Genomic DNA, 72,089 nt, shown 5'->3' on the forward strand with positions numbered 1-72,089 from the left:
AGACGGTGTATTCACAAGATTACAATCCTTCATCTGAAACTTGTCCAAGATTTCTCCCACATACTTCTTTTGAGAAATAAGAATGCCAACAGAGGACTGCAACACTTCTATGCCAAGAAAGTAATGCATCATGCCAAGATCAGACATTTCAAATTCAGCCATCATGGATTTCTTAAAGCTTTCAAACATGGCTGTATTACTTCCAGTATAGATTAGATCATCTACATATAAGCAAACAATGAGCATTTTCCCTCCATCAACTTTTATGAAAAGTGTATGGTCATAAGGACATTTTTGAAATCCTTCCTTCAAAAAATAAGTTTCTATACAATTATACCAAGCCCGTGGGGCTTGTTTTAATCCATATAGAGCTTTCTTTAACCTATACACTTTATGCTCATTGCCAAGTTTTACATAACTAGGAGGTTGATCGATAAATACCTCTTCTTTCAAATCTCCATGGAGGAATGCTGATTTCACGTCCAACTGGAAGATAGGCCATGAGTTTTGAGCTGCTATAGCAATCACCAATATGATTGTATCATGTCTTGCAACTGGAGCAAAGACTTCTTTATAATCAACACTAAACTCCTACTTGTAGCCCTTAACTACCAAGCGTGCCTTGTGCTTGTCAACCTCACCATTCTCCTTCAACTTTGTCTTGTAAACCCACTTTACGCCAATTGTCTTCTGCCCTTTTGGAAGATCACATTGCTCCCATGTATCATTTCTTTCAATGGCTGTAATTTCAACATCCATAGCCTTTCTCCATTTTGGTTTTGTGACAGCCACTTCAAAACTGGTAGGATCACAATCTGAAAACATAGCAAAGTGAGTGAGTGGGTCTTCAGATTGATCAATTCCGGTTACCTCATAATCTGACATCCATGCTGGCCTTCTTCGAACACGATGAGAACGTGATTCAGCTGTTGCTTCTGGTGCTGTTGGAATGACTTTAGAGGCTACAGGAGTTTCATTTTGAGGATTCTCAAATGCATCAGTTGTTGGAGCAAGGTGTTGTTGCAGCTGGTTTACTTCATCACCATCTTCTCCATCAAAACTAGTTGGAATTGGCTCTCCAACTACATTTTTGCTCCATTCCCAGGTTTGATCTTCATAAAAAACAACGTCTCGATTGATAAGTATTTTCTTAGTGTTAGGATTGTAAAGCTTATAAACTTTTGACTGATCACTAACACCAAGAAAAATACATTTTTCTCCCTTGTCATCCAGCTTCTTCCTCTTCTAATCTGGAATATGGGCATATGCAACATACCCAAAAATTCTAAAGTGATCAACAGTTGGTTTCTGTCCGCTCCATGCTTCCTCTGGTGTCATATTTTTAACAGCAAGTGTGGGACTTCTATTCAATATATGAATGCTCTAGTTAACTGCTTCAGGCCAAAAGCTCTTTGGAATACAGCTCCTTATTAAAAGACTTCGCACCATATTTAGAATAGTGCGATTCTTCCTTTCACAAACACCATTCTGTTGGGACGTATAAGCTGCTATAAGTTGCCTCTTTATTCCATGAGTCTCATAGAAACTTGCGAATTCATGTGAGTTATATTCTCCACCATGATCTATGCGAAGAATTTTTATGGAACTGCCAACTTCTTTCTCAACCAGCACTTTATAGCTTTTAAAGGCTAGAAAGGCTTTAGACTTCTCTTGCAAAAAATAAACCCAGCTTTTGCGACTAAAATCATCAATGAAGGTAAGTATATATCTCTTACCTCCATTAGAGCATGGAGTTATTGGCCCGCAAATGTCAAAATGAACAAGCTCCAGTACAACCTTCGCCCTCCATGATTTCCCTTGTGGGAATTGATTATGGTGTTGTTTGCTAACAACACATTCTTCACAAACTTTAGAAGGAGCTATAATTTGAGGAAGACCAGTCACCATATTCTTCTATTGTAAAGTTTTCAACCCGCCGAAGCTAAGATGCCCATAGTGAAAATGCCATAGCCATTCCTTCTCTCCCAATCTTGTAGAAAGACATGAGTGAGCGGTGTCATGAAGATACAATGGAAACATTCTGTTGGCTGTCATGTTGACTTAAGCTATCAAGCCCAACTTCTCATCTTCAATTCTGCAGACTCCATTTTTGATAGAGATTTCATATCCCCTTTCTTGTAGCTAACCAACACTAAGTAAATTTGTTCTCAAATCTGGAACAAAGAGAACGTTAGAAATAGTTTGAATAGAATTTCTGTTGGTTTGAATTGCTACCTTTCCTTTTCCCATAACAGAGACTGTAGAGCCATCACCGAATTTCACAACATCACGAAAAGCTTCATCCAATTCAGAGAATACAGACTTCTCTCCACTCATATGGTTGTTGCAACCAGTGTCTAAGTACCACAAGAATTTCTTGTGGGTTTCCTCCTTGCCGTGACAAGCCATCAACAAAGACACTTCTTCTTCCTTCTCAGCAAAATTGGATTGCTTTCCACCATCTCTCCTTAGATTAGTACGACAGTTTGACTTGTAGTGGCCAAACTTGTGACACCTGTAACATTCAACTCTTGATTTGTCTACTAACTTTGACTTGTAAGGCGTTGAATGATTGTTGTTGTTGTTGTCATGGCCTTCTCCTCTCCCTTGAGAATCAAAATCTTCAAATTTCTGATTTGAGTATCTACCATCATTGCCACCTCTACCTCTGCCTCTTCCTCGTCCTTGACCTCTTCCTTTTGATGCCGAGGCTTGTAATGCTTGCTCCTCTTTGTCTTGCCGATTCATTTTCTGCTCATGAACCAACAAAGAACTCTACAATTCATCAATGGACATACTGTCAGTGTCTTTAGATTCCTTAATCGAACAAACGACATAGTTGAATTTTGTTGTCATCGAACGAAGAATCTTCTCAATGATAGTGACATCTGCCATTTTGTCGCCATGGATTCTCATCTTATTTGCGATTGCCATTGTCCTGGGGAAGTAATCTTACACCGATTCTCCAGACTTCATATGTAAAGTTTCGAAATCGCCTCGAAGTGCTTGAAGCTGTGCCCTCTTTGCCTTTGCTGTTCCCTCATACTTCTTCTTCATAGAGTCCTAGATCTGCTTGGAAGTTTCTTTACAAAGAATGGTTTCTAGGATGGAACGATCAATTGCCTGGAAGAGATAATTCTTTGCTTTGAGATCCTTCAACTTCTTCCCTTCAAGCTCCTCCTTTTGTGCATCTGTCAGCACAACACCTGGTGCTGGTTCTGCTACTCCAAAAACAACAACTGTCCAATATTCTTTGGACCTTAAAAAATTCTCCATAAGCATGCTCCAATGGTCATAGTGACCATCAAAGCGTGGAATGGCTGGCTGCACAAAAGTTTCAGAAGCCATTGTGGAACTCTAACCAAGCTCTGATACCACTGATGTAAAATGAAAGAAGAAAGTGATAAACTAAAACAAAAGGAAACAGATGGACTGAAACTCTACTACTGCATTTGATAATGAAATGGCCATAATATAGGCTAAAAACAAACGGTTACAAACACAAAAATAGGCACCACTAACATCATGCTAAACAACTCCTACAAACTAGGAAACAAATAGAAACAAACTACTGAACTTCCTAAAGACTAGAACAACCCAAATCCATTTTAACGTGTGCTGCACTACTTTATTCAACAAACTCTACGTCTTGCAAGGGTGTCTATCCACTTGTTAGCTTCTCTATAAGTGCTCACCAAAGGGATACGTTTCAGACACTCCCTACAGTTAGCCAAGATAGTATCATTGGCATTGGAAGGATCTTTATTCTCATTCATACCATGATAATACTACGGCATGGATAGAAAAATCCACGTTTGTAATTCTACCAAGTCTTCCAAAAGGTAGAGACCATAATAATACATGTATAGAGAAACTCTTTTTTTTTTGGTAAAAGGAAGAAATTTTATAAACTAAGCAACTGATAAAGGAGCGCAGTTACACTCATACATAGTCCCAGCTGCATCTGAGCTCAACAAAAGAGCGACATCAGCTGGGGGAAATGAAAAGAGTACAAAATCCTGGGGTAATAAAGCTCCCCTCCTAGTGAGTGCATTTGCGCATTTGTTTGCTTCCCTGTAACAGCGTTGGACTCTTTAACTCTTGGAATCTTGGACAGCCCTTCTTTGTAGTCGGCAATTATGGTGTCATTTCCATTTGGGTTGTGTCCCTCTTTCCTTAATAGATTCACTACGAGCATAACATCAAGCTCAATTATTTTAAAGATAAAAAACGCGACAGAATACCATCCACTGACCCAATCACCATTAACGTTCCCGATGATTCCACCTCCCCCCGCATCTCCTGGATTCCCCATTGAAGAACCGTTTGTGTTAAGCTTAAACCAGTGTAACAAAGGTTTTACCATTGCACCTAATGGCTGTCCTCACCCTCCCATTCTTCTCATTACTACACAAGAAAGCAAATTATGGTACTTTGGCTAGAACTTCAGCCTTCAGAAGTGTCGGAGGATATTTATCTCTGAACACTACCTTGTTGGGACACAACCAGAGGCTCCAAACCCCAAAGGAGAATATAATGTTCCAAGGAATGCCCGTGTAGGAGGTCAAGTGACACTTACAATTGGTGCGGAGCCAATCCACCAGATTAGTGCCATAAAATTATCTGCCCTCAACAGGGGAGCCAAGAAAGTCCAGAATTGGCGAGCCACAGTACATTCTCTCAGCAAATGGACAATAGACTCAGGAGCATTATTGCATAAAGGACAGAAATGAGAGATATCCATACCCCTAGCTGCAAGCACCTTTCTAACCACAATGCTTAGGTGACAACACTGCCAAAGGAAGCATCTGATCTTTGGGAGGGATGGAATCTTCCAAACCCAATTGCCAATGTCAGTGCCAAAAGTGGAGCTATTGTCCTCAAGGCACACAAGCTTGTAAGCTTCCTTTAAATCAAAATGCCTACTAGGGGCTGAGAACCATGAGATCTGGTCTATACCAATCGTTCCTAAGGGCATTGGGATGACTTTAATGTCTTGGATCAATGTCATAGGTATAGCAAAGGAGATAGTATTCCTATCCCAGAAACCCAGCTTATAAACATCCTTGAGCTGCAGTAGCTTTTCTCCCTGGTTTAGAGGTCCTGAAATGAGCTCTCTTAACGCCCCTTTGCTTAGCCATTTATCAAACCAAAAAGAAAGGCGACTCTCCTTGCTTGGTATCCATTTGGTACCTTTATTGAACACAGCTTCACCTCTCTTGATTCCTCTCCAAGTAGGGGAAGAATAATTAGATTTGGAAAAGATGACCCGGTTCTCAATCCCTCTTCTGCGATTAGCATATTTCTGTTTCAGCACATGCACCCAAAGGGAATTTGATTCACAATGAAATCGCCAATTAAGCTTTGCAAGGAGGCAGAGTAGCTTTAATCTACACACATGCTTGGTTAATGGTCAATGGTCAATCCTTAAGAGAGAGAAAGAGGTAGGAATTATAACATAGTAAACATATATACTTTTTTGAGAGAACAAACCTAGGCTTATACGCAGATTTTTGAAGAGGCTGAAAAATCAAAATTAGCACTGAGATGGTACTGCAGAAGAGAAAAATTAAACTTGTTGTAGGAAGTTTGGTTTACAGTGGTTGAATATGAATATCTTTTTTTTTTTTTTTGGTTAATAGGATTAGAAGTCATGTTGATTACAGAACCCTGAAACTGAAATAAAATTATAAATGGATATTCCCTTGAGCTTGTCTCATATCCAATCAGATTGTGGAGCAGTGTTGTAATGTATTTTAATTTTTTAGATTGAAATATTTTTTGCTTTGGAGGATTAGAATATTAAATAAGAAGAAAAGGAGCGAGGAAATCTAGATAGGTATTGGAAGATTAAGTAGTAACTACCTGTAGGTGGGGATGTTGGAACGATAAGCATGGAGAGTAATTGACCGTGAGGAAGTGGAAATTTTTTTTTAGTGCGAAGTTTGAGGAGTTTTCTCCTGAAATTTTTCATTTTGTTGAATTACATTTTAACCTCATTTTAAGACTATCTAAATAAATTAAAGGTATTTTTGACAATTTTTAAAGTGATAACCAACTTTAGTATCTTACATCTAAAATACTAAATTCTTTGCTGTTTTTGCTTTCCACGAATAATAATAATAATAATAATAATAAAAGTCTCTAATTTAGATTTTCTATTTTTCTTTTTCTAATAAACACCAAGTTGGTTCCTTTCATATATGCATTTGCAGTGAAATATAACGATTAACACTTCTAAAACTTTCATTTGTACCTTCATGGTTATATCTTCGAATGTATATAGTGGTCTACCTATCAATTTAACCATAAAGTTCCCATAAATTGGAGGATTTACCAAACGAGATGTAAGATACAGAAACTAAGATATTCACAATACTCAAACCTATACAACTTAAATCCTGCTAAATTAATTACAGCTCCTATAGCTTTAGTAAAATGTTGGAGAAAGATCATCAAGACTCCACAACATAGTAACTACAACAGGCAGTCAATTTACTTAGGTTGATCAATATCATCAACCTTGGCAAAGCCCTCTCTCAGGTGCCTCATAACCCTGCCTAGCAACTTGTCTGAAGTATTTCTTTTATGGGAAAAGTTTCACAGTATCCACAGATACATTACATGGAATGACGGCCATCTGGCCTATCTCTAACTGGTCGTTCTTCTTGAATTTCTTCAAAATCCTCGTCATCCCCTTTCCTACCAGCTTGCTCTTTCCAGTATGCCACTAACTTTTTCAATCGAGCTACCTCTTTTGATGAAACATTTTTGCTTGGATCATTCACAATTGATCGGACTCTTGATGCATACCTGAGTAAGCATAGAGGCAAGAATTATTAGAATGAACAGATCTATACAATGTAAGGGGAAAGAACAACACTATATCAAGGCCAGTGTCAAAATTAAAATTGAGCTAAAAATTATTGATGACCAAGAATGCTATCCCATATCAATATGCCACTAGCAAAGTTGAAACTGAAATTATTAAGTTTAACTACTTACAACCATTGCAAATTATTACAAGCATCAAGAATCCATGAACTCGAATTGTAGGAAAGAATAGAAAACATAAATCAGTATAATGATCAGTTCACATTGTCATTCAATAATTCCGCACTTGTAAACTTGGATAGGATCTCACATGCATAAAGAATAAGAAAGTATAAAGCAAACCTTTTGCTAATGCATATTTCTATAATTTAAACAATTTTTATTTTTATTTTTTATGAATTAGAAGAACTTCAATTAGATTAGTTGAACATCGCAGAGCACATTGTACACTAATCCTCAATGTTAAACAAACTCCTAGGGGCAATTGACCCCACCCGCCAAAGCCAGTTACCAAGTAATCCAGGCTAGGTAGTTTATCCTAATGCCTAGGAAGCATTTCTATAATTTAAACATATTTAGTGGCTTATCACTCAATTTCAATAACAATATTTTTTTATGTTAGGCTGAGGATACTTACGGAAGTTAGGGGAGAATGAGACTCAAAAGTGTAACTCTCAGACTTGAGCCCACCCAAACAATTGACAAAAAAAGAGTAGAAATGCTTTAAAAAGATGGAAAACATACATGAGAGAATTGTATGTCTCATCCAAGTTTGATTCAGCTGGTGATACATTTACGAACATGAGTGTTTTGGCATTACCACCAAGAGAATCACTCATCAACATTGTTAACTTGTGATTCCTATAAGGTATGTGTTGACCACCAGAAGCCAACGCACTAATAACATCACCTAGTGCTGATAGTGATTTATTAATGCTTTGAGCTTCCTTAAGTTGATAACCAGAAGAGCCTGATTTCTTCACTCTTTCTGAACCAGCAAGATCCACAAAACTTAGCTGCATTTGAAATCACATAACAGTCACATATTAACAGACAAAAAATAAATCAACTCAACAAATAACCTACTCACTCTAAAACATCTAACAGTTAAATTCATGCTTCTTCACACTGCATGACAAAAGAGCAAGAGAGAGTAGGTGCACAACCATGAAAATCCCCCATAGCCAAAGTGCATAAAAGCATATTTCATCATTTATTCGTAGATAAAATTTTGATTGATAATGAAATACCTTTCCTCTGGCAACAGATTGAGTTTGAAGGTTGGTACTTTCAATAACAATTGAAAGTATTAGATGAGATCTTGAACTCTCATCGTTCATCTGAGTTCCTGATGTATGTCGTTGTTCAGATCCTTTTTGAATAATGTTCTTCAATTCATCAAATGTTGAAATTGATACAACCGTCACATTTTCTACTGATACCATACCCTAACATCACAAGATATCTAACCATCAAGAGCAATTTCTGAAAGGAAATGATTTTTTTTTTTAAGTGATATTATCCCATTGCATAAATGATATTGTTTACCATTTAAATCATTAAACCTCTTTATAATATTTTCTTAGAAATATAAATGGAATTGGATAACAATACTTACTTTTGAATCTTTCTTAATCTCTAATCTTAAACGTTTTGCAGATTTTGGTAAAAGAAGATCCACTAGTGTGTCTTGATATAACTCCACCATATATGCCTGCATTAAAAAAAGAATGATGTCAAGTCTAAGACAATAAGATAAATAACAAATAGCCATACAACTAATTAGGAAAATTGTCATGCAAAGAAGGAAAAGTAAGAGAGCAATAGCTACATCTTAATTTTTATGAGGGTTGAAATATTCAAACTCATACAAAAAGTGAATACAAGATGTATCAACCAAAAACCGATGCAGCAGATTTTGAAAAAAAAATAATAATCATAATAAGCTGTGATAACAACTCAACATCTAGCATAAGCAACAATCACCACTAATCATATAGATTGGGAACAATCACCTTCAATGAAAATGAGAATTTTTTGCCATCGCGCTTTATAATTTTAAATAGTTCTGCAATAGCTCGGGGAGTGAGTCCAGGATTGTTTTCCGATCCATAAATTGTAAATGTCTTTCCGGAACCGGTTTGACCGTAAGCAAATATGCACACATTATACCCGTCTACAGAAGATTGCACCAGATACTGCATTATAATAATAAAAACAAAAAGACAATTAGAAATTAGAAATTGCACTCTTTATATATTAGATAAAAGAACAAGGTCAGATCCCTAATATTAATAATTCTTTAAATTCCATCAAACTTGCCTTTGTATCCTCAAATACATCTTCTTGGGTAGCATTGCCATCAAAGACACGATCGTATATATGTTGTTTGGGTTTATCGTCTTTCCATGGATGTTCAACTGTAAACTCATCAAGCCATGTAAGTGCATATTTTCCTTTTTCACCGATCTCTTTCTCATTAAGAGGTCTTAATCGGCAGAAAACTCTAATCTTGCCCTTCATATCTGGAATGTATCAAAGGAACAATATATTGCTAATGTTATTGATAAAGACTATAGGTGTTTTCAAACTTGCACTACATTATAAAAGTTATAAAATTCTTTTTGCAAATGCAAACCTTCAATGGTATTGAAATAACGCTTTCTTAAAACTTGTTCCTCCTTATAAAGTACTTCCAACTCGGCAAGCTGAGCCCCTTGCATCTTCAAAATGGCAGCAGTTTGCTCATTCTTTCTATCAATGTCCTACATGCAAGTGGAAAGTAATTAGCAAAATATGCTCACTTTATATACACACATGCACACACAAAAACAAGTAAACATGTACCAAATATATAATGTTACCACATGTAATAAGTCCTTACAGGATCAAATTTTTTCCAAATCCAGTGCCTATCATAGATACCCAATATCAAGATAATTGAAAATTAAGAATTCCATCTTAAACATTTTACATTTTGAAAATCTACCAGATAAATGAGTTTTGGATTGGATGGTAAATGGCATTGGATTGACATGAAATTTAGCATCTAGGTTTAATAAACAATATAACTACTAACTAAGCATACCAATTTAATGCTAAACGGATGTCATTTACTATCCAACCCAAAACTCATATATTTAGTGAATTTTTAAGAATTTGAAAACTACACATTTTGAAAATCTACTAGATAAATGAGTTTTGGATTGGATGGTAAATGGCACTGGATTGACATGAAAGTTAGCATCTAGGTTTAATAAACAATATAACTACTAACTAAGCACACCAATTTAATGCTGATCAGATGTCATTTACTTTCCAACCCAAAACCCATATATTTAGTGAATTTTTAACAATTTGAAAACTATACTTTTGAATCATTTTTAAATGACAGCATTTAGTCTTTGATATCTCGATCTTTTGTGAGCATGATGAATTTTATTCAATGATGGGTTTAACAAAATATTGATCTAATAAAATATTATTGAATAGTGCAATATTATCCAAGAATAACAGCAATTCTAACTTAAACCTCTCTCTCTCTCTCTCTCTCTCTCTCTATATATATATATATAATACATGGTACATTAAGGCTTAACCATTGTGATGCAAATGATAAACACTGAAACAAAAAGAATGAAGGAGAAGATCAAAAGTATCAAACCTCTTTCATTTCTCGCAATTCCTCTAATTCCTTTAGATTATGCTGTAATGAAGCCAAATCAGAATTCCTGATTTCAAGAGTTGACTCAACAACAGCTAACTCTTGTGTGATCCCTTCAAGCTTCTTTTCAAGTTCAAGCACTCGAAACTTTAAGGCTTTACGTTCTTGCTCAAAGTTTTTTTCAAGAAAATCCATCTGTATTTTCAATAATTTCTATGGATAAGAATTCTCAACCCTATGAAAAAAATAGAGGTTCCTACCATCAAATTCAAGTGTTAACAGTACTACCTCATCAGCTTTTGTCTTTTCAAGTTCAGATATCCTTTGTTCCAAAGACAACTTTTCATTTTCCAGCTTCTTTATATTTTCTTCTGCTGCATGCAACTGCTCACTATGAAGCTTTAACTCATCTTGGAGCTTTTGTAACAACTGTGTTAAATACCATTAATAATCTGAATGTTATTTACCCATCACAAGAGAAATAAACTAGATTGATAAAAGGGATTATCTTGAACACATGAATTAACTCTAATAGATACATCTCTATTGATAGCATAAAATTAAATTCCAACAAAGATTACCTTGGAATCGGCTCCTATCACATCTTTTTTGGTATTGTTTTCTATCATAAGATTCCCTAACTTAGCCAACCTCACTTCCATGCTCCTTTTCTCCAGCAGCGCAGCCTAATTAATTTCAAAATAATTAATAGGGTAAATTAAAAAAATTTAAATCCACAAGGTTAATAATACTGACCTGAAGTGCCTTATCCTTTTCATCACACCATGATTGAAGTCTGTCACGATCAGAAGTAACTTTTGCTAGGTTCTGTTTATCAGATCTCAAGGATTCATTCAATTCCTCCAATTCTTCTTGCATGCTCACTTTTTGCTTTTGTTTTTCTTGCAATTCTTGCAGCAACTAAATTAACAAACTTAACTTAAATCTCATGTGAAATTCCAAGAAAGAGATACATTAAAACTTCTTAAGTTATAGGATACATAAAAGAAACTTTTACACTGCACATGAAGCAGCTCTTACCATTTTTTTTTTTTTTTTTTGATAAGTAAGAAGAGAATATTATTAATAAAAGAAAAGCAAGAAAAATACAAGAAGTTCACAGTAGTGAACAAAGGAAAATGGAACATAAAGATAGAAGCAGCCCCTAATCTATTCTAATAGACGAAAGAAAATCCATAAGAGTAAAACAATCTGAGAAACCCCAACAACGAGACCAATCAAAGAGGGTCTGTTGGCAAAGCTCTAATAACTGAACCACAGTTTTCCCCTCATCCTCAAAAGACCACCGATTCCATTCGGTCCAAATGGTCCACAATAAACAGCCTGGAACCAAATTCCAAATATCAGAACTATGCTTCCCAAGCCAATTATACCAACAAAATAATAAGTTCACAATTGAATCTAGCATGACCCAATCGATCCCAAACAGTCGAAGCATATACACCCACAAAGAATGAGCTATCGAACAAAAAAGTAACAGGTGATCCATAGATTCTACATTACAACAGCACATACAACAACGATTCGCCAAAGGGCGACCACAAAGCATAATGTTATCCAAGGTAAGAATCTGACCATGAGCTGCTGTTCATGTGAAAAAAGCCACCCTTTTAGGAACCTTAGCTTTCCAAATGCCCTTCCAAAGGAAAGTGGAAGGACCTTCCTTACAAGACCTAGATGGCTTATTAGGTCATTTCTTCTGTACAAATACAATGCCTATTTGGCAAGTATGGATTTTTCAAGGAACCCCCAGGTTCCAAACCAAGGAGTCCACCTTCCTATATGAGCATTCAGTATATGTATCAATCAATGGAAGACTGAAAGGATCCAAGCAATCTTGAAAGATTTAGTCTTAGTAATTATCTAACCTATGATTGCTTTAAACTAAATTTAGTTGGTGCAACTTTACCTATAAGCTCAAATGTGGGATCTTGAAGGGACTTTATCAATAGATTTTTTTATTTTATTTTACTGCTAAGTCATACACACCCAATGGGTATAAACACACAATGCCCTCCAACCAATTGTGATGAGAGAAGGAAGTATCAATTGAGCTATAGCTCATTGGTGGCTTCATCAATAGATTAGAAATTTATTATGTGCCCCTGATTTCTTGTCATATGGTAGCAACTGCTATAGGCCCATTTATCCATCCTCTGGGATAAGGACCTTGGAATATGATGATGGACTAATTTATTAAATAATAATTTATTCAACTACAGTTCAATCTGTTTGAATTTTCTTCAAGTCTTACTTCATTTGCATTCCTTTGAGATTCTTCAAGAGCTTTAGACAATTCTTGAACGCGTTTCTCATGCACTTCCTCAGTAGGAGGTTTAAGATTGTTAGGAATATCCCCATTTATTGAACTGCTGGCAGTGGATCGGGCTTTAGAGTAACGGCGCAACATGACGTCATTTATATGCGTCTGAAGAGCAACACAAATTTCTTCTCCCTAACAATGAGGAAATCACTACTTAGTCAATAAGAGAAATCTAATAATGGACAACTGACGTATAAAAAACATAGAATATCAAACCTGCTTTGTTTCGAATTGAAAGATGTGAAGAACGCCAGCAACTCTCATCTTAAAGAAAACAGCTGTATTACTGCTTCCAAATTGCATTATGTCTCGTAACTCGGCCGAATGTAGATATTCCTTTGGAACTGGACGAAAAAAATGAACCTATAGGCAAGTGTGCAAACAAATAAATAGAGTAATTGAAAGATTGGCAATATGAAATGCCATTTTGTAATTAATATATAAAAATTATAAATTGATGACTTACCCCCCTCTTATTAATGCCTAAAATTATCCGTCCCGGCAGTAGTCCAATAGGGTCATCAATCTTACGAACACTAAAGAAAACTGAATTCCCATAAGGAAGTGTTCTCAATATTCGCAAAAATTGTTGTCTTGCATCATCTTTTGTCAAATGTTCCTAGAGAGGAAAAATTTAAATTTTTATAGAAGAATTGTCACCATTAGTTTAGCATATAGTGATCACAAAATCAAAGATTGGCTGATAAGTGGCAGATAGCTAATACAACATGCATGAGCAAATTGTTAGACAACCAAAACAGACAAAAGACTTGAAATATAATGCAGCAATAGAAATAAAAGGTGTGTAGTTTTAAAAGTCTAGTTATATTTGTCACAGTTTTAATTTGGTTTCTATTTAACGTATTATGGTCAATTTTCTTTCAAGGACAAAATTTTATGCAACTCTGTAAATTAAGGGTATTTTGGTAGTTTAGTTGAATTTAAATTTTTTGGGAGGTCCCAAGTAGCTTAGGCTTTATTTTCTGAGTCCTAGTTAGTATTTTATTAGTTATGACCATATTAGGCTTTTAGTTTATTAGTCAAACTAGGACCCCTGATACTACTAGCGCAAGAATGAACGGTCCTGCACTGGGGTTTGATAAGTAGTACCTCTATTGTATCATATATAGAGTTTTTGCCTTTCAGTACATAATTCTTTCTTGTTGCAACTTTTTAGTCTACTTTGTGTATTGATTCATTAAGCAGTCTCTTTTAATAAAAATTAGTCTTAATTAAAAATAAAAAAAGTGTCCTAGGGTTAAAGACAATTTTTAATTTAGGTTTATATTTAACAAGTTATGGTCAACTTTGTATTCAAGACAAAATTGTTATTTCTACAACCCTACGAATCAAGGGTATTTTGGTAGTTTAATAGAGTCTAGAATTTTCTATGAGATCCTAAGTATCTTAGGTTTTCTTTGCCTCCTAGAGTTTTTTTTTTTTTTTTTGATAAGAAGTTAGTCTTTATTAGTTATTACCTCATTAGGTTCTTTGTTTACTAGTCAAGCTAGAAGTCCTAATACTTCTAGTACAATAATAGATAGAGTTGATTAACAAAAATATTGAGTTTTTTGAATGTTGAGGCATGTTGGCCTTCGTGTTATTTTCTCAGTTTCCTCCTATTTTTTGTGTTCCTTCTTCCTTACAATCCCAAGTCAAGCCCTTCCTCTTACCTATTGAAACTCCTTGCACATATTTTCTCTAACAAACAGCCTTAAAAAAAACCCCTCACAAACCCTAGCCAATTTCAAGCCCTAATTTTTTCTTCTACAACTGTACACCTAGATCCACAAATTCTCCTAACCCACCACAAGCACAAATAGACAAATCTCCCAATTTGTCCTACATCAAAGTAGACCACATGTATTGTCAAATTCAGTTTGAAACAGCAGATGCTAACCCAATAGGAACTTACAAAAAGTAGTTATAAACACTAATTGCAAATACTTCATTATAAAATTATGTGACAAAATGGACTTGAAACACAATTTTTCTTTGGAGCAAGTAAGTTGTGGATGCATAAGAAATCTCAAAATTTTGACTCTTACCATAGAACGATAACGAGAAAGAATATCCAATTCCCATTCTCTCTTTGCTCGTGTTATTGCTATTTGTCTGGGTAGGAATCGTTCCAAAAGTGAATTCCAATCACTACAAAATATTACTTCAACAATTAGATGTGGATGATGATTAGTAAAATTGAACTCTCCTATGCTTTTAATTATTATAGAAAATGAAAGCAAGTAAAACACCATAAAAATATAAATGAAAAATAATGGGATATAATTACATAACACAAAGTGACAGAAACACTCACGTGCATGATTCAGGGGTATCAACAAATCCAATCTCAACCAAGATCTGCAATGCAGACAGCTGCGCAGCATCATCCCTTCCAACAGGATAATTGCCCAATATATAATCATGTTGCAACTGTAACAATACTAATATGTATCAAGACAACTAAAAATAGCTATTATGTCAGACATACATCTATCATTTATGAAAGTAAGGCAGTATTTTCATAATGTTAATGAAGCGGTATTGTAAACTTGAAAATGAACGTCAGTTATAGATAAGAAATTTCTTACTTGAACATAGGACAGCTGCACAAACATTGGATCTGTCACAGCTTCATCTGACTCTCGGAATAGCCTTTTTTTAAATGTCAATTTGCAGTGCAAAATTTCTCCTTTACTTCGATCCTTTGCAGCCTTGAACTCCGCCAACAGATCCCCAATATATTTGTTGTCATCTAACCCAATATACTCCTCTGCATGACAACAAAGTCCAGAATAGCTTACTATTTCTGTGAATCTGACACAAGGAAAGAATCAAAAAGTAGATAGAGTAGATACCATTTCCAGGATCAGGTGATTTAGAGCCAGCAACAACTTTACGGCATTCAAACAGACTAAAGCTAGAGTATGCTGACAATTTAATTATCCCTGCAAGTTCCTGAAGTGGATATAAGTTAATTTAACTTCATTAAAAATCAATAAAGAACAAGAAAGGGCAGCTCTTAAGGCTTAGAACTAAACCTTTTTTTATTAACACATACACAAGAGATACATATATTTCAGATGGACAGATAACAGAAGGCTGAAATGTACCTCTACAGCATCGGCCACTGTGGTTGCCATGTCATATGTGATTTCTTCGAAAGTTTCATCTAAGAAAAATACTATAGTTGTAAGTTTTCGACTGGTTAAAAGAGCTTCAATTTCCTCGCGCCCAGGTATTGTATGCCTGGGACCAGCTTTAACAGCTCGCTTCAAAGCATTTAACGTATTTAATGCAAGGACTCGAACCTCAGAATCCACATTCACACCATGGGCAACATTATGAACATACTCCGATAGATATCCACCAATGTCCTTACTAGGAGGCATGGAGGATGCACACAAATACATTAACTCCCATGCTTTGACCAAGTATTGCCTGTAAATCAAGTATGATAACAGTATTAAGCAGAGAAGTGACAGCAGTGTTCCAACACTAATAACTACATGCCCAATAATAGTAACAATCTTATAATAATGAAATCACAGTAGAGCCATACCTATCAGGAGTATTCCTTGTTTGTTTTGATATCTGAACAAAAAGTTCATCTCGGAGCTCTGAACGCTTCAAAGTATGCTTGTATAATTTTCCAACAAGCTCAATCCGTTCATCTAAATTTGTTGGAGTAACTCGATCAGATGAATCAACTCCCATGTACTTCAAAATTATCTGGAAAAGTTTTGTTGCTCGGCTTACTAGGTCACTATTGATTTTAAGTAATGAAGTTGGTATTGGATCCTGTAAAATTTTGTGATTTAGATCTTGATAAACTTTTTTTAGGTGTAAAAGAAAATGGCCACATTAAACAGAGAAAGTAATCACCTTTTGGAAACAAAGCATATCCTCAAAGGTGAATTTTTCACGAACTTGAAGGCCTACAGATTTTTTAGAGAAAAACCCACGTTTTCCAGCAGACTGAATCTGTTTCTGCATCAACCTTAAAAATCCCTCCACCTGTTGGGAGAACAAATGAGAGATTAGAAGAGCATAATTAGCAACTAGCATAAACCTAAAGCAAGGAAGAATATGCTTTAATGTGGATTGAGGTGAGGGAAAAAAATCTTTTGAATTGGAAGGGTTAGTTTTTTCCCCTTAAACCTGGAATCGATTAATCAAGGGTATAGCACCAGCAAGTTCTTCTGGAATAGCCATTGAAAGGGTTGTTGGTGTGCTGCAAGAAACAATAATAATGGTAACTATAATTGGAAAATTAACTATCAAGTTAAGGACTGCAAATACATAGGGAAGAAAGGGTGGACGTGGGCTGGGAGCAAAATTCTGAAATAATTTAATGAAAAGTTTCCGTAAGCTAAATTAGGTTATACAGTTAACAAAATTTGTTAATTGTCCTACAAAAATGGGTTAAGGTTTGACTTCGATTTGATTAAACAGTAAATAAGATAAGAAAAAAACAAACAAACAGACGGACAGACAATATTGGTGTGAGTTGTTGTGAATGAAAATCATCAGTGAATAGGTATAGGTGAAGAAGAGAAGAGAAGAGAAGACACTTACGGGGGTGCAAAATTAGAACTATCACTGTCATAGTCATCCCCATAGCCATAGGAGACAGCAGCAGAAGCAGAATTGTGCAAAGGAGTATCGTCATTGCCATTGCTAGAGCTGAAGGAAGACCTACTTGTTCCCACATTTTGATTTTGGGACAATGACATTGTTGGACTTGGTTGCATATCAATCGTCATTTTCCCTTAAATCGCCTCATAATAAATTAATTATAAAAAAAATAAAGTGTCTATTCCCACAAAATACATTTAACTGTTTTAGCTTCTTCGAATCGAATCCTCAATTAACTGCAAAGAAAGATTTAACTAAATAAATAGCGGAGTCAGAAAATTCAAAAAAATACAGAAATAAAAACCAATCCCTTTCCAAAAATCGAAATGCGTAAACATGGAAGATGTACAGATCCAAACAACAGACACACCTTGCTGTTATGGGATAAAATCATCTCTAGGTTGGTTTGTAGAGACACTAGTGGTTAGTTTGGCACACCACCAACACACAAAATACAACATAGATCATAGATCGACACAGCTTAACTCAGAGAAAGAAATCGAAAAACTCAAGTACGACTACAATGTAATTCAAACAGAAATAGATCTGAGCTACAACCAAAACTTAACTACTAACCAGTTCTTCATCCAATAAGCCCAGCCCAGCCCAGCCCAGAGAGAAGAGGAAGGTGGGGGTCACGAGAATGTTCAAAATAAAATGAATATATGAATTGTTCCTTCATCCACCTTCTTACTTACCTTTTCTTTTTTTTCTTTTTCTTGCCAGTATTACCAAATTTTTTATCGAATCTTATTTTCTTAATTATTAATATTAAAATATTTATGTGATGTGATTTATAGGTTGAGTAAAGCTTCCGTCCTTATGTCACTTCACCGTACATTAACTTTGGAGGCAAGTCATACCGTATCATGTTTTAAAAAAATTATCATTCTTGTTAAATTGCATTTTTAATCCCTTAAATATATGTCTTTTTATGGTTGCTTTTGATCCTCAATTTTAAAATGTTATATTTCAGTCCTTCAATTTTTTTAAAATGGTAACAATTTATTTTTGTCTTTGTGTTTATTTCTTGTTTAGGTGATAACGAAATAGTATTATTAAGTAAATAAAATTGAACTCACCCATATATTTTATGGGCCAATAATACATGTAAGAAATACGTTGGAAATAATAAACAGACAATAATGGAGGAACTAAATTGTTATTTTTTAAAATTTTAAAAAGACCAAAATAAAAAAAGACTATATTTTAATTTTAGAGACCAAAAATACAATTTGCCCAAAAGCTTATATAAAAGAATTTGTAAGAACTTTAATGTTTTGCATTTTGCATTTTGCATTTGTTTTTAACTGGAACAAATCATCAAGATCAATTCCCTATTTTTTTTTAAATTAAAAAAAAAAAAAATCAGCCCTAGTGTGACACTAGTTTAGGGGTGTTATTAGAAAAAACGCATTCATTCATTGTCACACTTTTTTTAAGTCCGAAATAATCGGCGAATCAATAATATATACCCAGACCCGGGCCAGTATATAAAAATAAAATTCAAATAAAGTACCACTCTTTTGTAGGCGGGAAGATGCCAAAAACTTGCACAGACCGCCAGGTCTGCACTGTCTTGGTGCCTGCACCCAAAGACACCCTTTCAGTAAAATTACCACACCATCCTCATCCTCTCTATTTTTGTCTTTAGCTTTACTCTTTTCTTTTCGTCCTTCACTGCTTCTCACTTTCAAAGAGTATCCTGAAGTGGTAAATATAAAACTAGCATATTTTTATAGTTAAAAAAAATATTCTTTTCTTTTTATACCTCAATAATTAGGTGGAGAGATTTCAACTTATATATATCAATATTAAGAGATGCAAACTAATTAAGTTAAAATATTCTTTTTTAAGTTATAAGAATTTGTATAACTCCACAAATAAATTATTTGTTAAAGAAAATTTTACAACTCCACAAATTTTGCATATATAATATTTTTATGAAAGTTATATAATAAACTTTTATAATTCCACAAATCCCACATTGAAGCCCAATGCCACTATAAAAAAGAAAAGAAAGGGCTATTGAGTTTCGGAAAGTGTTATGCTAACAAATTTTTGGTAAAATATTTTTACAACTTTTAAACACAAATTTTTTGGTCAATAATTTTTTTTTACAGGTTTGACAAAAATTTTATAATGAAACAACTACTTAAAAAATGTTTTTAACATATTTTTTTAATATGTATTTTACAATGAAACAAATAGAACCAAAATGTTTTTTTACCACAATTGTCCGCATTTTTATAGATTAGATGCACACCTAAAGTAAAATAATATATATATATATATATGTAATTGTTTGAAATAAAAATAATGGGTATATCTTAGCATAAATTTTATCATAAATGTTGGGTACTATAAGTTTTGACTTAAACAAGTAGCTTTTATCAGTATCAGCATCCTTCATTGTAGAGTCTAATTTGACTAAATATAGCCAAAAATGAGAAGTAAAATGATTAATATGGATCATAGAAGTTGTAGTTAGGTCAAGTACTTTTTATATCTTTGCAACAAGTTTCAAGAAATTTAAATTGTTGCTCTAATTAAAACTTAATTACCAAAAGTATTAAAAAAAATTAAAGGGGTCTATTATTCCAATTAAAACTCAAATACCAAAAATATAAAGAAATTTAAAAAATTATTATTCATTTCAAATTATTTTAATCATATACCTTAATTTGTTTATTTCAATAAGTTTTTTATAAGTAATAATTAAGGTTGATCCTTACATATTGTATGTGCGGTGTGTGATTTAATGTAAATGTTATACATTATAATTATATATTGTGCTTTTAGTTTTTACAATGTGACGTATAATATATATTTCTTGAAATTGATCCATAATAAATATATTGAAATAAATAAAATATTCTGTTAAAAAAAAACTGCCTACCTAAATTTTAAGAAATTTTAAATACTACCCTGTTAAAGTTTAATGAGAAGAAAATATTTGAAGAAATTAAAATATGCAATGGCCGGCATTCTGGCCTTAAGAAAAGTTCTACGGACAGGAACAGCTAAAGGAGGAACGGGTATAATTAATGTTTCGATACAACTCACGAGAACTGCAATAGTGCCATACTTGACTGACTACTAAATTATCCATTATAAAATCACATAAAAACCCCTCTTTATTTCTGTTATTTCTTTTGAAATTGTAAAGACCAACCTTAAAACCAGGAACTATAACTAATTAATAATAAAGTACCTGTATTTAAGTCGAGCATGAGAAAGTTGAGGAGCACTTACAAGTGGATACATTAAGAATTTCATCAAAAAAGAGAGAATCGTGTAAAAACATCCAACCAGATTTATTATCTTAGTCAGTAGGCAAAAAAAAGCCTTTCTCTCTACTGTACGAGAAATTATAAGATCTACATGGTGGACAAGTGATATTATCCACCATTCCACTAAAAAACTTTCATCTGTTTAAAATTGTTAGTTAGAAAATTTTTTAAACAGAAATTAATTACTAACACAGCAATTTTAAACAAATTGAAATTTTTTAGTGGAACGGTGGACAAGTAACGTGGTTCACTAGAGGATTCTATAATTTCTCCTACATTACCCATATAAAAACAAATATCATTAAAAAAATAAATATATTTCAATTGTGAATTTATCAAAATTCACATCCAATAAAAAGATAATGAGTAGAGTTATAACCATTGGCTATAACTAAGAGAGCGTTTGGATTCGGCTGATAAGTCTGCGTTTGCGTTTTGTTTGCCTTTTTTTTTTTTTTTTTTTCACGCGTTTTTAGCTTTTTGAGTGCTGCGGTTACTGTTCATATACTGTTCAATGAACAGTAACCGCAAATTTTGACTTTTCAAATTTGTTTCAGCCAATCACAGCACATCGTATACTGTTCACAGACCCACAAATTTCACTTTTCAGCAACTTTTTCATTAAGAATGGGTCCCACGATACTATTTACACATTTAAAAATTATTTTGCTACAGTGTTTTTTAGTTTTCAGTTTCAGTTTTCAGTTTTCAGTTGTATCCAAACGGACCCTAAGTATGTAGTCAAACTTTGTCTTAAATAAGTAAAATTCAAACATAATATAATGTGCTTGTATACGATTTCTTAACGATGAAACTCTATTTAAGTATATTTAATATTATATGTTCATATGTATAAAAATATATTAGATGTTATTTATTGATAAGATGAATAGAGGATTTTGTAGTATAAATTTAGTTATATTAATTAATAACATAGATTTGTGAAGATGCAAAAGATTTCAATGGTAGTACTTACTATGTCGTGGAAAAGAATAAGTTGATCAATGAGTGGGTGAATAAACTCAAGTTTGTTCGACAATAAAATGAAATAACTTGAATAAATAATTTAAATTGGTATTGAGCTCAATCTCGACTTGTATTTGAAATAAAACTAAATAAATAATCATGAAGTTTTACTCACCTTGTGTCCGCTTGTTTATTAACTCTAAATAGCATGAATGGATGCGTGAGATTGACAATCACAATAAATAAAATTACAAAATGGTTCTTGTGGTTGAGCTCAAATGATGGTTCTTAAATTTCTCTCTCTCACACAAAGAAAATGACATACATAAAGTTTGATTACGATTTTCAAATGCTACATGGTTCATTTTCGCAAGGGGTTAGATGGATTAGTCACGGAGATAAGGAGGGAAAAGATTTTGTAGTCACTAAAGTGAAGCTCTTATTAAAAGGTAGTATTTGTAAGTGGGCTTAGAATATATATGGGCTTTGTTTAAGTTTCCAAAATGAGAAAAGAGAGCCAAGAATGATGGGGAAAATATTTGAGTGAGAAGTGGACATGCATATAATCAGGCCCGCGAAGAGCAGGGAGGTCTTCTAGTCTGAAGTGTCAATGGGGTCTCATCAGTCTTGGTATGGTATCTTCTTGTTTCTCAGTTCGAGTTTGTTACTGGTGGGACCGGTTACCCCACGTTGAGTGGCAGTAGCAGAAGAGCACCTAGCTTGTTTGTTGATTTGTGTAGAAGTGGGACCCAATATATATTAATTATATATATATATATCACCCGACGGGGTCCAACCGTCAGATATTAGCTACTAAAAAGCTTTAACTAAAGTAGTACGTAAAAATGATGACGATGTTGGTCATCGTGGTTGCGGGCTGGGAGCAAGCGTAATTAATTAGCTTACTATAAGTTAGTAGTATTCATTATAAATTATAATGAGAGAGAAGTAGTATGATGGCATTGGTGATGAGTGGTGGAGTAGTGGTAGTGGAGGTAGTAGGATGGCTAGATTGGCTTCAAAGACAAGCAAAAATCAAATCAAAGCGGAAAAAGGTCCTTTTCTCCTTTCTGCTCCGAGATCCCACTACTATTTTTCTTATTATAGCCTGGAGCTTGGAGCTGCTACCATTATCCTCCTAAGCCTCGGCCTCAGCCTCAACCAAGCACATGCCATGCCATGCATTGCTTAATTTGCTACGGCCCTTCTCCAACAACAATTGCCTACACTACTACTGCCTGTTACCTTCTTGATAATTAATCTTCACACACATACAGAGAGACTGAGAGGGAGACAATTAATTTAATATTATTGTAGCCATGACAGTCATCCGGTTGCTTCTCTTTCTAGCTTTCTTCTCTGCAGGAGGAATTCACCTCATCTCCTCAGTTACAGATCCTCATGATGGTAAATTTACCTGTGCTCCGTGCATATTTATATTTGATGCTTGCTATTGCTATATTTGGTAATATGAGCAGGCTATATATTATATATAATTAATTACGCTAGCTATCAATTTTATTGGTGCGGTACGTGCAGCCGCTGCTCTCCAATCTCTAAAGGACTCATGGCAAAATACACCACCGACTTGGGAAGAATCAGATGATCCTTGTGGAGCATCCTGGGAAGGAGTCACCTGCAACAATTCAAGGGTCACTGCATTGTAATTATTCTTCTGTTACTTTTCCTTTTCCTTTTCCTTTTCCTATTTTTTGTTCACTGTGTGTTGTTTTCCATTTTTTTTCTTAGGGGATTATCAACCATGGGATTAAAAGGGAAACTCAGTGGTGACATTGGGGGACTCACTGAATTAAGATCCTTGTGAGTATTATTGATCGATCTTCCTCTTTTTCTTTAATATAGTAAGTTGTACTAATTAATAATATATAGGTCCAGTAGTCTGTTCATTGAAGTTGAAATAGTTGTGATATTAATATTATCCAAATTCCAGGGACTTGTCCTTCAACAGAGGACTCACAGGTTCCCTCTCTCCACGGTTGGGAGATTTGCAAAAGCTAAATATCTTGTAAGATCCAATAAACAAACAAAGTTATCAATTTTCCTATATATTTCTTATCCATGATCCAACTCTCTTACGTTTTATTTTCTATGTAACTGAAGCTTTTTTCCATCTTTCAGAATTCTAGCTGGCTGCAGCTTCAGTGGTGATATTCCAGATGAGTTGGGCAATCTTGCAGAGCTGTCCTTCCTGTAAGATCTACCAAAATTATGCATGAATCAATTAATATGTCTGCAATTTATTCAACACTAACTAATCTCCCTCTCTCTCTCTCTCTCTCAGGGCTCTCAACTCGAACAACTTCACTGGTAAGATACCTCCATCATTGGGTAAACTCTCCAAACTCTACTGGCTGGATCTGGCAGATAATCAGTTGACAGGACACCTCCCAATATCAACCTCCACTACCCCAGGCTTGGATCTCCTTCTCAAGGCTAAACACTTGTAAGTATTTCTTTTTTCCACCCCAAACCCCAAATAATTCACTCTGGTGCGTGCAAAAATATTATTAAGGATGAATGTACCTGCATCTTTTACTATTTTTGATTGAGTCTTTGCACAAAACAATATTTTTGGGATAAATAACAATATATAGTTTGATTCTACGATCTTGCAGCCATTTCAACAAGAACCAGCTTTCAGGTATCATTCCAGCCAAACTTTTCAGCTCTGAGATGGTATTGATACACATGTAAGTTGATACCCCATGCATCGGTTTGGTTTCAATATTTCTCTTGCTCCTTCTAAATGCGCATGGTTCTTTAATTACAGTTTGTTTGATGGAAATCAATTTTCTGGAAGTATCCCATCAACATTAGCACTTGTGCAGACTCTTGAGGTTCTGTGAGTAAAAACCACCTTAATTTAATCTTCTTCTTCCGTTTTTCCTTAATGCACCTTTTTTTCTTCATTAAACATCCTCTCTTTGACATTTCATTGGAGTTAAAACTATTCTTATTTGCAACAGTCGGCTTGATAGAAATGCTCTGACAGGAAATGTCCCATCAAATCTCAACAACCTTACAAACATCAATGAATTGTGGGTATTTAGTTCTTAACACTATGCACTGGTGTTGCTTTTAATATAATCTAATTGGTGGTTACTCTTACGTTTCTTCTTCATAATATATATACATATCTTTTTGTGCTTAGGAATTTAGCCCACAATAATCTGACAGGCCCTTTACCAAACTTATCTCAAATGAACTCCCTCAATTATGTGTAAGTGAATGGCATGGAGTTGCATTTCCAATTTTATTTTCCTATGGCCTTTTCTCTTGTACTGATGAATCCTCTCGGTGGCTTATTTTTAACAGGGACCTTAGTAACAACTTGTTTGACCCATCAGAAGCTCCCATTTGGTTCTCAACCTTACAATCACTCACCACTCTGTAAGTCGTTAGTAGGTTACAGATGAAAATACTCCCTGCATTTCTCCAACAAAAAAAAAAAAAAAAAAAAAATGTAAATGAGAGATCTGATAAATTTGTTGAATTATAGTCATAACCTTATGTGATTGGTGCCCAGAGTTATGGAATATGGATCACTTCAAGGGCCTGTTCCACAAAAACTCTTCAGCTTTCCACAGATACAGCAAGTGTATGTTCTGATTTGACTTAGAGCATTAGAATTTGATAAAAATAATTTTGCGAAAGAGAAACTGTACGTTTGACAAATCTGTTCTTTCAAATTCTCAGGAAATTGAGGAGCAATGCATTTAATGACACATTGAACATAGGTGAAAACATTAGCCCACAATTGCAGCTTGTTGATTTGCAAAACAACCAGATTTCCTCAGTAACATTGAGTTCAAGTTACACAAATACATTAATGTGAGAGAGCTCATCGTCCCTTACCCTTTTGAATGATATTTTGTATTTTCCTAATCATCAATCTTATGTGTCAATTTTTTGCACTTCAGACTATTAGGAAACCCAGTGTGTACCACTGCTCTCTCCAATACTAACTACTGCCAGCTTCAGCAACAAACTACAAAGCCTTATTCTACGAGCCTGGCTAATTGTGGAAGTAAATTATGTCCCCTTGATCAGAAGCTTAGTCCTCAGAGTTGTGAATGTGACTATCCATATGAAGGGACATTATACTTCAGAGGACCTTTTTTCAGGGAACTGTCCAATGTGAATATGTTTCATTCACTGGAAATGAGCCTGTGGGTGAAACTGGGCCTCACTCCCGGTTCAGTTTCTCTTCAAAATCCCTTCTTCAATAATGACGACTATCTTCAAGTACAACTGGCGCTCTTTCCACCAACAGGAAAATATTTTAATAGGTCAGAGATACAGAGAATTGGGTTTGAATTGAGTAATCAAACTTATAAGCCACCTCCAGAGTTTGGACCCTATTATTTTATTGCGTCTCCATATGCTTTCCCAGGTAGTTCAAATCACATCCGTACTCTCTCTCTCTCAGCTGAGAAAATTATATCTTTACCCTTGAATGCAATTTTAGTGCTAGAGTATGGAACTGACAACATAAATTTTCTGCAGCCACACATGGAGGAACTTCTGTTAGCACTGGTGTAATAGCTGGGATAGCAATTGGCTGTGCCATTTTGGTTCTGGGGCTCATGGGAGTAGGCACATATGCTATTCAGCAAAAGAAACGTGCAGAAAAAGCCATTGGATTAAGTAAACCATTTGGTAATTAATACATAAATCACTACTCTTGGATTGATTGGGTTGTTCAAAAATCAGGCATCTGTATGTTGGAAGATGAAACACCAGACATTTGTTGGCTTATATCATTAATCTTCTCTCTCTTCCAGCTTCCTGGGCACCAAGTGGCAAAGATAGTGGGGGTGCACCACAATTAAAGGGAGCAAGATGGTTCTCTTATGATGAACTCAAAAAGTGCACCAATAATTTCTCTGAAAGTAATGAGATAGGATCCGGAGGCTATGGCAAGGTAAATGTCCCACTATCTAGTTGAGATTTGTGAAAATTTTAGCTTCTAGTCATTGGTTTCTGTTGTTCTAATTTTCTCTTTAGGTTTATAGAGGGATGCTCTCTGATGGACAAGTTGTGGCAATCAAAAGAGCTCAGCACGGATCAATGCAGGGTGGACTTGAGTTCAAGAATGAAATTGAGATGCTTTCTCGAGTTCATCACAAGAATCTCGTTGGACTTGTGGGTTTTTGTTTTGAACAAGGAGAGCAGATGCTGGTCTACGAATTTATGCCAAATGGAGCTCTTAGGGAGAGCTTGTCAGGTACATTCACCTTAGTTAAGTTAATCAGAAGGGCAGGTACACGAATGAAGTGAAACAAAAACAATGCTGGTTTAGACAAGATAAAATGTTCTAATAGTTAAAGTAGGCTATTGTTGCATATTAGGTTGTAGAACTTTTTTTTGCAGCATGCATGAATTACTCCTTAGGGGTGGATCCAAAGGTGGCCTTGGTGAGGTTCCATGTCATCGAAAAAAAAAATCCCATTTTTTTTATTTTTATTGTGAATATATCCACAATGAGAGTTCCCTTTGGTAAATTATAAAATACTTGATACCCACCTCTTTTAAATGTCTAATAGGACTGTTTGCATAAATACGAGTTGTAGGGAGATCTGGCATTCATCTTGATTGGAAGAGAAGACTCCGCATTGCTCTTGGCTCAGCTAGAGGACTAGCTTACCTGCATGAGCTGGCTAATCCTCCTATAATCCATAGAGATGTTAAGTCCACCAATATTCTGTTGGATGAAAACTTAACAGCAAAGGTTGCAGATTTTGGCCTGTCTAAGCTGGTATCAGACAGTTCAAAAGGGCATGTTTCAACTCAAGTTAAAGGCACGCTGGTAATTATTACCCCTGAGTCTGTTATTCTACAGATTTCTTCATTCTGATGTGTTCAATGAGTAGTTACCTTTTCTCCCTACATTTGCATGCAAAGGAGTCAAATGAAATTAAATCTATTCAAGCAAATCTTTGTTTGAGTGATACTATTGAGTCCATGCTAGTTGCTTAACCAGATGATGATCCTCAACTCAACCTCCTTAATAAAGCATCCTAGTAAAATAATGTGCATTAATAGATGCATACCTTCATCATAATTACAAGGAATGAGGCCAACATATTTTTAAATTTGAAAGTGAAATAAATACATGCAGGCATATAGATGGGCACACATACATGCTTGTATAAACATGTTGACAGACGTGAGTTTTAGTTAATTTAATTGGTAAAGTCTTTTTCTGTTGAATAAAAAATTTGGGGTTCGATCCTCATCTACACCAAAAAACTAATTAATGTCTTCATCTGATGATAAAGAGTAATCATCCGGAACGAATGCCAAAAGGTTTAAACTATTTCTATATTATATAATAAAAAAAATAAATAATAAAAAAACTCATGTACTACCTAATTCTGTATCTCTTGGTATTTTCCAATTTCTCATACCTCATGAAGTATGAAAATCAAACAGGCTCAAAACTCATGAGATTTATTTGTGTCTGCACACCACTTTTCTATCTATTTATTTATATATGTGCACTATTTCTGTTGGAGATAATGAACTAGATGAAATGTCTTATGCAAGTTGTAAACACTCCAAGAGGCTTTAATCAAAATTTTGCTACTTTAACGCTTTTCCTTTTAAATTTCTCAAAACAAGCTCTTCCAGTGTAAACATATCATTTGATGACTTTCCCTCCTAACTGAAAAATGTACGGTCATGACTTTCCTTCCTAACATAACAAGAGGCTTTAATAAAAAAAATTGGCTACTTTAACTATAGCTGATTACTATGCTAAATTGATCATTTGAACCATTAAGATGTTGGGAATATCACTAAGCATTGGAACTTCTTGTTGGCATTTTCTCAGGTTTGATATTATGAGGTTTTTCTTTGGGAATTGAATAAATCTCAAATTTTTATACTTAAAGAGTTCAATGAAACATACCTAGTTCCTCTTCACTTTTTCCTCCCTAAATTTGTTGGGATTAAATCCTTACAAATTTTTCTTATAAAATTGTGTTTGAGTTCTTCTGCTCTATTTAACTTACTGGCAGTAGAGTTGGTTATTGCCTATGGAAGTGAGCAGTTCTAAGATTTTCAGCGATTGATTTAGCTTCTGCATAATGTTTGTGGTAGATTGGTTAAAGATAATGGATGATGGGTAGACTAATAAGTAATTAGGATGATGAAAGGTCATGATATCACACAGAGAGAGAGAGAGAGAGAGAGAGAGAGAGAGATTACCGGTAGTTATTGAAGACAGATGCTGGAAGAAGTGGAACTCACTGCAAGTAATAGAAAGTTGTGGCCAAAAAATTGGTAGATTAGATGTCTCATCTCATGTCTATATGTAATGAATGTAGATTCTCCATTCACAAGAAATTCTGTTGAATTTTTGTTCACAAAATGGCTTCTTCTTGCAGGGTTATCTGGATCCTGAATACTACATGACGCAACAGTTAACTGAGAAGAGTGACGTGTACAGTTTTGGAGTGGTTATGCTTGAACTGGTAACAGCCAAGCAACCGATTGAGAAAGGAAAGTACATTGTCCGTGAGGTGCGAATGGTGATGGATAAGTATGATGAAGAGCACTATGGCTTGAGGGACATGATTGATTCATCCATTATAAACACGGCTAGTCTTTTAGGGTTTGGGAGGTTCTTGGAGTTGGCCATGCAATGCGTTGAAGATTCAGCTGCAGACCGTCCTACAATGAGTGAAGTGGTAAAGACACTTGAGACTATTTTACATAACGATGGGATGACTACAAACTCAACGTCCGCATCCTCGTCCGCCACTGACTTTGGAGCTTCAAATGGCGCCTGTAAGCATCCTTACAATGATACTTTACCAAAAAAGAATATTATTAGTGACAGCAATGCCAATGCCTTTGATTACAGTGGTGGATACACACTTTCAGCGAAAGTCGAACCCAAGTAGCACATACGGTTTCTGTTCTACGTTTTTCTCTTCATTTTGCTTTTCACAGATTGAAGCGTCATATGTTCACAAATATTTGTTTGCATATTGATATGGGAAAAATTTAGAAGACTTGAACGTTGGCTTTGTTACTACTCGACCAACCTTCTAAATTGTTGATTATGTAGATGTAGTTATAGAGTTTAGTATTTTATTCTTATTTTTATATAGACTAGTATTATTCTAGACGCACCAATTAATATGAAAATGTTTTCAAATATTGTTCATTTAAAAATTACAAAAATTAAAAGGTGGCTTGGGTGGCACCGACCTAAATACTCTAATCTTAAATTGATGGTGATAAGTTAATGATGACCCCACAAAAAGACTCTTTATGGAGATGGGCAATGTTTATTTCACACCAATTATGTGTCACAACCATGCACACTTTTTTTTTTTTTTTTTGCACTAAAATTCTAAGTCACGATTTTAGTTCCAAACTTTTTTGGGGAGAGTAATAGAGTTCAATTGAGTTTTGTGATTGGAGTTTATCTCTCCTAATCAAGTTGCTCCAGGATAATTTTGTTCTTCGGCTTTGTATTATAGTGTTTTACCTTATTGTAATATGTAAGATAATTACAAATTTTATGAGAGTCCACTAGTACTAAAGACTTAGAGTAATACGTTTAATGTTTTTGCGTTTTACCTTATTTTTGTATGTGTAGGTTTCGGTTAGCTCAACTGGTAAAATATATGATAATTGAATAAGAGATCTGGAATTCAATCCCCGCCTACATCAAAAACCGATTGGTGTCTTAGTTTGTAAATAAAGACCTATCATTAAGAATTGACGTCATAGGTTGAAACACTCAAAAAAAAAAAAAAAAAACCTTATTGTAATTTGTATGATAATTACTGTAAGGACACGATTAATAACGGCCCACGAATGACATTGGGCTCGTACGTAAAGAGCCCAAACAATATAATTTGTAGAGTGTGGGCTTGAAAGGCTAGACCCGGGTCACTTTTTTCAGTGGCGACAATGAATGGTTCCGGTTTTTAGACGTTGTCCGAGGAGCCTAATGTTATTATTCTCCTCTCCCAGGGCTTCCTGGCCCCAGATCCCCTTCTCCATTGGTTCTCCTTCCCTTTTATACTAGCATTTACTCCCCTTCTAATGTCCACATGTAAGCTCCATTTTCTGGGGATGAGACTTGTTCTATCAGCCCATACTTGGAGTGGTTGTGAGTGGTTGTAAAAGTTGAATAGCATGGTGAAAGATATGGACCTATCAGATGCAGAGTTCTTTATTGCTGTATTGGCAGTTTTTCCCCTTGCCCTGCTCCTGTATTGAGTTCATCCTTTCCTTTAGGGTATTACGAGATGCCAAGGACGGAATTCTCCTCGGCTGTGTCCTAAGGTAACTTGGACTTTCATATCCTTAGCAATGCTCTCCTCGGCTCGGGTTTTAGGCCTCAATGTAAAGTGGGCCAGGGCCACAAATTATTGGGCCCCACAATTACATATTTTATGGAAGTCCACTAATTAAAGTAATCTCTCTCTCTCTCTCTCTCTCTCTCTCTCTCTATATATATATATATATATATATATTAATAGGTAAATCTGAGAGAATATTTAATTAGATTTCAAATTGGAATTCAATTAGAGTCTAATTTTGCACCACGTGTATCATCTAATTTAAGTTTTTAAATTTTTGTGTCAAGTGGGTTAACTTAGTATAAAAATTTGATTTCAATTAAAGTTTAATTTTACGTCACGTGTTTCATTTAATTTAAGTTTTTAAATTTTTATGACAATTGAGTTAATTTAGTGTAAAAAATGAATAGTTCAACATAAAGAAACCATAAAAAAAATAAAAAATAAAAAACATAAAATTTTAATTATTTTATATTTATGAGCCTTTTTTTGTATAATTAAAAATAATTCAAGTTTATAAGTCATTTATTTAATATACCATGACTATGTACGGTCCATTACTAACTAGTTAATATATATATATATATATATTGCTTTTTTAAAATCAAAGTTTAGATAAAATTCAATTAGAATCAAAATTAGATTTTACTTTTGTTAGCTTTTCATACAAATAAAATTATTTAGATTTTTGCTGTAATTTTTTCTCTAAACTAATGAACATATTTTTTTATATTGTTTCTATTAAAATATTTTGTATGCGAAAATATTGCACGTAACAAACTGTAATTGAGTTAAACAATCCTATGCAACTATTCCTATTTAATTTAGGAGATACTATTTGAGTAATTTATTATTTTATTTTGTGTTGTATTTAGTAGAATTGCACCGACAATAACTGTGAATTGATATTGTATATGTAGTATCCAATAGTGATTTTCAAAATTATATACGTAATAATAATGTAATGAAAAATTTGGCGTAAATGAAAATTGCAAGGAAAAACTATATATTTTAGTACTTCCAAATGTTCTAACTATGTCTTGTATGTTTAATAATCCAAACTAACATCAATAGCACCATTACAATTCATCATTCATGTGCTTAATGTTAGAGGTATTTTTGGTAGTGTTTTAGACATTTCACGGTTGAATATTTTTGGAATTAAAAGATTCCATCAGATTTAACTGAGAAAGTAATGTAATGGGGGTATTTAGTTAGTTTAAAAAATAAAGGAAAGAATTATGAAATATATTTCTACTCCTGTGATTTATAGATTGCTTGCCAATCTGAAAAGGTAGAAAGTAGTAGTTTTAGTGACCATCCTTCAAAGTCGAACACAGCTGACTCGAAATCCACAAAAGTCTGAGAAATTGTTTGCTTGACATCCAACTTCAAACTACCAAATTAACAAGAAAATTGTTGCCACTACCAAGAACATTTTAGTCTGAAAAAAATACCACTGATCTTATACATGTAATTTATGTTAACACAGTAACACACACATCTCCTAGCCCCACTAGAACTGTGAAAGTATATTACAAATCTATATATAATTTTATCTGGTGCAAAATCTACCTAGAGGATCAACAGACCTCATCACGAACCAAATCAGCAAAATATAGTGGAAACAAAAGAAAAGGAAGATAAGAAATTTGCATCTTAATTCATTTTAATCTTCAGTTCAAAGGTTAACTAGACTTTCAAATTAAGCGGATGCTCATCAAACTCCAGAATCCAACTACTAGCACATTATTGTCAGCATCTACTAAGGTCACTACTATCCCACTAAAGAGACATTGATCCCTCAACAGATTCAAGGCTTTGCAACCAATTAGTTTATATGATTTTCAGAAAAATTAGGAAGCTGCTGGGTGCACTCTAGACAAAGACTTTACTTCACTGGTTCTCAATGATGCAGTTGAACTAGGAAGCTGTTGTTGGAAGGTAGATGACGCAGCTCCTTTCAGTTTATCATTTGTTGAAGCTGCAGATGGTTCTGATAGGGTAGAGATGGACACTCTTCGCCATTGTAGAGGAGAGCTTGAACAATATAGTTTGTTGGGGATAAAATTTCTGTTGATGTGAGTTAAAGGTGTTTGGCACTGCCTCCCAGCAAGCAGGGCTGGTCCAGAAGTTGAAGCAGCTGTTTCTACCTTCCTCAGCACCTACACAGGGATTTCAAGGGTAATTGAAAAAAAATTCATTATCAACTATCTTAATCTCTAGTATAACTATTTAGATCATTTTGAGTCTGAGAAATTTATACCAACCTGTGGTGTTTCCCTATATTTGAAAACTTTAGCAGAAAAATAGTGGGAAAAGAAGGGTTGCCACCCAGATCAGGGGAGGGGGACAATGAGTTAGATAACAGCACATGTCAGAATTTCATCATTTAATTCAATTCCATCCTCACAAGTTTTCAGTGAAACACAACTATCAGGTTTTCAAAATATCAACCTCAATCAAGTCATTTGACAAAATAGAGTCAATCTACATAAATTTGTATCAGTTCAATCCTTTTCTAACTGCTTAATCATCAAATAGCCATATTGCAGCCAAGAATGATCGAATAGATTATGTGATACATCAGGAAGTGTTTACCTTTATAGTCCTTGACAAAAATGTAGTCCCACTCAATTCTAATGCTTTGTCAACAGACTCCTTGCTGGAAAAAGTAATATAAGCAGACCTAAAAGAGAAGTAATTTCAGTAACCTGTCCCAGACAAAGTTATCGACATAGTCAGCAGCCATAACAGAATAAATGATGAAAAATGTTATTTACCCTTTTGGTTGTGCAGTAGCTTCATCAATCAAAATCACCAAGTTGGCAATCTCCCCACATTTGGCAAAGTACAATGACAACCCTTCTTTAGTTGCTGCAAAATGTACCTGATATTTCCAGACCAAACTATGTTAAAACAATCCACTTGTTATTATCAATGGGAGAAACTTGTCCAAACATAATGACATTGAAATTGTAAAGTGCCCTACCGCTTTTTTTTTTTCTTTTTTGTAACAGTTTGATTAAATTTTAAGGAAATAATTCCTTGTCACTTAATTCCTTGCCACTTAATTTGAAATACACTAAACAAATAGAACTTCAAAAGTTGACACAATCACCTCAAAGGAAAGGCAGATCAAATGCATGCCAATAACTCCTAAAATCTGGTTTAGCTTCAACATGAGGTCCAATTGGGATCCTCCATAGGTCACTCTTCTATATGAAAGTTGCTTCTATTAGAAATTAGTTTTATTTATATTTTCTTGAATTTTAGTGTGAGAGATGTGTTTGAAATTTCAAGATTTTTCAGACTCAAGCTGTACTTGTGTTCATTTTAGGTAATGGTATTTGGTCCTTAGTGACGTAGGAAAAATTGGGGAATTTGTCTACGCGTGGTTGTCGTGGGTAAAGGATTAGGAGGATTTGTATAAATAGGATTTAGAGTTGTTGGGTATGGGTTGTATTGGGAATTAAAAGGTGGTTTAATGAGTTATTTGGTAGAAGTATGTGGCAATTCAGGAATTTAACAGGTTAAAGATAAGGCTTGATTTGGGGTTGTAAGGAAGAAGGAAAAGAGGAGAGAGACGAGAAAGAATACATCAGCCAACATGCCTCAATGCTCAAAACACTCCATAATTTTATTAATCAGTTCCAGTCTCCTTTGAATGCAAGGAGCAGTGGAACACAAATATATATAGTGTTAGGACTTCTACTATTAAGAGGACTACTAGCTTAACTAGTAAACTAAAACTTAATAAAAGACTAACTTGGACTCAAAGAAACTAAAACCTAAGATACTTCGGATCTCCTAGAAAATTCTAGACTCAACTAAAGCACCAAAATACCCATAATTTGCAGGACTTGTGGAAATTACACATTTGCCCCTAAATATAAAATTGACCATAACTACTAAATAGAAACCCAATTCATACTTAGACCTTTTAAAATCACGCGACTTTTACTTCAATTGGACTCCACATGTGTACCCAATAAAATAAATATTAAATAGGTGAATTTGCAAAGTAATGGCAAATCAATCTTCCATGGCTGCATCACTTATTATTGTAGTCTTTAGTAGTAAAAACATAGTGTTAGTAGTTTTCAAAATTTGGATTATGTCCTAAAATTGGCATTGCTAGAATTCTGACTATATTGATGTAAGGCTTTCACTCCTATAACGAGGTGTGGTACATAGGAAACCTAGGTGTGATGATGCTTAGGATATTCCAGGGGTGATGTCCAGAAATTATTTTCTTCTTCTTTATGTTCCATTGATCACAACCAGCAGCGAATGTCTATAGATTTTCATGACAAAACCTTTTTTCCACAACCCAAATCAATTCCCTACCACTATTTTAAGATCCTAGCTACACTAAAATCCCTTAAACCGCTTCATGAAAACCCAGCAACCATCATTCTTGCTTCCAGAAACTTAAAAACCATCAACATTCAGTAATTGTTGCCACTACCAAGAACATTTTAGTCTGAAAAAAATACCACTGATCTTATACATGTAATTTATGTTAACACAGTAACACACACATCTCCTAGCCCCACTAGAACTGTGAAAGTATATTACAAATCTATATATAATTTTATCTGGTGCAAAATCTACCTAGAGGATCAACAGACCTCATCACGAACCAAATCAGCAAAATATAGTGGAAACAAAAGAAAAGGAAGATAAGAAATTTGCATCTTAATTCATTTTAATCTTCGGTTCAAAGGTTAACTAGACTTTCAAATTAAGCGGATGCTCATCAAACTCCAGAATCCAACTACTAGCACATTATTGTCAGCATCTACTAAGGTCACTACTATCCCACTAAAGAGACATTGATCCCTCAACAGATTCAAGGCTTTGCAACCAATTAGTTTATATGATTTTCAGAAAAATTAGGAAGCTGCTGGGTGCACTCTAGACAAAGACTTTACTTCACTGGTTCTCAATGATGCAGTTGAACTAGGAAGCTGTTGTTGGAAGGTAGATGACGCAGCTCCTTTCAGTTTATCATTTGTTGAAGCTGCAGATGGTTCTGATAGGGTAGAGATGGACACTCTTCGCCATTGTAGAGGAGAGCTTGAACAATATAGTTTGTTGGGGATAAAATTTCTGTTGATGTGAGTTAAAGGTGTTTGGCACTGCCTCCCAGCAAGCAGGGCTGGTCCAGAAGTTGAAGCAGCTGTTTCTACCTTCCTCAGCACCTACACAGGGATTTCAAGGGTAATTGAAAAAAAATTCATTATCAACTATCTTAATCTCTAGTATAACTATTTAGATCATTTTGAGTCTGAGAAATTTATACCAACCTGTGGTGTTTCCCTATATTTGAAAACTTTAGCAGAAAAATAGTGGGAAAAGAAGGGTTGCCACCCAGATCAGGGGAGGGGGACAATGAGTTAGATAACAGCACATGTCAGAATTTCATCATTTAATTCAATTCCATCCTCACAAGTTTTCAGTGAAACACAACTATCAGGTTTTCAAAATATCAACCTCAATCAAGTCATTTGACAAAATAGAGTCAATCTACATAAATTTGTATCAGTTCAATCCTTTTCTAACTGCTTAATCATCAAATAGCCATATTGCAGCCAAGAATGATCGAATAGATTATGTGATACATCAGGAAGTGTTTACCTTTATAGTCCTTGACAAAAATGTAGTCCCACTCAATTCTAATGCTTTGTCAACAGACTCCTTGCTGGAAAAAGTAATATAAGCAGACCTAAAAGAGAAGTAATTTCAGTAACCTGTCCCAGACAAAGTTATCGACATAGTCAGCAGCCATAACAGAATAAATGATGAAAAATGTTATTTACCCTTTTGGTTGTGCAGTAGCTTCATCAATCAAAATCACCAAGTTGGCAATCTCCCCACATTTGGCAAAGTACAATGACAACCCTTCTTTAGTTGCTGCAAAATGTACCTGATATTTCCAGACCAAACTATGTTAAAACAATCCACTTGTTATTATCAATGGGAGAAACTTGTCCAAACATAATGACATTGAAATTGTAAAGTGCCCTACCGCTTTTTTTTTTTCTTTTTTGTAACAGTTTGATTAAATTTTAAGGAAATAATTCCTTGTCACTTAATTCCTTGCCACTTAATTTGAAATACACTAAACAAATAGAACTTCAAAAGTTGACACAATCACCTCAAAGGAAAGGCAGATCAAATGCATGCCAATAACTCCTAAAATCTGGTTTAGCTTCAACATGAGGTCCAATTGGGATCCTCCATAGGTCACTCTTCTATATGAAAGTTGCTTCTATTAGAAATTAGTTTTATTTATATTTTCTTGAATTTTAGTGTGAGAGATGTGTTTGAAATTTCAAGATTTTTCAGACTCAAGCTGTACTTGTGTTCATTTTAGGTAATGGTATTTGGTCCTTAGTGACGTAGGAAAAATTGGGGAATTTGTCTACGCGTGGTTGTCGTGGGTAAAGGATTAGGAGGATTTGTATAAATAGGATTTAGAGTTGTTGGGTATGGGTTGTATTGGGAATTAAAAGGTGGTTTAATGAGTTATTTGGTAGAAGTATGTGGCAATTCAGGAATTTAACAGGTTAAAGATAAGGCTTGATTTGGGGTTGTAAGGAAGAAGGAAAAGAGGAGAGAGACGAGAAAGAATACATCAGCCAACATGCCTCAATGCTCAAAACACTCCATAATTTTATTAATCAGTTCCAGTCTCCTTTGAATGCAAGGAGCAGTGGAACACAAATATATATAGTGTTAGGACTTCTACTATTAAGAGGACTACTAGCTTAACTAGTAAACTAAAACTTAATAAAAGACTAACTTGGACTCAAAGAAACTAAAACCTAAGATACTTCGGATCTCCTAGAAAATTCTAGACTCAACTAAAGCACCAAAATACCCATAATTTGCAGGACTTGTGGAAATTACACATTTGCCCCTAAATATAAAATTGACCATAACTACTAAATAGAAACCCAATTCATACTTAGACCTTTTAAAATCACGCGACTTTTACTTCAATTGGACTCCACATGTGTACCCAATAAAATAAATATTAAATAGGTGAATTTGCAAAGTAATGGCAAATCAATCTTCCATGGCTGCATCACTTATTATTGTAGTCTTTAGTAGTAAAAACATAGTGTTAGTAGTTTTCAAAATTTGGATTATGTCCTAAAATTGGCATTGCTAGAATTCTGACTATATTGATGTAAGGCTTTCACTCCTATAACGAGGTGTGGTACATAGGAAACCTAGGTGTGATGATGCTTAGGATATTCCAGGGGTGATGTCCAGAAATTATTTTCTTCTTCTTTATGTTCCATTGATCACAACCAGCAGCGAATGTCTATAGATTTTCATGACAAAACCTTTTTTCCACAACCCAAATCAATTCCCTACCACTATTTTAAGATCCTAGCTACACTAAAATCCCTTAAACCGCTTCATGAAAACCCAGCAACCATCATTCTTGCTTCCAGAAACTTAAAAACCATCAACATTCAGTAATTTCCAGCTCAATTTGAACCAATAACCCCCTATTCCCCTTTCCAAAACTTCAGAAAATTAAAACCTCAATCTTTTCCTATACTTTGCCACCATTTAATCAAGAAACCACATTTTCCTCTGATGCCGAGTCTCTGCTCCAACATAACTTTGGCATCATCTCCAAGAGATGAGCATTCATCCAAGGCCAATTTGGAATTGGAGCCAAAGAATAACATTACTAATAAATTATGAAGTGCCAAGCTGGCTATATTGTAGCATTGAATACAAGCATACTTGACAAGCATATAGTCTTGGCCTTTTGATTAAAATTTATTTAAAACCTTAAAAATTGAATCACCTCTACATCACGGATTCAAAATCCACTGAGTGTGTGTAACTAAACATCCTCAAGAAAATAGTAGTTTGAAATTCTAAAGCAAACAGGAGTTTTTTGAAATCAATATTTCACATTTTAGGATTTGCCTCCCCTGCAAAAACAATCTAAATCTGTCTCACAAACTGATATCGGTAATTTTGTTGACATTCATATAACACTGTTAATCAGGTTTTTCAATAGTTACAATGATAGAGGGGGATTATAATCTTGAATGTCTTTGTTGGAAACACCAAGAGATATCAGTTGATTTACAAGACTTTTGGCACAACACAGTTAATCAAAGTGACACAAAAACTCATAGCTGGGGCCATATCTTCTCTACTCCATGACCATTAGCACCAAATCTAATATGTTGTCATCTGAGGAAGGGGGGCAAAAAGTAAAAAGATCTATTTTTTCTTTTTTGATAAGTAAAAAAGCAAAAAGATCTAATTATGTTGAACTATAATCAGGATGATCTTTCTCTCAATAGTAAAGGCTAAGATATCTATTTTGAATCAATTTTTGGTAGCCACTTAACTAAAATTGTTAGGAGATGTATCCTAAAAAACATTTAGGTCATTCTATTTGAGGAATAGTCTGATGATTTATGTTCAAGATTATAACTAGAAACAAAAGACATGAGATATAGGCCTTAGTAACTGTCACCAAAGAACATGCATCGATTAGCTTGGCTAACATGGACGGCTAAAGCAGACTAAACAGAAATAGTATAAACAACTAAGAAACAATTATGAGGATTAAAATTATTTAATAGTGATTAAGGGAGCTAGAAAGTTTTCTTTGGTTTCTCAAAAAAAAAAAAAAAAAAGTTTTTTGAGTTTACATTTGTCACAAGCACGGTTCTTTCACTGTCTTCTTCTGGAAGTCTCGATGAACCTGCAAACAAACAAGTCAATAAAAATCCTGCATGAAGTTTAGCATTTAGTACCATACTAGACACTTAATGATCTTCACTGTCAACTAATTAAGCTTACTACATATCAGAACTTTGTAAAAAAAGTAAGAGAAGAAGAAGAAAGAAAGAAAAAGGAAAGGTTCAAAAAGTGAGTATCAATTAAAGAGAAGAATCTGTAAATTCAATAGGGGAGAACAGCAGTGCCCGTGAAGACCTAACTAGAAGATGATTGATCATTTGAACTGTAAGAAAAATTCAAATGTGCCTCCACAAAAATAAAAGTTTTCAGAAAGTGAAAATTTTGAAACTAGGATTTACTTTCTTCATTATAATATTCAGAAGATAAAAAAGAAGAAGACTGATCCTCTGCTGATAGTGTAATAATTAAAAGTGTCAAATCCAAATTGAAGAGGTAAAAGGCCAAAAATGAAGCAACCTTTGTAAATGCCTTTTCCAGTATTTGAAACATATTTCTGTATTGCTATTCTGAATATCGCCTACAAGTAGTTTCTACTAGGAATCTGGGGGCATAACTAACCGTGTTTCAATACTATTCTCAACATTTAGTTCCATTCTACTAAAAGAGGATCAACATTTGATCTGAACACACTATCGATTTGTAGAAATACTTATTTGTCAGCATAGAATTTACACAAATAAAAGAAAGTATTATGTCCTGTCTGAGAAGTAACAGGAGAAAGAAATTAAAAAAAAAAAAAAAAACCTAAGGAACCCCAACCCCACCGCCCCCCCTCCCCCTACTGTAACTTCATTCTCCACCAACCCCCACCCCTTTTTCCTACAATAACAATGGCAAATTAGCTCAAATTCTAAAGAAAACTGAAAAACATTTAAAACCTTAAACAAATCCAATGCTTTAGAAATTTTATGGAATGGCCTTACGAGAATTCAACAACAAATTGGGCTTTCCATCTTTTTCCATTGCCAGACGCCTAGATCGTAGCTTGGACATTTCAATCTCGATCTGATGCAATCGTTGCTTCACATCTAAAACTTCCTGCATACATAAGGACATTGAACAAAGTAAAACCCTCTCTCCATATCATTCTGATTTCTGTGATGTTCCCAAAGGGCCACAAAGTAAACCCTCTCAAATTTGTGTACTGTGATTAGCAACCATGTTTCTATCCATTATTCAATGACATTGGTTTAGCAGGAAGAGAACATACTGAAGCCATGTTTGGAGTTGTGGTTTTGGAATCCTTGGTCAAGTTTGAATTCTTGAAATCCTGTGTATTTTCTTTGCATTGAAGATCCAAATTCCTTTCATCCACCACAGGAACAGAATCAGCACCAAGGCCAGTACTAATTTCACCAAAGTGTCTTTTTCGCTTGATGTTACTCACAGAATGAGGATCACACTTTGTACCCACAACATCTGGCAACTTTCTAGTCTCAGAAAGGTTGTTACCAAGCCGAGTAACTTCCCCTGTGATGGTCCTGCTTTGATCACCATTTGGAACAGGAACTACTGATAGTTTTGCATTAAGTATTTGCTCCTGTTGCTTCACAAAAACAACACCACTAACATCAACAGTCCTGCTTCCTTGAGATATGTCATCACATGGCTTGCCCAGTCTATCCCAAACGCTACCCCGTGGCCTATCAATGCGGTGGGATACCACAGCTGCGGGTTGTGCAGAAAGGTTTGTTCCAGTGACATTAGGGGCAGAAATATGTCTGGGATGAGGGTTTTCTGCAAGGGAAAAAATTGTTCAATGTGATTGGCATATGAGCAACCACAATTAAACCAGTATACAATTACATTCCCTAGCATATTCTACATTGTTACAAATGAAGGATGAATGAGATAATATTGAAAGTAGAAGGAGTACACATGATATGCAAAGCTTGGTAAGCTAAGAAATAGAAACCTCACCAGATGGCCATGGGATTGGGGAAGAGGACTTTAAATGGGTAGAGGTAGAGGGTGTTTTTATTCCTCTTTTTGGTTGTAAAAGCTGCCTGTTAGGTAATGGTAATGGATTGGACTCGCAATTAACAATCTGCTCTACAAATGAAATATGCAAGCAGATATGTACACATAAGTTAGACAAATAAATTTATTTAAAAAAAAAAAAAATCCAATGTACTAATAATAATTTTAATTATAGTTCTTGGCTTGCCAACCTTGGAATTAGATTTATTGATAGAGTGAATGCAGGTTTCCTTTTTGGTCTGCACATTAAAAAATATGTATATATAATTTTTGGTAGTGTGATGCAAAATGCAAAATGCGAAATGCAAATGAATGCATATACCAATGAGAAGGAGGAGGGAAATGCATGGGGATCTTTGGTAGTGACAGATGCAACATGTATCGGATCTGATAAAGCAGTAATAGTAATCTGTGAATCAGATTGACGAGCACGATTGAAGAGAAGACCCCATAACCTACACACAAAAAAGAAAGACAGATTGATTGATTGAAGAAGAAGAAGAAGAAGGAGGCCTGGGCGAGGGAAGGAGACATACATACCAAGAAACGAAATCGGCACTTTTCTTGCCAAGAAATGCCTCCAAATCATCCCTTGCCTGATATTGATGCTTTCCGTTGCAAACAAGCACCGTTATATATTCCTGTTGTTTGTTTGTTTGTTTTTTTTATACACAGAAAAGAAGAGAATCAAATAAAAACAAACATCGGAAATGGATTTGATTTGATTGAAGAAATTTCAGACTTGACTTACAGCGAGAACTTCGTCGGAGTAATCAGAGAGGAAGTCAGGGAGCTTTGAGGCAATTGAAGATTTGAGAACGGAAGCGGCTTCCGATTTCCTGTTTATCTTGAATGATACAACAGGACCCTGACCCTGACTACTACTACTACCACTATCACCCTCACCCATCGCTAATCTCCAATTTACTACTGCAACTCAACCACCACTGCTACTTTTCTCATTTAATTCTCAATCCTCTCCCCTCTTAATATAACAAAAGCACCCGACTCCTTTCTTTTCTAATTTCCATACGCCATTCCTCTTTCGCCTCCTCCTCCTGGTAGTGGTAGTACTATATCCCCCCGCTTGTTTATTTTGTTTTCATTTGTTTTTGTTTTTCATTTTTTAGTATTGTAATAATAAAATTATTAGACACTACTGTTTTTTTATTTTTTGGATAATGGTTAATTTAGAGCATTTATTAAAATTTAAAATTACTACATTTTTCAATTATAAAAAAACTTAGGGGTGTGACAAAAAATTATTTCACCATAAACACATGATATTCATCACACTCCTAAGTATTTTTGTGAGTGAAAAATATGATAATTCCAAATTATAATTGATGTAAATTATTAACTTTCAAGTTTTTAAAAGTGTGTATAAACGTGTAGGTGTAAGGAAATTTTTTTTTTTTTTTTTGGGGGGTGCAAATACCAGTAGTTGTGTTTGTGAATAGTTAGTCTTTAAGTTTTATAAAGTTAATAAATGCCTATAAAACCAAAGTAACGGTAAGTATTCATTGTAAACCAAATTAATAGCAATAAGATTTTGTTGTCTAAAAACTGAAGGTTGTACACAGAAAAATCACCAAACCATTCAATCTCAAACAAATTCGTTTTCTCTGGAACATGAAATTTTCGATTTTGGAATATGTAATACATGACACACATAACAAAAAACAAAATGTATAGACTTGAAATCAAAGCCAGCAACAAAATGAAAGTTCAAACCATTGTTATTAAATCTGTTTCGTTCCGGTTGAAACGGCATGAATTTCTCGTACCGGGATGCAATCCGGAATGGTAATATCACTCATTCCACCTCGGGTCCAATTCCGGCCAGTTTCGGATCATTCCGGCCATTCTGGAAAATTTTGGTCAATTTCGGGCGAAATGTAAATCTTGGCTGGTACCATTTTTTAGAAGAAAAAACAGGAAAAAGGAAAAAAGAAAAATCCCTAAACTGACAAACTTGTTACATAGCACAACAATTCATTACCTAGCGTCGATTGCCTAAAAAAAAAAACCCAACCATCCCAGAGGTCACCCTTTCTTCTTCTTCTTCTTCTTCTTTGCTCCGTCTCAGACTCTACCAGTCTGCTCTTCTTTCGTTTTTTACTTTAGTTTTTGCTTTGTCAAGTTTTTGCTTTGTTTCATATTTGTGTTTGCCTGGTAGACTTTTAGTTTGCTGACCCCCACCCACTGACAAAGTTTTGGAAATGACAAAACTCAAAAAAGCTGACAAAAGAGTTTGATTTCAAACATATATTTATTAAAACCCATACCTCCAAACACTCAACTCACCAATTAACCCTCTCGGCTGGAACTCAAATTCTGCTCTCATAATTGTACAATGATGTAATCCCAAAGCAGCCTCTGATGAATCCTGTGATATCAGTGGGTTGAAAGTCTCGGGCGTTGATGAGTTTGTGACTGAATCCTGAGAAAACAAACAGAAAATCAGAGGAGACCGGTGGAAGCCGGCCAAGAACCCTCCGATGGTAAAGTTAGCCTTTTTGTGATTCCCAGTAAATTGGAAGTCTCAGAATCGAAATCCCTTACTCTTTCATTGGCGAGCATTTATATAACATGTGGGGAGCGGTTACTTGTTTGGTAACCGTTCCTATTGTTGAGGAGTCTAAAAGGTTTGGAGGTAACTTCCATAACTGCTATGGAAGTTACATTATTTGAGTCTACGTTCCATAACGGTTGGACTTGATTAGCAATGGTTCAATTTCTCTCACTTGGAGATATGTTCGTCTAAGGCTAAACATGTTCATGGTGCAGTAACCTCGTCCGTCCTTTAAGTATTCATTGTAAACCAAATTAATAGCAATAAGATTTTGTTGTCTAAAAACTGAAGGTTGTACACAGAAAAATCACCAAACCTTTCAATCTCAAACAAATTCGTTTTCTCTGGAACATGAAATTTTTGATTTTGGAATATGTAATACATGACACACATAACAAAAAACAAAATGTATATACTTGAAATCAAAGCTAGCAACAAAATGAAAGTTCAAACCATTGTTATTAAATCCGTTCCGTTCCGGTTGAAATGGCCGGAATTTCTCATACCGGCATGCAATCCGGAACGGTAATACCACTCATTCCACCTCGGGTCCAATTCCGGCCAGTTTCGGATCATTCCGGCCATTCCGAAAAATTCCGGTCAATTTCGGCCGGGACCATTTTTTAGAAGAAAAAGCAGGAAAAAAGAAAAAAGAAAAATCCCTAAACTGGCAAACTCGTTACTTAGCACAGCAATTCATTACCTAGCATCGATTGCCTAAAAAAAAACCCCAGCCATCCTAGAGGTCGCCCCTTCTTCTTCTTCTTCTTCTTCTTTGCTCCGTCTCAGACTCTGCCAGTTTGCTCTTCTTTCATTTTTTTACTTTAGTTTTTGCTTTGTTTCATATTTGTGTTTGCCTGGTAGACTTTTAGTTTGCTGACCCCACCCATGTGACAAAGTTATGGAAATGACAAAACTCAAAAAAGTTGACAAAAGAGTTTGATTTCAAACATATATTTATTAAAACCCATACCTCCAAACACTCAACTCACCAATTAACCCTCTCGGCTGGAACTCAAATTCTGCTCTCATAATTGTACAATGATGTAATCCCGAAGCAGCCTCCATTGAAGGCTTGCTATGAACACCAACCAAGACGAGTAGTAGATTTTTAACTTCCTTCACTTTTTATAGTAGTAGTAGTAATCCAAAACTATTTTTAACTTCCTTCACTTTTTATAGTAGTAGTTGTTAGAGATGTGGTTTTTTTTTTTTTTTTTTTTTTTTTTTTTTTTTTTTAAATTGAACGTGGGGTTTTGTTAGGGAAAATTTGAACGTGGTTTTTATTTTTATTTTTATGGGAGTTATCGGAAAATTTTGTTATAGAATTGAAAGTGGTTTAAAAAAAAAAAAATTGAAAGTGGTTTTTTTTTTTATTTTTTATTTTTTACATTCATAACCCTATCATTTAAGTTTTACAAACTGATAAATTTGAGGGTATTTTGGGCATCAAAATTGAGGAATCCAAACAGGTGAAACCCCTTAAATAGTAGTATAGACTAGCTTGTAAAATATTTTAGTTTGTGGCCCATGTCACTACATGGGAAATCGGGTCAGAATTTTTTGATCCGACCCGACCCGAAAAATACTCGACCCAAATCCGATTTTTTTTTACTCGAAGCAAAAATAGATTGACCCGTAACTCGACCCGTGGTTTTTGCAACCCGACCCATGACTCGACCTAACTCGAACCATTTTTAAAAACTTTTTTTTGGGTAAAAAAAGAATAGTAAAATTAAGACAATATTGATTTAATTGTTTATTATAAACTTTAAGGAAACAATTGAAAGATAAATGCATGTGGTTGAGTATTCTGTAATGAGTAAAGATTTTTAAATATCAAATAATAAAGTACATGCCAAGATAATCTGTAGAGTTAAAAACATAGATTTAAAATTGTAGACATGTGTGAGAAATATTCACAAGTGTGAAAATAGTGAAGTCAAAGTATCAAATTAGCATAAATTATGAATGCTTAGACCTATTTTTTAACAATTTGTGTCCAAAATAAACGACTTTTCAAAATAAATTATGATATTTCCTGGAGTATGTGTTGCTTAACAATGATATGATATTAATAAAAAAGACCATGTATAAATAAGTAAGCAATCAAACTTTAATGTATTTCTCAAATTGAAATAGATTGTCAACCACAATTGATAATAGATTATAAAATTAATTTTCAAGATCGTAAATTTCTTATATATTTTTATTCTTTATCAAATAAGTTATCCAATAAGTCATGTGTAGATTTAAAACTTGTGTATTTGTTTTACTTATGTTTGTGTTATTTTGTTTTAGATAGCAATGTTAGGATTTGTATAATTTTAAAATTATTAAATAAGTATTAATAAATTTAACTGAATTTATTTTTGATATAAGTAGTGAATTCAAAATAATGCATTTTACATCAAGTAATTTGTTGCATAATTTTCCAAATGGCAAATACATATGGTTTTCTTTATATATATATATATATATATATATATATATATATATATATATATCATGTGAAAAGTACGGGCCAACCCGACTCAACTTGACCCGACCCGCAACCCGATTGACTCGAACCTTTTTTTAACCCGCTTAAAATGACCCATTTTTAACCCGTGACCCGTTTAACCCGCAACCTGATTAACCTGACTCGACCCGCCCGTTTTGCCATGTCGACCCATATGAACCAAAATGTATTGTATATTCCAATTCTTCATTAGCTATTAAAATTTTTAATTATGAAGAGAAGTTCCAACAACCACTCCTATCTCTCATCACGCTTAATACTCAATATTCCATGAGAAGTTTTAAGAATGGACTCCAATAACCCACTTTACAATTAGCACAGGTGTACAACATGAAATGAGGTAGTAGAAGATAATAAGTTTTTCAGCATATTCAAAATATCAATATTGGGCAAGACTAAAGTCATATATGAAAGCGTGAAACTATAGGCATAAAAAATTTGCATTCAGCCAAAAAAAAAAAAAAAAAAAAAAAAAAAAATTACATTCATTTGTATTTTGCTTAAGACATGTTATCTATGATGCTTCGGCAAAAAATGTCCAACAATGATATATGCTTATCAATTTTTATTTTTTTCATTTAAGTAATGAAAAAGTGGTTACTAAGAAAAACTAAAATTTATGGATCAATTGTTTCACTCTACTACTGAAAAATATGTACAGCATGACTCATAACTCTTCGTTCATAACTTTGAAAGACTTCACATCTGCCAATATAAACGATATTTAAGCAGAAACAAACATAAGACATAATCATGAATATGTAGTTTACTATAATTCCAATGACACTTTTTTATTATTATTATTATTATTTTTTTATACCAAACACTTTTTTATTAAAAGTAGGGAGAAAAAATCATTTGAACATAACTTTTTATTCACCATTACATGAGACTGTAACTTTGTGTGCCATTTTTTAATGGCATGTACCCAAGGTAAGCAACTAAATTTGTTAGAGGAATAACTTAGCATGAATGAATCTCTCTTTTGTTAAAATAGGATCACGATTTATGGGATTTTTCATTAATAGCAGGTCCTTTCTATTCAATTTGAAAAGGCTACATGGAAAAGAACCAACAACACATCAGCATGAAAACAAATACGTAATAGTTAAATCAAATTCTACATTACTAACCTTGTATGTATTTCTCCAACGATTCTTGTTGCATGTTTTCAAATTTTTAGTTTTCATTTGGTTCACCTTTAAAAAAAAAAAAAAAGTTTTCCTTTAGAAATATAGTTGAATTGATGAAAGTAATTGTGGGAGGGCAGGATCTGAATGCAGAATAAAACACACAGGCCCAGTCCAAGGATGAAAAAAGGGCCAATTCGCATACCAGTCCAAGTTGGACACGTGGATAAGAATCCGAGGAGGGAAAACGTAGAAGCCTATCATCCGAGAAGCTCGAAGAACGAGCACTCCTCAGGAATTCTTTACCTAGCCACTTGCATCAAAGGACAAGATACCGAGGAAGATTGAAGAGACGTGCAAGTAAGAAAGAAAGGAAATATTTAGGTAAAGTAGCCATCACTTTCACATTCAATGTACTGTATCAACTCAACTGACCGTATTAATGAAGAAATGACCCTTGAACAGTAATCTCATAGCTCACAGCACATTCTACCATCTCCAGTATAGCCTTGATGGGATAAGCATCCAAACTAATGCCTTGAGTTGTACAGGTTGAGGGCTCAGATGCAATGGGAGGGACTATATAAAGAAAAGAAATCCCTCCAAGGAAGGGGGCAAGAAATTGGAAAAAGAATAGAAACTATAGAACATCATCTTGTATTAAGAACTTGAGCACTTTTTATGAACATTGCCTCCTCGGCCAAACTCGAGGAAGTGTTATTCTCACATCTAGTACTTCTTTTTACCACTCTCTAAGCCCTAACTCCAATAACCTAACATATGGATCATAAAAGAGCATAAAGTTGACTTTGCAAGCCCATACTCTAACAAATTAATTGCACTGGGCTTGTAAAATCTAATTCCATTGTTCTAAGTGGGCTTAGCATTTTTGGGCTCTTACAGTAACTTAGGAAAAAGCCAAACAATGGGAAATGTGGAATTCAAGGGATCTTAGGAATTACCCACCATCATCATGGGCTTGGGTTGAAAAAACATGAGATGGAGAAAAAAATTCTTAAAAATTGTTTGATCGAGGGATAGACTGGTGAGTCGTTGGTCTTATAATTAATTCTTATTTTTCTCTAGAGTAATGGAGTAATGTGTGCAAAGTGAATCTTGAATAGGAGTAGAATGAATTTATTTGAAATTGAAAAATGAGGAGAAGAGTAGGTAAAAGTGAGGGAGATAGAGATGTAAAAGTAGTAACTGATCTCGGGAGATTTTGATATATAGTGGGAAGTTAGCATTTGCATAGTAGGACGTTTGTGTGTAGTGGTTGAAAAGTGGGAGTAAATTATTCAAGGGTAAATTTTGTATATAACCTCGTCTCAATTTTGAATAGTGAAATACTTGATAGTATATTGTAGGGGTATTTTTGTTATTTAGTATAAAAAAGAAATTTGTAAATATGAAAGTGAAGTATCAAGTGTATAGTCACCACCGCGCACCCTTGGCGTGATGATCACTCCATAAGTATAAGTGTTTGTGGAGTGTGGGGGGGGGGGTAAGAGCCGGGGTTCAAGTCTCTAAGAGAAGATTCACACACATATACACTTAGATTAGGTTAAAGTAGAATTCTATCTTATATAAAAAAATAAAAAAAATAAAAAATAAAAAATAAAAAAAAGTGTATAGTCCAAATTTTGTAGGAGAAAGAGAAGGGGGAAACAAAACTCATAGACATGTTATATTATTGGATATGACAATAATTTTGTATTAAAAAAATCTAACAATTTGTTTAAATAAAATAAAACCACAAATTTTAACCAAAAAAAAAAAAATCTCATTTTAAAGCCACATGTTTATTTATTATAAAATATATACATTTCATATAATATGTATCTATGTATCAGACAATTTATAAGCACTTACGATATGTCCTTACCATACGAAATTTTTTGTATACAATACATATCGCGTCTACAACTATGGTTATAGTTTTATAGATTTGATAGAATTCAATTTTCAACGTATGTGTTTGCTTTATGATGGTTTTTTTTTTCTTTGAGATACCAATTTATGATGGTTGATCTTTAATATCAATTAGTTTTAGGTGCCCGTATTCACGCCACCCCCCCCTCCCCCCCCAAAGAAAAAAGCTAGACTCGAAGTTTCGAATTCTAAATTTCTTATTTAAAATATCATTAATGCCTCGTCATACAGACATATCATGCCTAGGGGTGTCCACGGGTCGGGTTTGTGCCCAACCCAAGACTGACCCGCCGAACTCGGGTGGAGAACGTTCTGACCCGCCGCCGACCGGCGAGAGAGTCAGATCGGAGCGATCGGTTTTGCGCCGGAAACACGGTCAGTTCGATCGAAACCGTCCACGGTGGAAAATCCGGCCAAAATAGTTAATTTCAGGCCAAAATGCGCTAGATCCGGCGGAGATCTCACCGGATCTGGTGAGATCTCGCTAGATCCGGTGAGATTTCCACCAGATCTGGCTGAGATCTCACTAGATTCGGTGACATCTCCCCAAATCCGACCTAAATCTCATAAAAATCTAAGGTATTCTGACCAAAAACTCACTGGGAAATTCTTATTTCGCCGGATTTCGTTAAGGCTTCGGTCAGGTCGGTTGAGGCGGGTTTTAAAGGAGAGAACCCGCCATCCGAACCGCCGGACTCGGTTTCTGGGCTTTGCAACCCGCCGCCGACCACCGGAGCTCACGGATCGGTCGCGGATGGGTCGGTTCCGGTCGGGTATGGTCGGTTGGATCGGGTCCGGTTCTAGCTGGACACCCCTAATCATGCCTTAGAAGGAGCTTCGTACAAATCAGCAATGGATATATGATGAAACTACATTTTGTTTTCTGTCTAAGCTACAGGTCATTCTGTGTATAATAGTGCTAAATGACGTATAAATAACTTAAGCTTAAAAGGTGGAAGTTAGTTAGTTAATTAGTGACACGTGTATAGTTAATTACTCATTTTCCTTCTTTCCCGCTCAACTCTGGTTCTTGTATATAAGAACAGAGCCTTATGTATTTTATTCTAAGCTTTCATACAGTTACATATAGAAAACTTTCTCACTTAATAAACAGAATTCTCTTTAGCTTTCTGTGCGTAATTCTTGATACATATCGTTCCACTAAAATAAAAAAAAATGACAATCTCCAAAGAGAACTTTATGGGCATCAACTATTTACTAAGAACATATGCAATAGAGGCAATCTTGAACTCTTACCAGAAATGACCAATCCATGTACATTCCAAACAACAATTACGAGCCCATAAGCAAAAGGAAGACGTAAAAAAGCCCAATTCAATTAATACTTAAGGTGAAAGTGTCCAAAGATTGCTAACTGCACATACGGAAGGATGGTCCAATTGAGATGGCATAGCCCGATTTTGGCTGTAGTCATTTCAACTTTCAGGGCGTTTGATTGGCATCAACCAAATGGTGAGGATTAAAGAATGATCCACTATAAACAACAAAATTATCTGGAATTAAAGTAGGAAAAAATGGGACAACAACAAATTCATAGACATAAAAGTACAGAGACAATGATAAAGGCAATTATAAAATGATTTGTCAATTTATTTTACTATTTAGTTTATTTTTATTACTATTTATAATTTTTATTGTACTTTTTTGTATTATTTATAGTCCTACTGTATTATTTTAGATAACTTTTATATTTATTTTTGGTACTTTTAGCAAAAATTTTTAATTTCAACAAAATAAATAGATCTCAAGTTGTCTAAAAAAATAAATGAATCCAAAAATAAAAGGGGAAAAATTTTGCAAAATAAATGCCGAAATTTGTATTTACTTTCACGATACTTTTAGGCCAACTTTGGCAGAGAAGGGGGCCCGCATAATTTGGCATTTTGAATACTAAAAATTAGGTCCACATAATCCATAATACAAAAATGATGTTGTCACAATCCAATGTGTAACGCTGCTTGCTTGAGGCCTGCCACTTTTTGCTACTGATTAAACAAGCCACACATAAGCCTATTGTGTGTTATTATTATTATTGTTTATTAAGCCATGTCCACTTTTTTTCTTTTCTTTACTGTAACACAAAAATTATGACTTATCTTATCAACATGCTAATTACGGGTTTTTCTAAAATCAATAGTCCGTTTGGTAAGAGATTTTTAGTAACATTATTTAAATGTTGTGAAAATATGTGTGAGTAAAAAAATATTGTGAAAATATGTGTACGGTTGTTTAAACAACAGTACCAAATAGGCCCCAAAATACGAAATCTTGTATTTTCCATTATGTTCATTAAGTTTTTTATTCTTAGAAAAAATCCATTTGAATTTGCTTTTGTTGATTTCATCTTCTTATGTGCTATTTTTAGCTATTCTCCTACAAATTCAATCATCTCACTCAAACTAATGAGTGAGATGATTGTTTTTTTTTTTCCTCCTATTATTGGACTAACATATTTAAAGAGCTTTTTTTTTTCCTCCTAAATATTTGTTTTCATATGGATGCTCTTTAAGCTTTAATATCCATTTCTATATTATAATGAACAATAATATCGGTATATATAGTAGGTTAAACCCTATACTAATAGATTTTTAGTATAAGTAGGAGACTTGTCTTGCACATATAAAATAATTTGGCTTGGGTCTATATTATTGGACTAACATATCTGTAACAGTTGTGTATGATATAGGGATGGCAATTTAGATCTGACCCGCGGATACCCGGTCCGGTCCGACCCTAATGGGCCGGATTTTACCCGGTCCGATAAAAAATAGGGTCGGGTTCGGGTTTTATTAAAAAAACCCTAAACCCGACCCGAAACCCGACTCGGTTAAGACCCGGTTATATTATATATTAAAATTACTAGATTACCCTTCTATATATATATATATATATATATATATATATAGTTAAACCCTAAAAATTTCATTTCTTCTCCTCAGTTCAGCCTCTCACGCCTCTCACACCTCTCATCTCCTCAGCTCTCTCAATCACTGCCTCTCATCTCTTCATCTCTCAGTGATCTCACACGCACAGCCACAAGCCGTATGTATAGCGTGATGAACATCATGAACTCATCAGAAAAAAGCTAGCAGGACTCCCGTTTCTGACAGATGGAAGTACCAATGCCAGAATAGCTAAAGATCCTCGCCGTTCCGACAGATTTAAGAAGGGAAGGAGGCTGTTTCGTCCTCGCCGTTCCCGTTTCTTTCAAGTCTCAACTCCGTTTCGTCATCGTCGTCGCTGATCTCGCAGTGTCTCCATTTTTTTTCTTTTTTCTTTTTCTTTTTTTTCTGGGTTCAGTTCGCCTCAATCATGTAAATTTGTGTTTGTATTTGTGTTTGTGTTTATGATTTCTGAAAGGGAAAAATGAAAATCATAGATCTGAAAATTTTGTGGTGAAAATGTAGATCTGAAATTTGTGTCTCTGATTTCTTTGTTTGTGTTTGTGTTTGTGATTGAGTTTGGATCTGTGTTTGTGTTTGGATCTGAATTTTTTTTTTTTTTTTTTTGGTTGGGTCACGAATTGGGCCCAGTCCTTTAACGGGGCCCGGGAAAAAAACCCGCTTAGTTAACGGGCCGGGTCCGGGCCATGGGTCTTGGCCCGCGGGTCGGGTCCGGATATAGAAAAACCCGGCCCGAACCCGACCCGTTGCCATTCCTAGTATGATATGCACATGTTTTGAAAATGTAGATTTGATCACTAATAGTAGTCAGCTAATGCTAGCAGCATATTCATTAGCACTATGTTTGGATTGGCTAAAGGGAAAAGAAAAGAAGGGAGAGGAAGAGATTTCCATTGTTTGGTTTCAAGGGTGGAAAGGAAATTAAAGGGAATTGAAGAGAAAAGGTTTCTCATGGGCCCACAAATTCTTGTTTGCCCAAATCGGCCGGAAGAGTAATAGAAGTTGAGTGTCCGTTTGGGAATAGTTTATTTAGCTGAAACTAAATTTTTTGTTGTTGAAAGTACTATAAATAAAGATAAAAGTTAGCTGAATAGTATAGTGAGACTAATGAATAGTACCAAAAAGTATAATGAGACTCATAAATAGCATTGTTATTGATACCGTTTCGTTCTGGTATGCAAATCGGTACCAGAATACCCCACGTTCCACCTCGGGTCAGATTTCGGGCCGTTCAAGCCATTCCAAACAATTTTGGCCGAGATGTAAATTCCGGCCGGTACAGGATTTGGCCTGTTATTATTAACAATAATAATAATAAAAAAAAACAGTAAAGGTCCAAACGACATCGGCCCGCTGTTTGCTTGAATGAACCTAGCGTCCCAGCCCACTTCTTCATATTCTTCTTCTTCTTCGTTTTGTATCCACTGGTTAGTGGGACTGGTCTTTTGTTCTTTTATTTTCTATTTTCTTGACTCTTGAGTGTTTTGGTGTCTTCTAGAGTCTAGTTCTATTCTATCCTCTTTTATTGATTTCAAATTTCAACTTTTCTGAGCCCATCACATGAGTAACTTTGGAAATGACAAAGAAAAAAAAAATACAAAAGCAAATGTTAGTCAGAGGTATTATTTTTAGTTTCCTCATTGTGTACGATGGTTTATAACTTTATATTAATATTAATTTATTTTTTTTTTAAATATTATTATTAGAAAAATGTTATATTGATAATATTTTCACAATACTTACACAATAAATTGTAAGTAATAGGTTGATATTGGCTGTTATTGATAAACAAAGAAGTAATTTTAATTATAGGTTTAAATTAAAACTAATAACAACTAGACACTTATGATTTGTTGTGAAAATATTGTGAACATAGCACTTCTTTTATTATTATAGTTTTAAGAATCATATACTAATTAAAATGTTAAGAAATTTTGTGCTTTGACTTTCACATTTATTTTATTTTTTAGGATTATCCAAAATGTGAATTTTATTAGTAGACAATTATAAATAATTTTTTTTTTAAATTTTACTTTATTTAATTAAAAAAATTAATTAAATTCATTTTTTATATAATAGTAACACTTATTTAAATTGAAACTTTTGAGTTGTATACGTGTGTGTTCATATATATATATATATATATATATATATATATATATATGTATTTTTTAGGATCCTCGAAACACCCTGAAATGGTACACCGAAATAGGCTTGTACCGAAATATTCCGTTCCACTAGACAAACCAAAATGGGGTCCGAAACGGAATTAATAACATTGATAAATAGTAGTAAAAATAAGCTGAAATTGCAAATAAACTGGAATTTTCAGCTTGTCCCAAATAGACATTGAATAAGACAAATTGTTGGTTGATTGATTTCAAAATAACATGGGGTATAAATGTTAAAATATACACACCAAAAAGTTTAAACCAAACAAAGAAAATGTTTTTTCTCTTTTCTTTTCTTCTTATATCCAAACATACTTAGAGCATTCGCATTCGGACTGCCAAATGGTATATGTAGGACAGATTTAGCATTAAAGGTCAAAAACCACTCAACACCTGGAATTGTAAATGTTTAGAATTGCAAAAAAATTTGCAATACTACTACAGTATCATCGTAAATTTACGATGGTACTGTAGTAGCATTCTAAAACAAAATAATAATTTTTTAATCTCACCTATAAATATCTGCCACTTTCTTTCTCCTCCATTCTCTGTCTCACGTCTCTCTCTCCATCTTTCAATCTCTAATTCTCTCTCTCCTTTCAATCCTCACTCATTCCCTCTCTTTAGACTCAAAACTCCATAGTCACCACACCATGGCTTGACCCACTGTCACCAGCCATCGCAAGCCACCACCCACTCATTATTTCTCTTCTCTTCTCTCGTTGCAGATTAGTGTGGTGGCATGGAGATCGGTGTTTGGGGTTTGGTGCACAGATCGGTGTTTGGGTGTGGTGTGGAGATCGGCGTTGGGCTGTGGGTTTGCCGTGGGTTGCGTGGGTTTGGATCGGCGTGGTTTTCTCTTGGTGGTTGTCGGCATGGGTTTCATCTAAGGTTGTTGGCGTGGGTTTTGGCGGTTGGAATGGTGGTGACATGGTGGTGGGTACTATGATTGGGTAGTGGTTGCTAGCCGGTGCCGTGGTGGTGGCTGGGTTTTTTCGCTTGGTGGGCCACGATTCCCTAGATTTCTTTAGAGATTGGTGGAGTTGTTGTGGCGGTTGGGTTAACGGTGGAAGTGGGTTTGGTGTGTTGGTGGCGGTGGCGGTGAGAGGTGATGCAGAGAGAGAGTTATTTGGAAGTGGGTTTGATTGATATTTGGTTTCTGCAAGTGGTTTTTATTTTTGGAGGTCTGTTTGAGTTCTGGGCTACTAAGAAACCAACCAAATTTCGAGAAAGTTAAGATTTTTGGCATCTGGGTTTGATTTGTATTGGATTTTTGCATGTGTTTTTTTTTTTAGGCTTTTTGGACGGTGAAGGTGCGAAAATGGCTCGAGAATAACTAGCCACTAACGTTTTTTTTACCCAATATTTGATTTCAAGGTTATTGATCTCTTGATATAGGAAAAATATTTCCAAGCCACATTCGTGTACGAATCGTTGAACTTCCATTTTTACGCCCGTCCATTGGCAAAAAATTGGAATCCGTATTTCGGGTAACCCGATGGGACTGATACAAATGACAATAACTCTTTCGATTTCCCTCAAAAACATAAGAAATTTGTGTTCAAATTCAAGATCCGAATGTTTACTTTCTAAAACACTTAGGCCGCATCTAAAAATTCAAAACCGTTCAAAAGTTATTGTCGAAACGGTGACTGAAGGTCACTTTTCAACACATTTTCTAAGCGATTACGTCTCATGAATAACTAGCCACTAACGTTTTTTTTACCAAAAATTTGATGTCGAAATTATTGATCGCATGATATAGGAAAAATATTTCCAAGCCAAATTCGTGTGCGAATCGTTAGGCTTCAATTTTTACGCCCCTCCATCGACACATAACTGGAACCCGTATTTTGGGTAACTCGGTTGGACTGATTCAAACGACAGTAAATCTCTCGATTTCCAATGTAAACATCAAAAATTTGTGTTCAAATTAAAGTTCCGAATGTGAACTTTCTAAAACATTCAGGCCGCGTCTAAAAATTCCTTACCATTCAAAAGTTATTGTCGAAACAGTGACTAAGGGTCACTTTTCAAAAAAATTTCTAAGCGATTGTGGCTCGAGAATAACTAGCCACTAACGTTTTTTTTACCCAATATTTGATTTCAAGGTTATTTTTCTCTTGATATAGGAAAAATATTTCCAAGCCACATTCGTGTATGAATCGTTGAACTTCCATTTTTACGCCCGTCCATTGGCAAAAAATTGGAATCCGTATTTCGGGTAACCCGATGGGACTGATACAAACTACTATAACTCTCTCGATTTCCCTCAAAAACATAAGAAATTTGTGTTCAAATTCAAGATCCGAATGTTTACTTTCTAAAACACTTAGGCCGCATCTAAAAATTCAATACCGTTCAAATGTAATTGTCGAAACGGTGACCGAGGGCCATTTTTCAACACATTTTCTAACAGATTACGTCTCATGAATAACTAGCCACTATCGTTTTTTTTACCAAAAATTTGGTGTCGAAATTATTGATCGCATGATATAGGAAAAATATTTCCAAGCCAAATTCGTGTGCGAATCGTTAGGCTTCAATTTTTACGCCCCTCCATTGACACATAACTGGAACCCGTATTTTGGGTAACTCGGTGGGACTGATTCAAACGACAGTAAATCTCTCGATTTCCAATGTAAACATAAAAAAATTGTGTTCAAATTAAAGTACCGAATGTGTTCTTTCTAAAACAATCAAGCCGCGTCTAAAAATTCAATACCGTTCAAAAGTTATTGTCGAAACGGTGATCGAAGGTCACTTTTCAACACATTTTCAAAGCGATTACGTCTCATGAATAACTAGCCACTATCGTTTTTTTTTACCAAAAATCTGATGTCGAAATTATTGATCGCATGATATTGGAAAAATATTTCCAAGCCAAATTCGTGTGCAAATCGTTAGGCTTCAATTTTTACGCCCCTCCATCGACACATAACTGGAACCCGTATTTTGGGTAACTCGGTGGGACCGATTCAAACGACAGTAAATCTCTCGATTTCCAATGTAAACATAAAAAATTTGTTTTCAAATTAAAGTTCCGAATGTAAACTTTCTAAAACATTCAGGCTGCGTCTAAAAATTCCTTACTATTCAAAAGTTATTGTCGAAACAATGACTGAGGGTCACTTTTCAAAAAATTTTCTAAGCGATTATGGCTCGATAATAACTAGGCACTAACGTTTTTTTTACCCAATATTTGATTTCAAGGTTATTGATCTCTTGATATAGGAAAAATATTTCCAAGCCACATTCGTGTGCGAATCGTTGAACTTCCATTTTTAGGCCCGTCCATTGGCAAAAAATTGGAATCCGTATTTCGTGTAACCCGGTGGGACTGATACAAACGACAATAACTCTCCCGATTTCCATCAAAAACATAAGAAATTTGTGTTCAAATTCAAGACCCGAATGTCTACTTTCTAAAACACTTAGGCCGCATCTAAAATTCAACACCGTTCAAAAGTTATTGTCGAAACGGTGACCGAAGGTCACTTTTCAACACTTTTTCTAAGCGATTACGTCTCATGAATAACTAGCCACTAACGTTTTTTTTACCAAAAATTTGATGTCGAAATTATTGATCGCATGATATAGGAAAAATATTTCCAAGCCAAATTCGTGTGCGAATCGTTAGGCTTCAATTTTTACGCCCCTCCATCGACACATAACTGGAACCCGTATTTTGGGTAACTTGGTGGGACTGATTCAAACGACAGTAAATCGCTCGATTTCCGATGTAAACATAAAAAATTTGTGTTCAAATTAAAATTCCGAATGTGTTCTTTCTAAAACAATCAGGCTGCGTCTAAAAATTCCATGCCGTTCAAAAGTTATTGATGAAACGATGACTGAAGGTCGCTTTTCAACACATTTTCTAAGCGATTACGGTTTGTGAAAAACTGGCCACTAACGTTTTTTTTACCCAAAATTTGATTTCAAGATTATTTATCCCGTGATATAGGAAAAATATTTCCTAGCCAAATTCGTGTGCGAATCGTTGAACTTCCATTTTTACGCCCGTCCATTTGGACAAAATTTGAATCCGTATTTCGGGTAACTCGGTGGGACTGATACAAATGACAATAACTCTCTTGATTTACTTCGAAAACATAAAAAATTTGTGTTCAAATTGAAGCTCCGAATGTGAACTTTCTAAAACATTCAGGCCGTTTCTAATAATTCCTTACCATTCAAAAGTTATTGTCGAAATGGTGACTGAGGGTCACTTTTCAAGTCATTTTCTAAGCGATTACGGCTCGTGAATAATTAGCCACTAACGTTTTTTTTACCCAAATTTGATTTCTAGGTTATTGATCTCGCGATATAGGAAAAATATTTCCAAGCTAAATTCGTGTGCGAATCGTTAAACTTCCTTTTTTACGCCCGGCCATTGGCACAAAATTGGAATCCGTATTTCCGGTAACTCGGTGGGACAGATACAAACGACGATAACAGTCTCGATTTCCATCGAAAACATAAGAAATTTGTGTTCAAATTAAAGATCCGAATGTTTACTTTCTAAAACACTCAGGCCGCATCTAAAAATTACATACCGTTCAAATGTAATTGTCGAAACGGTGACCGAGGGCCATTTTTCAACACATTTTCTAACAGATTACGTCTCATGAATAACTAGCCACTATCGTTTTTTTTACCAAAAATTTGGTGTCGAAATTATTGATCGCATGATATAGGAAAAATATTTCCAAGCCAAATTCGTGTGCGAATCGTTAGGCTTCAATTTTTACGCCCCTCCATTGACACATAACTGGAACCCGTATTTTGGGTAACTCGGTGGGACTGATTCAAACGACAGTAAATCTCTCGATTTCCAATGTAAACATAAAAAAATTGTGTTCAAATTAAAGTACCGAATGTGTTCTTTCTAAAACAATCAAGCCGCGTCTAAAAATTCAATACCGTTCAAAAGTTATTGTCGAAACGGTGATCGAAGGTCACTTTTCAACACATTTTCAAAGCGATTACGTCTCATGAATAACTAGCCACTATCGTTTTTTTTTACCAAAAATCTGATGTCGAAATTATTGATCGCATGATATTGGAAAAATATTTCCAAGCCAAATTCGTGTGCAAATCGTTAGGCTTCAATTTTTACGCCCCTCCATCGACACATAACTGGAACCCGTATTTTGGGTAACTCGGTGGGACCGATTCAAACGACAGTAAATCTCTCGATTTCCAATGTAAACATAAAAAATTTGTTTTCAAATTAAAGTTCCGAATGTAAACTTTCTAAAACATTCAGGCTGCGTCTAAAAATTCCTTACTATTCAAAAGTTATTGTCGAAACAATGACTGAGGGTCACTTTTCAAAAAATTTTCTAAGCGATTATGGCTCGATAATAACTAGGCACTAACGTTTTTTTTACCCAATATTTGATTTCAAGGTTATTGATCTCTTGATATAGGAAAAATATTTCCAAGCCACATTCGTGTGCGAATCGTTGAACTTCCATTTTTAGGCCCGTCCATTGGCAAAAAATTGGAATCCGTATTTCGTGTAACCCGGTGGGACTGATACAAACGACAATAACTCTCCCGATTTCCATCAAAAACATAAGAAATTTGTGTTCAAATTCAAGACCCGAATGTCTACTTTCTAAAACACTTAGGCCGCATCTAAAATTCAACACCGTTCAAAAGTTATTGTCGAAACGGTGACCGAAGGTCACTTTTCAACACTTTTTCTAAGCGATTACGTCTCATGAATAACTAGCCACTAACGTTTTTTTTACCAAAAATTTGATGTCGAAATTATTGATCGCATGATATAGGAAAAATATTTCCAAGCCAAATTCGTGTGCGAATCGTTAGGCTTCAATTTTTACGCCCCTCCATCGACACATAACTGGAACCCGTATTTTGGGTAACTTGGTGGGACTGATTCAAACGACAGTAAATCGCTCGATTTCCGATGTAAACATAAAAAATTTGTGTTCAAATTAAAATTCCGAATGTGTTCTTTCTAAAACAATCAGGCTGCGTCTAAAAATTCCATGCCGTTCAAAAGTTATTGATGAAACGATGACTGAAGGTCGCTTTTCAACACATTTTCTAAGCGATTACGGTTTGTGAAAAACTGGCCACTAACGTTTTTTTTACCCAAAATTTGATTTCAAGATTATTTATCCCGTGATATAGGAAAAATATTTCCTAGCCAAATTCGTGTGCGAATCGTTGAACTTCCATTTTTACGCCCGTCCATTTGGACAAAATTTGAATCCGTATTTCGGGTAACTCGGTGGGACTGATACAAATGACAATAACTCTCTTGATTTACTTCGAAAACATAAAAAATTTGTGTTCAAATTGAAGCTCCGAATGTGAACTTTCTAAAACATTCAGGCCGTTTCTAATAATTCCTTACCATTCAAAAGTTATTGTCGAAATGGTGACTGAGGGTCACTTTTCAAGTCATTTTCTAAGCGATTACGGCTCGTGAATAATTAGCCACTAACGTTTTTTTTACCCAAATTTGATTTCTAGGTTATTGATCTCGCGATATAGGAAAAATATTTCCAAGCTAAATTCGTGTGCGAATCGTTAAACTTCCTTTTTTACGCCCGGCCATTGGCACAAAATTGGAATCCGTATTTCCGGTAACTCGGTGGGACAGATACAAACGACGATAACAGTCTCGATTTCCATCGAAAACATAAGAAATTTGTGTTCAAATTAAAGATCCGAATGTTTACTTTCTAAAACACTCAGGCCGCATCTAAAAATTACATACCGTTCAAATGTAATTGTCGAAACGGTGACCGAGGGCCATTTTTCAACACATTTTCTAACAGATTACGTCTCATGAATAACTAGCCACTATCGTTTTTTTTACCAAAAATTTGGTGTCGAAATTATTGATCGCATGATATAGGAAAAATATTTCCAAGCCAAATTCGTGTGCGAATCGTTAGGCTTCAATTTTTACGCCCCTCCATTGACACATAACTGGAACCCGTATTTTGGGTAACTCGGTGGGACTGATTCAAACGACAGTAAATCTCTCGATTTCCAATGTAAACATAAAAAAATTGTGTTCAAATTAAAGTACCGAATGTGTTCTTTCTAAAACAATCAAGCCGCGTCTAAAAATTCAATACCGTTCAAAAGTTATTGTCGAAACGGTGATCGAAGGTCACTTTTCAACACATTTTCAAAGCGATTACGTCTCATGAATAACTAGCCACTATCGTTTTTTTTTACCAAAAATCTGATGTCGAAATTATTGATCGCATGATATTGGAAAAATATTTCCAAGCCAAATTCGTGTGCAAATCGTTAGGCTTCAATTTTTACGCCCCTCCATCGACACAAACTGGAACCCGTATTTTGGGTAACTCGGTGGGACCGATTCAAACGACAGTAAATCTCTCGATTTCCAATGTAAACATAAAAAATTTGTTTTCAAATTAAAGTTCCGAATGTAAACTTTCTAAAACATTCAGGCTGCGTCTAAAAATTCCTTACTATTCAAAAGTTATTGTCGAAACGGTGACTGAGGGTCACTTTTCAAAAAATTTTCTAAGCGATTATGGCTCGATAATAACTAGGCACTAACGTTTTTTTTACCCAATATTTGATTTCAAGGTTATTGATCTCTTGATATAGGAAAAATATTTCCAAGCCACATTCGTGTGCGAATCGTTGAACTTCCATTTTTAGGCCCGTCCATTGGCAAAAAATTGGAATCCGTATTTCGTGTAACCCGGTGGGACTGATACAAACGACAATAACTCTCCCGATTTCCATCAAAAACATAAGAAATTTGTGTTCAAATTCAAGATCCCGAATGTTTACTTTCTAAAACACTTAGGCCGCATCTAAAAATTCAACACCGTTCAAAATTTATTGTCGAAACGGTGACCGAAGGTCACTTTTCAACACTTTTTCTAAGCGATTACGTCTCATGAATAACTAGCCACTAACGTTTTTTTTACCAAAAATTTGATGTCGAAATTATTGATCGCATGATATAGGAAAAATATTTCCAAGCCAAATTCGTGTGCGAATCGTTAGACTTCAATTTTTACGCCCCTCCATTGACACATAACTGGAACCCGTATTTTGGGTAACTCGGTGGGACTGATTCAAACGACAGTAAATCTCTTGATTTCCGATGTAAACATAAAAAATTTGTGTTCAAATTAAAGTTCCGAATGTGTTCTTTCTAAAACATTCAGGCTGCGTCTAAAAATTCCATACCGTTCAAAAGTTATTGATGAAACGATGACTGAAGGTCGCTTTTCAACACATTTTCTAAGCGATTACGGTTTGTGAATAAACTGGCCACTAACGTTTTTTTTACCCAAAATTTGATTTCAAGATTATTTATCCCTTGATATAGGAAAAATATTTCCTAGCCAAATTCGAGTGCGAATCGTTGAACTTCCATTTTTACGCTCGTCCATTGGGACAAAATTGGAATCCTTATTTCGGGTAACTCGGTGGGACTGATACAAACGACAATAACTCTCTTGATTTCCTTGGAAAATATAAAAACTTTGTGCTGAAATTGAAGCTCCGAATGTGAACTTCTAAAACATTCAGGCCGCGTCTAAAAATTCCTTACCATTCAAAAGTTATTGTCGAAACGGTGACTGAGGGTCACTTTTCAGATCAATTTCTAAGCGATTATGGCTCTTGAATAACTAGCCACTAACGTTTTTTTTACCCAAGAATCGATTTCAAGGCTATTGATCTCTTGATACAGGAAAAATATTTCCAAGCCACATTCGTGTGCGAATCGTTGAACTTTCATTTTTACGCCCGTCTATTGGCAAAAAATTGGAATCCATATTTTGGGTAACCCAATGGGACTGATACAAACGACAATAACTCTCCCGATTTCCATAAAAAACAGAAGAAATTTGTGTTCAAATTCAAGATCCCAATGTTTACTTTCTAAAACACCCAGGCCGCATCTAAAAATTCCATACCGTTCAAAGGTTATTGTCGAAACGGTGACAGAAAGTCAATTTTCAATACATTTTCTAAGAGATTATGGCTCGTGAATAATTAGCCACTAAAATTTTTTTTACCGAAATTTGATTTCTAGGTTATTGATCTCGCGATATAGGAAAAATATTTCCAAGCTAAATTCGTGTGCGAATCGTTAAACTTCCATTTTTACGCCCGGCCATTGGCACAAAATTGGAATCCGTATTTCTGGTAACTCGGTGGGACTGATACAAACGACAATAACTCTCTCGATTTCCATCAAAAACATAAGAAATTTGCGTTCAAATTCAAGATCCGAGTGTTTACTTTCTAAAACACTCAGGCCGCATCTAAAAATTCCATACCGCTTAAAAGTTATTGTCGAAACGGTGACCGAAGGTCACTATTCAACACATTTTCTAAGCGATTACGTCTCATGAATAACTTGCCACTAACGTGTTTTTTACCAAAAATTTGATGTCGAAATTATTTATCGCATGATATAGGAAAAATATTTCCGAGCCAAATTCGTGTGCGAATTGTTAGACTTCAATTTTTATGCCCCTCCATCGACACATAACCGGAACCCGTATTTTGGGTAACTCGGTGGGACTGATTCAAACGACAGTAAATCTCTCGATTCCGAATGTAAACATAATTTTTTTTTTCAAATTAAAGTTCCGAATGTGTTATTTCTAAAACATTCAGGCCGCGTCTAAAAATTCCGTACCGTTCAAAAGTTATTGATGAAACGATGACTGAAGGTCGCCTTTCAACACATTTTCTAAGCGATTACGGTTTGTGAATAACTGGCCACTAACGTTTTTTTTACCCAAAATTTGATTTCAAGATTATTTATCCCATGATATAGGAAAAATATTTTGTAGCCAAATTCCTGTGCGAATCGTTGAACTTCCATTTTTACGCTCGTCCGTTGGGACAAAATTGGAATCCGTATTTCGGGTAACTCGGAGGGACTGATACAAACGACAATAACTCCCTTGATTTCCTTGGAAAAAATAAAAAATTTCTGTTCAAATTGAAGCTCCGAATGTGAACTTTCTAAAACATTCAGGCCGCGTCTAAAAATTCCTTACCATTCAAAAGTCATTGTCGAAACGGTGACTGAGGGTCTCTTTTCAAGACATTTTCAAAGCGATTATGGCTCGTGAATAACTAGCCACTAACGTTGTTTTTACCCAATATTTGATCTCAAGGTTATTGATCTCTTTATACAGAAAAAATATTTCGAAACCACATTCGTGTGCGAATCGTTGAAGTTCCATTATTACGCCCATCCATCGGCAAAATATTGGAATCCGTATTTCGGGTAACCGGTGGGACTGATGCAAACGAAAATAACTCTCCCGATTTCCATCAAAATCATAAGAAATTTGTGTTCAAATTGAAGATCCCAATGTTTACTTTCTAAAACACTCAGGCCACATCTAAGAATTCCATACCGTTCAAAATTTATTGTCGCAACGGTGACCGAAGATCACTTTTCCACACATTTTCTAAGCGATTACGTCTCATGAATAACTAGCCACTAACGTTTTTTTTACCAAAAATTTGATGTCAAAATTATTGATCGCATGATATAGGAAAAATATTTCCAAGCCAAATTCGTGTGCGAATCGTTAGACTTCAATTTTTACGCCCCTCCATTGACACATAATTGGAACCCGTATTTTGGGTAACTCGGTGGGACTGATTCAAACGACAGTAATTCTCTTGATTTCCAATGTAAACATAAAAAATTTGTGTTCAAATTAAAGTTCCGAATGTGTTCTTTCTAAAACATTCAGGCTGCGTCTAAAAATTCCATACCGTTCAAAAGTTATTGATGAAACGATGACTGAAGGTCGCTTTTCAACACATTTTCTAAGCGATTACGGTTTGTGAATAACTGGCCACTATCATTATTTTTTACCCAAAATTTGATTTCAAGATTATTTATCCCGTGATATAGGAAAAATATTTCCTAGCCAAATTCCTGTGCGAATCGTTGAACTTCCATTTTTATGCTCGTCCATTGGGACAAAATTGGAATCCGTATTTCGGGTAACTCGGAGGGACTGATACAAACCAGAATAACTCTCTTGATTTCCTTGGAAAACATAAAAAATTTGTGTTCAAATTGAACCTCCAAATGTGAAATTTCTAAAACATTCAGGCCGCGTCTAAAAATTCCTTACCATTCAAAAGTTATTGTCGAAATGGTGATTGAGGGTCACTTTTCAAAACATTTTCTAAGCGATTATGGCTCGTGAATAATTAGCCACTAACGTTTTTTTTACCCAATATTTGATTTCAAGGTTATTGATCTCTTGATATAGGAAAAATATTTCCAAGCCACATTCGTGTGTGAATCGTTGAACTTCCATTATTACACCCGTCCATCGGCAAAATATTGGAATCCGTATTTCGGGTAACCCGGTGGGACTGATACAAACGAAAATAACTCTCTCGATTTCCATCAAAAACATAAGAAATTTGTGTTCAAATTCAAGCTCCCAATATTACTTTCTAAAACACTCAGGCCGCATCTAAAAATTGCATACCGTTCAAAGGTTATTGTCGAAACGGTGACAGAAAGTCACTTTTCAATACATTTTCTAAGAGATTACGGCTCGTGAATAATTAGCCACTAACGTTTTTTTTACCCAAATTTGATTTCCAGGTTATTGATCTCGCGATATAGGAAAAATATTTCCAAGCTAAATTCGTGGGCGAATCGTTAAACTTCCATTTTTACGCCCAGCCATTGGCACAAAATTGGAATTCGTATTTCGGGTAACTCGGTGGGACTGATACAAACGACAATAACTGTCTCGATTTCCATCGAAAACATAAGAAATTTGAGTTCAAATTCAAGATCCGAATGTTTACTTTCTAAAACACTCAGGCCACATCTAAGAATTCCATACCGTTCAAAATTTATTATCGCAACGGTGACCGAAGATCACTTTTCCACACATTTTCAAAGCGATTACGTCTCATGAATAACTAGCCATTAACGTTTTTTTTACCAAAAATTTGATGTCGAAATTATTGATCGCATGATATAGGAAAAATATTTCCAAGCCAAATTCGTGTGCAAATCGTTAGATTTCAATTTTTACACCCCTCCATTGACACATAATTGGAACCCGTATTTTGGGTAACTCGGTGGGACTGATTCAAATGACAGTAAATCTCTTGTTTTCCAATGTAAACATAAAAAATTTGTGTTCAAATTAAAGTTCCGAATGTGTTCTTTCTAAAACATTCAGGCCACGTCTAAAAATTCCATACCGTTCAAAAGTTATTGATGAAACGATGACCGAAGGTCGCTTTTCAACACATTTTCTAAGCGATTACGGTTTGTGAATAACTGGCCACTATCGTTTTTTTTACCAAAAATTTGATTTCAAGATTATTTATCCCGTGATATAGGAAAAATATTTCCTAGCCAAATTCCTGTGCGAATCGTTGAACTTCCATTTTTAGGCTCGTCCATTGGGACAAAATTGGAATCCGTATTTCGGGTAACTCGGAGGGACTGATACAAACCAGAATAACTCTCTTGATTTCCTTGGAAAAGATAATAACATTGTGTTCAAATTGAAGCTCCGAATGTGAACTTTCTAAAACATTCAGGCCGCTTCTAAAAATTCCTTACCATTCAAAAGTTATTGTCGAAACGGTGACTGGGGGTCACTTTTCAAAACATTTTCTAAGCGATTATGGCTCGTGAATAACTAGCCACTAACGTTTTACCCAAGAAATGATTTCAAGGCTATTGATCTCTTGATATAGGAAAAATATTTCCAAGCAACATTCGTGTGCGAATCGTTGAACTTTCATTTTTACGCTCGTCCATTGGCAAAAAATTGGAATCCATATTTCCGGTAACCCAATGGGACTGATACAAACGACAATAACTCTCCCGATTTCCATAAAAAACAGAAGAAATTTGTGTTCAAATTCAAGATCCCAATGTTTACTTTCTAAAACACTCAGGCCGCATCTAAAAATTCCATACCGTTCAAAGGTTATTGTCGAAACGGTGACAGAAAGTCACTTTTCAATACATTTTCTAAGAGATTACGGCTCGTGAATAATTAGCCACTAACATTTTTTTTACCCAAATTTGATTTCTAGGTTATTGATCTCGCGATATAGGAAAAATATTTCAAAGCTAAATTCGTGTGCGAATCGTTACACTTCCATTTTTACGCCCGGCCATTGGCACAAAATTGGAATTCGTATTTCGGGTAACTCGATGGGACTGATACAAACGACAATAACTCTCTCGATTTCCATCGAAAATGTAAGAAATTTGCGTTCAAATTCAAGATCCGAATGTTTACTTTCTAAAACACCAGGCCGCATCTAAAAATTCCATACTGCTCAAAAGTTATTGTCGAAACGGTGACCGAAGGTCATTATTCAACACATTTTCTAAGCGATTACGTCTCATGAATAACTGGCCACTAACGTTTTTTTTACCAAAAATTTGATGTCGAAATTATTGATCGCATGATATAGGAAAAATATTTTCGAGCCAAATTCGTGTGCGAATCGTTAGACTTCAATTTTTACGCCCCTCCATCGACAAATAACCGGAACCTGTATTTTGGGTAACTCGGTGGGACTGATTCAAACGACAGTAAATCTCTCGATTCGCAATGTAAACATAAAAAATTTGTGTTCAAATTAAAGTTCTGAATGTGCTATTTCTAAAACATTCAGGCCGCGTCTAAAAATTCCGTACCGTTCAAAAGTTATTGATGAAACGATGACTGAAGGTCGCTTTTCAACACATTTTCTAAGCGATTACGGTTTGTGAATAACTGGCCACTAACGTTTTTTTTACCCAAAATTTGATTTCAAGATTATTTATCCCATTATAAAGGAAAAATATTTTGTTGCCAAATTCTTGTGCGAATCGTTGAACTTCCATTTTTACGCTCCTTCGTTGGGACAAAATTGGAATCCGTATTTCGGGTAACTCGGAGAGACTGAGACAAACGACAATAACTCTCTGGATTTCCTTGGAAAAAATAAAAAATTTGTGTTCAAATTCAAGCTCCGAATGTGAACTTTCTAAAAAATTCAGGCCGCGTCTAAAAATTCCTTACCATTCAAAAGTCATTGTCGAAACGGTGACTGAGGGTCTCTTTTCAAAACATTTTCTAAGCGATTATGGCTCGTGAATAACTAGCCACTAACGTTGTTTTTACCCAATATTTGATTTCAAGGTTATTGATCTCTTGATATAGAAAAATTATTTCGAAGCCACATTCGTGTGCGAATCGTTGAAGTTCCATTATTACACCCGTCCATTGGCAAAATATTGGAATCCGTATTTCGGGTAACCGGTGGGACTGATGCAAACGAAAATAGCTCTCCCGATTTCCATCAAAATCATAAGAAATTTGTGTTCAAATTGAAGATCCCAATGTTTACTTTCTAAAACACTCAGGCTGCATCTAAAAATTCCATACCGTTCAAAGGTTATTATCGAAACGGTGACAGAAAGTCACTTTTCAATACATTTTCTAAGAGATTACGGCCCGTGAATAATTAGCCACTAACGTTTTTTTTACCTAAATTTGATTTCCAGGTTATTGATCTCGCGATATAGGAAAAATATTTCCAAGCTAAATTCATGGGCGAATCGTTAAACTTCCATTTTTACGCCCAGCCATTGGCACAAAATTGGAATCCGTATTTCGGGTAAATCGGTGGGACTGATACAAACGACAATAACTCTCTCGAATTCCATCGAAAACATAAGTAATTTGAGTTCAAATTCAAGATCCGAATGTTTACTTTCTAAAACACTCAGGCCACATCTAAGAATTCCATACCGTTCAAAATTTATTGTCGCAACGGTGACCGAAGATCACTTTTCCACACATTTTCTAAGCGATTACGTCTCATGAAAAACTAGCCACTAACGTTTTTTTTACAAAAAATTTGATGTCGAAATTATTGATCGCATGATATAGGAAAAATATTTCCAAGCCAAATTCGTGTGCGAATCGTTAGACTTCAATTTTTACGCCCCTCCATTGACACATAATTGGAACCCGTATTTTGGGTGACTCGGTGGGACTGATTCAAACGACAGTAAATCTCTTGATTTCCAATGTAAACATAAAAAATTTGTGTTCAAATTAAAGTTTCGAATGTGTTCTTTCTAAAACATTCAGGCCGCGTCTAAAAATTCCATACCGTTCAAAAGTTATTGATGAAACGAAGACTGAAGGTCGCTTTTCAACACATTTTCTAAGCGATTACGGTTTGTGAATAACTGGCCACTATCGTTTTTTTTACCCAAAATTTGATTTCAAGATTATTTATCCCGTGATATAGGAAAAATATTTCCTAGCCAAATTCCTGTGCGAATCGTTGAACTTCCATTTTTATGCTCGTCCATTGGGACAAAATTCGAATTCGTATTTCGGGTAACTCGGAGGGACTGATACAAACCAGAATAACTCTCTTGATTTCCTTGGAAAACATAAAAAATTTGTGTTCGAATTGAACCTCCAAATGTGAAATTTCTAAAACATTCAGGCCGCGTCTAAAAATTCCTTATCATTCAAAAGTTATTGTCGAAATGGTGACTGAGGGTCACTTTTCAAAACATTTTCTAAGCGATTATGGCTGGTGAATAACTAGCCACTAACGTTTTTTTTACCCAATATTTGATTTCAAGGTTATTGATCTCTTGATATAGGAAAAATATTTCCAAGCCACATTCGTGTGTGAATCGTTGAACTTCCTTTATTACACCCGTCCATCGGCAAAATATTGGAATCCATATTTCGGGTAACCCGGTGGGACTGATACAAACGAAAATAACTCTCCCGATTTCCATCAAAAACATAGGAAATTTGTGTTCAAATTCAAGCTCCCAATATTACTTTCTAAAACACTCAGGCCGCATCTAAAAATTGCATACCGTTCAAAGGTTATTGTCGAAACGGTGACAGAAAGTCACTTTTCAATACATTTTCTAAGAGATTACGACACATGAATAATTAGCCAGTAACGTTTTTTTTACCCAAATTTGATTTCCAGGTTATTGATCTCGCGATATAGGAAAAATATTTCCAAGCTAAATTCGTGTGTGGATCTTTAAACTTCCATTTTTACGCTCGTCCATTGGGACAAAATTGGAATCCGTATTTCGGGTAACTCGGTGGGACTGATACAAACGACAATAACTCTCTTGATTTCCTTGGAAAACATAATAACATTGTGTTCAAATTGAACCTCCTAATGTGAACTTTCTAAAACATTCAGGCCGCGTCTAAAAATTGCTTACCATTCAAAAGTTATTGTCGAAACGGTGACTGAGGGTTACTTTTCAAAACATTTTCTAAGCGATTATGGCTCGTGAATAACTTGCCACTAACGTTTTTTCTACCCAAGAATTGATTTCAAGGCTATTGATCTCTTGATATAGGAAAAATATTTCCAAGACACATTCGTGTGCGAATCGTTGAACTTTCATTTTTACGCCCGTCCATTGGCAAAAAATTGGAATCCATATTTCGGGTAACCCAATGGGACTGATACAAACGACAATAACTCTCCCAATTTCCATCAAAAACAGAAGAAATTTGTGTTCAAATTCAAGATCCCAATGTTTACTTTCTAAAACACTCAGGCCGCATCTAAAAATTCCATACCGTTCAAAGGTTATTGTCGAAACGGTGACAGAAAGTCACTTTTCAATACATTTTCTAAGAGATTACGGCTCGTGAATAATTAGCCACTAACATTTTTTTTACCCAAATTTGATTTCTAGGTTATTAATATCGCGATATAGGAAAAATATTTCCAAGCTAAATTCATGTGCGAATCGTTAAACTTCCGTTTTTACGCCCGGCCATTGGCACAAAATTGGAATTCGTATTTCGGGTAACTCGGTGGGACTGATACAAACGACAATAACTCTCTCGATTTCCATCGAAAACATAAGAAATTTGCGTTAAAATTCAAGATCCGAATGTTTACTTTCTAAAACACTCAGGCCGCATCTAAAAATTT

General features: G+C 35.0%; 3 protein-coding genes and 1 long non-coding RNA gene across 6 annotated transcripts; 1 reads left to right on the plus strand and 3 right to left on the minus strand.

Annotated features, from left to right (window-relative positions):
- Nucleotides 1-6,222: 6,222 nt before the first annotated feature.
- Nucleotides 6,223-18,203, minus strand: LOC115994331 (kinesin-like protein KIN-14E). 2 transcript variants are annotated; one of them, XM_031118423.1, is made up of 24 exons: nt 18,057-18,203; nt 17,421-17,716; nt 17,004-17,076; nt 16,728-16,859; nt 16,405-16,643; nt 15,956-16,283; nt 15,701-15,800; nt 15,434-15,615; nt 15,160-15,275; nt 14,891-14,993; nt 13,309-13,461; nt 13,059-13,205; nt 12,774-12,974; nt 11,255-11,419; nt 11,080-11,184; nt 10,787-10,927; nt 10,499-10,693; nt 9,473-9,599; nt 9,157-9,359; nt 8,850-9,032; nt 8,453-8,548; nt 8,085-8,282; nt 7,579-7,850; nt 6,223-6,813 (listed from the first exon to the last, which is right to left on the minus strand). In XM_031118423.1, exons 2-24 carry the CDS (start codon nt 17,606-17,608, stop codon nt 6,621-6,623), a joined length of 3,840 nt encoding a protein of 1,279 aa, XP_030974283.1. In that variant the 5' UTR covers nt 17,609-17,716; nt 18,057-18,203; the 3' UTR covers nt 6,223-6,620. The 2 variants fall into 2 exon arrangements, with proteins under 2 accessions (XP_030974283.1, XP_030974282.1); XM_031118422.1 differs by lacking the exon at nt 18,057-18,203 and adding an exon at nt 17,851-18,026.
- A 4,500-nt stretch (nt 18,204-22,703) lies between these two features.
- On the plus strand, nt 22,704-29,869 carry LOC115995402 (probable leucine-rich repeat receptor-like protein kinase At5g49770). Its single transcript, XM_031119956.1, has 19 exons — nt 22,704-23,146; nt 23,279-23,402; nt 23,489-23,560; nt 23,691-23,765; nt 23,879-23,950; nt 24,042-24,203; nt 24,376-24,450; nt 24,531-24,602; nt 24,727-24,798; nt 24,912-24,980; nt 25,076-25,150; nt 25,287-25,358; nt 25,457-25,591; nt 25,681-26,153; nt 26,267-26,419; nt 26,545-26,684; nt 26,768-26,987; nt 27,334-27,569; nt 29,152-29,869. Exons 1-19 carry the CDS (start codon nt 23,059-23,061, stop codon nt 29,668-29,670), a joined length of 2,904 nt encoding a protein of 967 aa, XP_030975816.1. The 5' UTR covers nt 22,704-23,058; the 3' UTR covers nt 29,671-29,869.
- Nucleotides 29,870-32,730: 2,861 nt separating this feature from the next.
- Nucleotides 32,731-34,022, minus strand: LOC115994606. Its single transcript, XR_004093238.1, has 3 exons — nt 33,870-34,022; nt 33,688-33,775; nt 32,731-33,251 (listed from the first exon to the last, which is right to left on the minus strand). It is a non-coding gene; the product is annotated as an uncharacterized LOC115994606 (long non-coding RNA).
- Nucleotides 34,023-35,767: 1,745 nt separating this feature from the next.
- LOC115994605 lies at nt 35,768-42,915 on the minus strand. 2 transcript variants are annotated; one of them, XM_031118803.1, is made up of 11 exons: nt 42,572-42,915; nt 42,361-42,461; nt 42,143-42,275; nt 42,012-42,059; nt 41,761-41,887; nt 41,051-41,577; nt 40,764-40,878; nt 39,789-39,841; nt 36,912-37,018; nt 36,730-36,817; nt 35,768-36,293 (listed from the first exon to the last, which is right to left on the minus strand). In XM_031118803.1, the coding sequence occupies exons 1-11, from the start codon at nt 42,728-42,730 to the stop codon at nt 35,985-35,987; spliced, it is 1,767 nt and encodes a 588-aa protein (XP_030974663.1). In that variant the 5' UTR covers nt 42,731-42,915; the 3' UTR covers nt 35,768-35,984. The 2 variants fall into 2 exon arrangements, with proteins under 2 accessions (XP_030974663.1, XP_030974664.1); XM_031118804.1 differs by lacking the exon at nt 42,012-42,059.
- Nucleotides 42,916-72,089: the final 29,174 nt, after the last annotated feature.

This window comes from Quercus lobata, chromosome 6, assembly GCF_001633185.2.
Source record: "Quercus lobata isolate SW786 chromosome 6, ValleyOak3.0 Primary Assembly, whole genome shotgun sequence".
In the NCBI taxonomy this organism is placed as follows: domain Eukaryota; kingdom Viridiplantae; phylum Streptophyta; class Magnoliopsida; order Fagales; family Fagaceae; genus Quercus; species Quercus lobata.

Bases quoted from the DNA above. Each gene is read 5' to 3' on its own strand.
- LOC115994605 (XM_031118803.1), bottom strand. From the start codon at position 42,730: ATGGGTGAGGGTGATAGTGGTAGTAGTAGTAGTCAGGGTCAGGGTCCT. The intron at 42,060-42,142 runs GTATATGCATTC...TTTAATGTGCAG, and splicing joins TTCCCTCCTCCTTCTCATTG to ACCAAAAAGGAAACCTGCAT. The intron at 41,578-41,760 runs GTGAGGTTTCTA...TTTCCCTTGCAG, and splicing joins CCCAATCCCATGGCCATCTG to AAAACCCTCATCCCAGACAT.
- LOC115995402 (XM_031119956.1), top strand. From the start codon at position 23,059: ATGACAGTCATCCGGTTGCTTCTCTTTCTAGCTTTCTTCTCTGCAGGA. The intron at 23,403-23,488 runs GTAATTATTCTT...TTTTTTTCTTAG, and splicing joins AATTCAAGGGTCACTGCATT to GGGATTATCAACCATGGGAT. The intron at 26,154-26,266 runs GTAGTTCAAATC...AATTTTCTGCAG, and splicing joins GTCTCCATATGCTTTCCCAG to CCACACATGGAGGAACTTCT.
- LOC115994331 (XM_031118423.1), bottom strand. From the start codon at position 17,608: ATGACGATTGATATGCAACCAAGTCCAACAATGTCATTGTCCCAAAAT. The intron at 16,644-16,727 runs GTGATTACTTTC...AAAATTTTACAG, and splicing joins ATATGCTTTGTTTCCAAAAG to GATCCAATACCAACTTCATT. The intron at 9,600-10,498 runs GTTTGATACTTT...ACTTGCATGTAG, and splicing joins AATTGCGAGAAATGAAAGAG to GACATTGATAGAAAGAATGA.